This window comes from Rutidosis leptorrhynchoides, chromosome 1 (assembly GCF_046630445.1).
Source record: "Rutidosis leptorrhynchoides isolate AG116_Rl617_1_P2 chromosome 1, CSIRO_AGI_Rlap_v1, whole genome shotgun sequence".
In the NCBI taxonomy this organism is placed as follows: domain Eukaryota; kingdom Viridiplantae; phylum Streptophyta; class Magnoliopsida; order Asterales; family Asteraceae; genus Rutidosis; species Rutidosis leptorrhynchoides.
The window spans coordinates 609,915,577-609,987,665 of NC_092333.1; the positions used below are offsets into that span (position 1 = coordinate 609,915,577).

At 32.6% G+C, this 72,089-nt stretch overlaps 2 protein-coding genes and 2 long non-coding RNA genes across 12 annotated transcripts; 2 read left to right on the top strand and 2 right to left on the bottom strand.

The window, feature by feature from the left end:
* The first annotated feature begins 9,519 nt into the window (after positions 1–9,519).
* Positions 9,520–12,679, top strand: LOC139858918 (uncharacterized). Of its 5 annotated transcripts, XR_011763181.1 has the most exons (8): positions 9,520–9,710; positions 9,776–9,904; positions 10,001–10,165; positions 10,479–10,618; positions 11,359–11,438; positions 11,525–11,585; positions 11,920–12,027; positions 12,310–12,679. It is a non-coding gene; the product is annotated as an uncharacterized lncRNA (long non-coding RNA). The 5 variants fall into 5 exon arrangements; XR_011763166.1 differs by having other exon boundaries at positions 9,520–9,904; positions 9,983–10,165; XR_011763191.1 differs by having other exon boundaries at positions 9,520–9,904; positions 11,525–11,662.
* A 3,683-nt stretch (positions 12,680–16,362) lies between these two features.
* Positions 16,363–19,791, bottom strand: LOC139884808 (uncharacterized). The gene is made up of 9 exons (XM_071868788.1): positions 18,750–19,791; positions 18,614–18,667; positions 18,431–18,533; positions 18,273–18,347; positions 18,022–18,178; positions 17,833–17,902; positions 17,581–17,646; positions 16,840–16,962; positions 16,363–16,759 (listed from the first exon to the last, which is right to left on the bottom strand). Exons 1-9 carry the CDS (start codon positions 19,741–19,743, stop codon positions 16,572–16,574), a joined length of 1,830 nt encoding a protein of 609 aa, XP_071724889.1. The 5' UTR covers positions 19,744–19,791; the 3' UTR covers positions 16,363–16,571.
* A 10,361-nt stretch (positions 19,792–30,152) lies between these two features.
* On the top strand, positions 30,153–33,315 carry LOC139860173 (uncharacterized). Of its 5 annotated transcripts, XR_011763748.1 has the most exons (8): positions 30,153–30,343; positions 30,409–30,537; positions 30,634–30,798; positions 31,112–31,251; positions 31,995–32,074; positions 32,161–32,221; positions 32,556–32,663; positions 32,946–33,315. It is a non-coding gene; the product is annotated as an uncharacterized lncRNA (long non-coding RNA). The 5 variants fall into 5 exon arrangements; XR_011763652.1 differs by having other exon boundaries at positions 30,153–30,537; positions 30,616–30,798; XR_011763860.1 differs by having other exon boundaries at positions 30,153–30,537; positions 32,161–32,298.
* A 12,428-nt stretch (positions 33,316–45,743) lies between these two features.
* LOC139884816 (uncharacterized) lies at positions 45,744–49,171 on the bottom strand. The gene is made up of 9 exons (XM_071868796.1): positions 48,130–49,171; positions 47,994–48,047; positions 47,811–47,913; positions 47,653–47,727; positions 47,402–47,558; positions 47,214–47,283; positions 46,962–47,027; positions 46,221–46,343; positions 45,744–46,140 (listed from the first exon to the last, which is right to left on the bottom strand). Exons 1-9 carry the CDS (start codon positions 49,121–49,123, stop codon positions 45,953–45,955), a joined length of 1,830 nt encoding a protein of 609 aa, XP_071724897.1. The 5' UTR covers positions 49,124–49,171; the 3' UTR covers positions 45,744–45,952.
* Positions 49,172–72,089: the final 22,918 nt, after the last annotated feature.

The following is a 72,089-nucleotide window of genomic DNA, read 5'->3' on the forward strand; positions in this document are numbered from 1 at the left end:
GTATATGGATTAGATATAAAGGATATGTAATTTTGTTTTCATGTAAGTCATGAATGATTACTAATATTTTTGTAATTTTATGAGATATTTCATGCTAGTTGTCAAATGATGGTTCCCACATGTGTTAGGTGACTCACATGGGATACTAAGAGCTGATCATTGGAGTGTATATACTAATAGTACATACATCTAAAAGCCGTGTATTGTACGAGTACGAATACAGGTGCATACGAGTAGAATTGTTGATGAAACTGAACGAGGATGTAATTGTAAGCATTTTTGTTAAGTAGAAGTATTTTGATAATTGTCTTGAAGTCTTTCAAAAGTGTATGAATACATATTAAAACACTACATGTATATACATTTTAACTGAGTCGTTAAGTCATCGTTAGTCGTTACATGTAAATGTTGATTTGAAACATTTAAGTTAACGATCTTGTTAAATGTTGTTAACCCAATGTTTATTATATCTAATGAGATGTTAAATTATTATATTATCATGATATTATGATATATTAATATATCTTAATATGATATATATACATTTAAATGTCGTTACAACGATAATCGTTACATATATGTCTCGTTTCGAAATCCTTAAGTTAGTAGTCTTGTTTTTACATATGTAGTTCATTGTTAATATATATAATGACATGTTTACTTATCATTTATCATGATTAAACATAGTGTAACAAAATCTTAATATGATTCATATGTAATTAGTAAGACGTTGTTATAACGATAATCGTTATATATATCGTTTCGAGTTTCTTAATTCAATAAACACAATTTTATGTATATAACTCATTGTTAAAATACCTAATGAGATACTTACTTATCATAATATCATGTTAATTATATATATAATCATATATATGTCATCATATAGTTTTTACAAGTTTTAGCGTTCGTGAATCACCGGTCAACTTGGGTGGTCAATTGTCTATATGAAACCTATTTCAATTAATCAAGTCTTAACAAGTTTGATTGCTTAACATGTTGGAAACACTTAATCATGTAAATATCAATTTCATTATATAAAAACATGGAAAAGTTCGGGTCACTACAATAACTTCATTAGAGAAACATTCTGCGACGATTATGTAGTATCTAAAATCTTAGAGATTATCTGTTCTAGTCCTAAACATAAATCAGTTGAGTGAACCAAAATGATAGAAGGAAGAGTAGAAACCTTGACAAGAATGGTGTGTGATTTACAAGTTAGACTTGTTTTACCAACAACATCAACAGTACCGTAGCATCACCAGCACAGTCAGTGCCGTCAGCATCGTCAGAATCAGTAGCACCTATAACATCACAAACACCGTCAGTTCAAGAATCACTGTGGACATCATCACGAATCAACAACGAGTATATTGTATCCACGAGTAATGAGGTATTAACTCATTTCCACCGAAAAATTTATATGTATATCTTATATATATAAATTTTTAAACCATAATAAATCTTTCCATACTAAGCTATTATGTGTGAATCTTAACTACTCGGTTAATTCATATTACAAATATGCAATGACGTACGTCCTTTGTCCTCAACTTAACCATCGTTAACTACAATCTCTGTCTCAATTCAACAAATTCCAATTCATAATAAATCAAGTATATATTTGATTTTACACTTTCATCATCGATGTACCCAAAACTTTTCATATAACATCATTCGTTCTTTGCAAAGTTCACAAGAATTTAACAAAAACCAACATCACGCCTCAACAAATAACGAAGTATTGATTCATAGTTTCAATATTATTGAAGAAATACTTATGTAATCTCTAAAGCCTTCAAGGGATTATTCAATTCTAGTTCCAATCGTAAATCGAATGAGTTTAATTTAGTATTAACTCATTAAAATATATGTTACATCTGAAGAGAATTTATACATATATATTTTCATAAAGACTGTAATAAAATTATTTTGTACAAAATAATAATTGTGAAATTTTTTAACGGGTAGATAATACCCGAGAGATATATATATATATATATATATATATATATATATATATATATATATATATATATTCACAATTAATATGTTACATTCTTCGAATCTGATTAAGCAAATTATCAACTATACTTCCTACTTTCACAATAATATACATTCTTTCATGGAAATCAAAACAACCATACTCATTCAAACTCAATTACATATTCTGATTTTGAAACCTCAGAATTCAATTCGAGATATAACCGGTACCATCACTTTTAGATTCCTACATCTTTCAAAGCTATACTTTGACTTCAAAACTGTGTAGAACATCAAATGTATATTAACGATTACAATCTGTGTTCAAACCCTTCGAAAATTTCTGAAGACATTTCAAATAATGAGCAATCGAGATGATGATCCAACCACATATTAACCACAGTTATGTACTTAAAAAGCTCTCGAAACCAAAGTCATAATTCAACACATATCTGTGTCAGATCCTTTGCCATTTATTAGCAAAAATAGCTTTGCAATTCTTTTTCAAAGTAGCAAATTCTATCACAGCTCCAGCAAGACAACTTTGATTTTTCATTCGGAGTAGCCTTATCATAATCTTGATATATATGATTACCCTTTTGTTACCGGAGAACCTTTCATGTTCCACCATATTAGCAATAAACTTATTCACAACTTCACTGATCTTTGACCTTCCGAAGAATCATTATATTTACCGAAAACCCCATTATTTACTCATTCGCATCTTGTAACAAGAATTGCCATACGAATCATCGAGAATTAGCAATCAGTATTTTGAAATCTCGCAGCATGTCTACGCCAACAGTTATATGTGTATATATAACGTCTATCTTCTGGACTTAATTTGAATGTGAAGTTTCTGAAAAACACTCCGAACTACGAATTGGTTCTCCGAAAATAGAAAAATGCTGATGAAGCAGCAAAAACTATAAACGACTTTAACAGTAAAAGTTTGATGATAATGAATAAGTGTGCTGACAAAGCGCAGAAAAAGAGAAGTCTTGGAACTGAAAACCGGATTGACCAAAGTATGAAGGAGGCTGTGGACAAATCACAAAGACTGAACCTGACTTCAAAGAATCCAAATGATTCAGTACCCGCTGAAGTCATTAATGAATACCTTGCTCCTGACTCTAAACCCCTGCGGACAATATTCTTCATCATCCTCTGATATTAGAAATTCTAAGATATCATCGTATCTTTCATTATAAATATCCTCCATATTGCTGAAGATATTTTCATAATTATTCTTATCTGAAATCATTTACCTCTTCGCGCTATCTGTATTACATCATAAAAGAAACTATTTTAGTTTCTAAATTCTGAAACATTCGAGTTTAAAATAGGAAAATTTTTGAAGTAGTGTTGGGAGCTGAAGCATGAGTTAGTATAATATAATGACACTTGATCAATGTGATTATATTATAGTAATTCATGCTGAGTTTCTAATGAAACATGATGATTCATAGACCATACCGTCATCATGTGCCATGTTACACGACTCTTGTATTCTACTTAATCTCTAAAAATATCAAGAAAATATTTTCTTGATGATTCGATCTTTTCCAAGGTATTCTGATAATTTGACAAATCAAGATCGTGCCATTACGATTTTCTTCTTAGAACATTAACAATATTTATTCCAAAATTTTTATCTGCGAATTATGGACTATTATAAGCGGTACTTACTCGCAAGAAGAAGAAACGAAAGGACAAAGCTCCGAAACAGAAATTGGGATATAAATCGCAGCAAATAAAAGAGAGCATTAATTGGAGATGACAATGATTATAGAAGACAGAAGCAGGGACATCGAAATATAAGGGAAGATATAAAACCCAACAACCACCCAGAAATTATAAACCGTATATGTCGATGCATATAGCAATATAAAGACACGGGAGAACTAGAAACACTATAAACCCAAGAGTATAGTAGAAGTAAATAGATTCTTCCGGCGGTAGATGAAAAAAGAAGAATGATCGATATGAAGGTTAGAAGTATATCGAGAATCAGAACTGGATGGAGCATATTGACGAATACTTTAAAAATGAGTTGAGGGAGAAAGAATAGAAGGTGTGAGTTGTAAGGAAACGAAGGAAGTGGATTTATAGGAAAATCTCCTACAGAGCAATCAAAATGGATGATCGCATTTAAAGCAGATCCTAATTCCCTTGGTTACTGGAGAATCAAATCTTATTACGAAGATTTTCTCCAAATCTCTTGAACTTGAAAAATCAATCCTATCTACTCAAAAGATATGACGAATCTATACCTACTCAATTCACTCTTTTGGTGATAGCTTCACTCGTACTCTTCATAAAATCAAGTGGTTTTATCCATATTACTCAATGATGATAAAACCCTAATCTTCAACTTATATGCGTCATGAAAACATATTTATTGTCAGCCATGACCATCCCAATCAAATTTCGGGATGAAATTTCTTTAACGGGTGGGTACTGTTTTCATGAACCGTCCTAATCCATCCTGACGAAGTCCATATCGATTATAAACGATTCACAACAGTTGATTACATCGCGAGGTATTTGACCTCTATATGATACATTTTACAAACATTGCATTCGTTTTTGAAAGACAAACATCGAAAGTTGACAGGCATGCATCACATTTCATAATATAACATACTATCAACGACTTAATAATAATCTTGATGAACTCAATGACTCGAATGCAACGTCTTTTGAAATATGCTAGGAATGACTCTAAGTAATATCTTTAAAATGAGCAAATGCACAGCGGAAGATCTCTTTCGTACCTGAGAATAAACATGCTTTAAAGTGTCAACCAAAAGGTTGGTGAGTTCATTAGTTTAACATAAATAATCATTTCCATCATTTTAATAGACCACAAGATTTCATATTACCATTTCTCATAAACATACGTCCCATGCATAGAGACAAAAATATCATTCATATGGATTGAACACCTGGTAACCGACATTCACAATATGCATATAAGAATATCCCCATCATTCCGGGATCCTGCATTGGACATGATATAAATTTCGAAGTACTAAAGCATCCGGTACTATGGATGGGGCTTGTTGGGCCCGATAGATCTATCTTTAGGATTCGCGTCAATTAGGGTGTCTGTTCCCTAATTCTTAGATTACCAGACTAAAAAGGGGCATATTCAGTTTCGATCATTCAACCATAGAACGTAATTTCGATTACTTGTGTCTATTTCATAAAACAGTTATAAAAGTTGCGCATGTATTCTCAGCCCAAAAATATAAAGGGTAAAAAGGCAAATGAAACTCACAATACTGTATTTTGTAGTAAAAATACATATGATGACGTTGAACAATGCAGGGTTGGCCTCGGATTCACGAACCTATATCATTTGTATATATATTAAAACAGATATTTGTAATTGAACAATTTCATATTAATATCTTATTTATCTTTTGTATATACTTATATATATAACTGATTAGTATTATATATAAAATAGATATCAATTTGTTATATATGTATATTTATGTAAAAGTCATTAATATCATTAGTACATACTTTTATGTTTTGTTACTTATAAATGTTTTTATATACAAAAGGTTTATTTGGTAAAATAATATTAATAATAGTAATAAGAATTGTATCTGATTATAATGATAATAATATTATTTATAGTAATATTAATAATAACAATAATAATTATAGAATAATACTAATTCTAATATTAATACTAATATATTTTATTTTTATTATTTTAATAATGATAATAATTATGATAGTAATCATAGTCATGATAATAATAATACCTATACTAGTAAATAATTGATAAATTTATGTTCTAAATGGTAATAATAATAATAAGGTTAATTTTCATAAAACTTGATAATAATACTGTTATTGATAATAATTACTAATACTTAATACTAATATTAATAATAACAACAACAATAACAATAATAATCACAATAATAATAATAATACTAATAACAATAATAGTAACTAAATTCATAACAATAATAATGATAATAATTATAATTTTGTGATAATAATGATAATAATAATAATAATAATAATAATAATAATAATAATAATAATAATAATAATAATAATAATAATAATAATAATAATGGAAATGGGAAGGGAATAAAAGTGTATACCCTAAAAAAAATATGCTCCAAATGGGACTCGAACCCGTGACCACCCGCTAGCCCGCAAACACCCAAGACCACTAAACCAATTCGTTTTATCTGTTATAATACGAACCTTATATTTACTTAACCCCTAATGTTTTTCTGTTCTTCATCTTCCTTCCTTCTTCATTAGATTTCAATCGATCCAATATTAAACTCCCATATAAATAGCGAGTGTACTCCATTATTTTAGGAATTGTAATTGGATAAAAACGATTTGTAATTTATTATAAAAACGAAATAAATAAAAAAAATATAACTGCAGTAGCAGTCTGTACGCGAGGCAAAAAAATAAAAAATAAATATAACCCTAAATCGGTTTTTGAGATTAAGATCATTTTAGGCAAAATTTACAACATGAAGTATGTTAAAAATTGTTCCTGGAAACTCTACGAACCATCAATTGATCCTAAAAACTAAACACGAACTCGAATTTTACAAAGAATGGACTGTTTAACTTTTTCATTCGGTACATTGACTTTCAAAATTAATAACCAATTTGATAAATTAATACTTGGAAATCTACAGAAAGATTCATTACACGATCTAGAACACTTCTGTATTTTTAAATCTTTAAGATTAAAACGAAATTTATGTTTTTAATTCTCACCTTATTCGAACGGGGAACGTGGTTTGGTTTATTGAATTTCTGTTTTAATTCACGAACAACAGTAGGAAATTGATATTGGTGGTGGTAGTTGATTGATTAAATCAGATAACTAGATGATAGATTTCTGTATGTGGAGTGTGTGTGTCGACATATCCTCCTGAGCAGGGAGAAAAATGAAAAGGAGGAAGAAAACAAATTAAGCAGGTAGGAATTGAATGATTACGAGTATTATCTGTTATATATTTATATAAGTATCGATATATCTATATATCTGTTCTTTATATATTCTAAATTAGTAAATATATAGGTATAACCGTATAACATTAATTATAATTAATCTTTTTATATAAATGTATTAATATTACTCTTAATATAATTTTATAAATGATGATAAAAGTAATAATATAATGATAATAATATTAATACTACTTAATAACTATTATATTAATTATTATTAATAAAATTACCTATAATAATAAATAAGAAAAATAATGATAGTAATATGAGGATATTAATAATAACCAACATGTTACTTTTTAATAAGTTTTTTTTTTAATAATAATCTATAAGAATGATAATAATATTATTCTTAATGATACAATTAGTAAATTGTATTATTTTCTAATAATATAAAAAAAATGATTTTAATGACAATGAAAGTATTACTATTATCATAACAACTATATTTTAATTTGTGATTACATTTTATGTATTAATATTACAATTTATTACTTATGTAGTGTAATGTTTACTAATTTTATAATATATAAATTAATATTTATGCACTATATACATATTACAATATACATATAAGGCATATAATTGGTGCAACTGTGTGTTTGCAGCCATGGCGGATTTCAAATCTCCTTTTGTCTCGAACCCCTAATTTTTGGTCTGAGTCTACTTAATCTATAGTTGACTGATTTGAATCTTATTAATTGAAACTGAAGCATGCAGTTTTCTTTTGATCTTGGTTGGGATACAATTTTTACTCATAGATAGATTTCATTATTGATTTAATTTATCGCTCCATATTAAATTTTGATAACAACAACTACTAATGTTGGTGGAAGTTGTTTTAGTGATACATCGGGTAATACTCAAAGTAAAGCGGATGGACTGCCAAATCTTCTTCAAAATCGCTAATAAGGTAAGTGCAGGTTGTTTTTTGTAAAATGCATAATTTTTATAACCAACAAATGCCGGTTTATACTCCTACTGCATTCCAATGGTTTGATTAAATGCTTAATATATAAATAGATAATCTGAAGTGCTTGACACTAGCAAGCTACGAGTATTAAATTTTGTGGAGTTTTTTTTTTTTTTTTTTTTTTTTTTTTTTTTTTTTAAAGGCGAAAAAAATATATTAATTAAACCTTCATCGGAACGATGAAGAATATCAACATATTACATTGAAAGAGGCGTGTGAGCCCAAAAGAAATGATGGAAATTGAAAGAACATCGAAAAAAAAACACCTAAATGAAACACTAAGCCCAACATTGACTAGGCTTAGGAGTCCACTCGTTGTTGGGCCGACAGTCAACAAGACATAAGCATCAAACAACACCTAAAAAGATACCCAACATCGTTATTGGGCTCAGGAGCCCAAATTGCAGCAAAACATCTGTAACAAACACCTAACTAGAAATCCACGACGTTGCCCTAAATTTTGTGGAGTTGAAAGCAGGTTTTTGTGTGCCTTAATGCTGTTGATTTAAACGATGGAGGTGTAGGCTTGTATATGATTGTGATTGGTTGCATAGTGATGCTCAAGTATTTTTCATTAAATTAGATATTAAACACGTACTAAGAAAAACGTATAAAATATGTAAAGATGGAAGTAAGCCTGAAAATTGAGGGCGGAACTTAGTGTATTACAAAAGGGGTATCCGCCCCATCTGAATTTAACGGGGAAAAAAAGTTTACACTATTTTTTTTTTACCAAAAAATAAGGTTTTTTTTTAGTTTTGAAAATTTTATTAAATTTTTACACTCGCCCCATCTGTATCCGGGTTCAAGTTCCGCCACTGCAGTGAAAATGTATGCCAAATGAATGGTATACAAGTATAGCGAATACTCAAGGGTATTTTCGTTATAAAATTATAAATGTAAGTATTCCGAATAGGAGTATAAAATATGGGATATTAATATATTATGCATATATCAAGAATTCATATATCATGGTGGAATACATGTATCATAGGAGTATAAAATAGGATCTGTTGTATGTGATAGAGAATGCGTACTCACAGGTTGTCAACATTGGAGGTATAATATATTAGGTTTATTTAACATCATGTATCGAATGTATAACCTTATGAGTAGTTTTATGTGCCTGAAGCCATTTTTAAGTTGCTTCATATCTGAAAGGATGGCTAATTCAGTATTGATGGTATATTATTGGTTACTACATATTTGAAAAGAGGTTAATTCTTTCATGTTTGCTTATTATGGATATTTTTTTATGATCAATGAACATGTGTAATGTTTATCAGCTGAGCCTGTTTACATATTCCTGATAGTTAATATATGAACTATTTGAATACATGATGTATGTTTGATTTGGTACATATCTTTTGTCCCTTTTCACTTGCTTTCCATTGATCCATAATTTTCAAAGGTTTGTGTAGCAGCTCAGACACAACGAAAAAGAAAAAGGACTAACAAATACTACATTATACTATGAAGCTTTTGCTGTAGACTTGTATCTACCTTTTATTCTGTAATAAGTATAACAGCCAAGCTGAATGAAGCTGAATGAACAGTAACGGGGTACTCCTGTCTTTTTGTTTCATGTGTATTTACCTTCCCTTACATGCTTCCGCTTCTCCCTTGCAAACCTTCCAGCGATTTCTTTCCCCTTCTAACAACCAAACATTGGGTTATCGTCTTCGTAAGCTGCTGCGGTAATCGATGTTTACATGGGTTTCTAGGTCACCGATTAAAGGTACTGCTCTACTCCGTATCATTATTTGTAACCACTACCATACCTGCACCTTCCCATTCTTTCAGAGTCGGTGACGAAGACTGTCAAGTGCGATGTGCTCCACGAACGATTCTTGGACTTTGATACGATCGATAAATGGTTAGGGTTTTTCCATTCTTTTTGGGTCGGTAATCGACACCAGCAGGGTTTGAAAGGTAGGGTTTCATTTCCTGGTTTCTTGCAAATAGTGGGTTTGAATTGTTTCAATCGTTTGATTAACCTTTCATAACAAGTTATTTTAATGTTGGAAGTTAGGATTTTATCAGTAATTGGGGTGTCAAGATGTGATGGAATTCGAACCGGTATGTCGTGTCATTGCTGCTACCTGTTTACTTGCCGACGGTCGCCACTGTTCCCTTTCCGTTGTTGCTTCGCCTCAACATTTTTTGTGGTCGTCAATATTACATATCGTTTAGGTCGGATTTTGGTTACTGTTTTTTTTTTTTTATTTGTTTATAAACTCTATACTAGATTAAGATTAGAATAAATTTTCCGAACTTTATATATGTTTGACGGAACTGTTTAACTTCTAATCAAAACTAGGAGTGTCCTTAGGGAGTAGAGATGACCTTCTACATCTTTCTGGACCAAAGGAAGATGATTTGGTGATGCAAACTATTTAGTAAATTATCTGTCACACATTTTTGTTGCTGCCACTTAGTATCATGCTGTAAGTGTTGAGGGCTATTTACATAATAATGTGTATTAATCTGCTTTGTATTTCTGTAGGATGACAGACTTTGTTGACAAAGTAATAGCTTAAACTTTAAGGAATGAACAAGCACCACAGTTCGACATGAAGACTTATGAATTACTAGAAAGAACACTGATAATTGCCGCTTCTTCATGTTGCGTCAGTGAATACAGAGGTACACTCTAGCCAAAAACATATGTACACATATGTTTCTTAATACTTGCAGCTACTATTACTGCTGCTACAATCCAAACAAAAAAATACCTAAATAATTCTGTAGGTGCTCAACTCAAAAAATGTCTAGATGTATTTTTTCGTTTGAACCATAGTACTTCCCCTTGGCATCAGGAAATGAGCTTTCAGCTGCCTTTAAATATTGTTTAAATACTAATGTGATCGTCGATATTTACGGCGCTACTGCTACTGTTATTTGCTATTGTCTATACATGCATCATTGATTTATTATAGTGGAATAAACATAGATAACTAATGAATTAAAAGTTATAGCCTTAGTTATGTGTTAACCTAGAAAAGTTATATAATTGATTTAGGTTGAGATAGAGACCCTGATCTTAAACACAAGATATTTATTATATATGTTAACAGGTGACTAATGCGTTGTCTTTTATTTGTTGTGTTGTTTTTTTTTTTTTTTTTTTTTTCTTATGCTTCATGTAATGTTATTGCTAGTTGTTGGGTTTGAAAACGACTGCGCATTTGTGGTTGGTAGCATAGTTTTTGAATCATATTTAATCCATTTACCCGTGAACCTGACCTGTACTGAAATGTTCAAATAACCTGTTTCGATCTGTACCCATTTTGATTTTCTGCCTGTCCGCCCATTTTGTCACTGATTAAATACTTTCATACTTCATATAGAAGCTACGCTTACACTATTCTTTGGTTCATTAACAGATATGGGTAATCAAGCCAGAAGGGATTTATTGTATTCATGTTTATGATTCAAAGAGGCCGTACAAAATGCTGCTGTTAAGGTTAGATATTTAGATTGAGAAACTTAAGAGTTCAATGCAACAAAACATGACATAGCAAACTGAATTATATATATCATCTCTTATAGATATATAGCTGATCAGGAAAAATGAAGAATGTCCACATCATGCAGTCGTTTTAGCATACATGTGAGTTTTATACATGAAGTATAAAGCTTAATTTTCCCGTTCCACAAAATACGTATCGAGGTCACAAACATTTAAATGTAAGTTGGGCTATTCGGGTTCTATCTTATCTGAAATGGGTCAATTGGAAAGAAGTTAGAAAGTAGGGAAATGGGTCAAACCATTGAATATGCCTAAACTTTAAATTTTATTTATGTAGCTTCTTAATTTGTTCCGAAGGAAATACAATACTCTTGTAAATTTGTAATAATAGTGCTTCAGCAATCATGATTAATATGCTAGCTCATTATATCATTCGTTATTTACTTCGTCTAACTTTATCTTAATTTATTAATAGGTCATTCAAGAGCTTGGGATGGGTCCAAGAGGTTCGGCTCTTATATATGGCTATACAATTTATCAAAGATTTTTGTAATCCTGTTTATCCGAGTCAAAGAATAAGGAGGTCAGATTCTTCTCTTTATATCACATATCACTGAACTACTTCAAAGGGAAATGTCCGTAATATCATATTAATCAATCACTCGAAATATTATACGACTTAGATGAATAATGGGAAGAATTATGATAAACTTTCATGGAAATGGGTCAAAGTGGGTTACATTTGCATTATAACACGTCATCCAGGTTATATTTGAAATTTAGAAAGTGACGCTCTCTAAATGGGTTGTATAGAAACTCTCTAAATTATTACACCTATTGTCTTAACACTGTTCTTTTGTTTCAGGACGCCAACACGCTTTTGTTACCAACTACTAGATCCGCTATTTGCCATTCGAACAACACACAATGACAATCTACTGTAACTGCAAAAAAAATATTCGAAAACTAGCAGCGAAGCGCGACGGGCCTCACTCTAGTTCTATATAAAGGGATACTAGCCAACCACTATGAATAGTAACCACTGGCGTCATACCGACATCATAACTATGTCAGCTGTTTCGTCATTTTCCTATTTTTTCAGAAAATTTGTTTTCTTGGGCCCAAGTTTTGTTTTTTCGGCCCAAGTATTTGGCCCAACTGAGTGGGCCACCGGACCTCCATCTAGTTATGTATATAATTCCTGCAAACAAATCCATGAAGGCTTTTGTAATGCAGCTACTAATGTATATATAACGTAAGTACTTCGACTACCAAAATACTCTTTTATGTGCATCTATATCTTTTGTATATGCTAAAACTGCATCTTTTGTAATGTATATATATGTATCTGCTAAAACTGCATCTGTTGTAATTTATATATAACATTACTACTTCGACTACCAAGATGCAGAGCACAATAGCAACAACGGAACCTTTTTCTAATTATATACGATTAAAGAACTGAACTTTTATGTGACCCAATCTTTTATTTCATTATTGGGTTTTCAACTTATAATAATTTTACAAAAGACAAACCTAACTTATATGAACAAAGATCCACCACTACTCGTCTTTACTTGTCTTTTTGTAAATTTTGATGAGCTAAGACCATCGAAAAATTTTCAAAGGTTAATAAAGACTACAAAAACATGCTAACGACCTTTGGAGTGATCTTATAACCATGTAAACATAATAGAATTTCTGCCGTTTGAAAAAAAAAAAATTAGACAGATATAGTTTTTGGCGTAAAAATATTTGTAATGGTAGCGGTTTTAGTGAAATTATTTCATTACCTTCACATGTAAAATAATAACAAGTTATACACATTAATATTACACGCAACTATAAATACTTCTAAACAAACAACCAGATAACTGACATATACTTATCTTGGTGCCTAAGACCAAATATAACGCATCGTTAAATTCTCTCGTTAGATGATGTGGACAAACACTGACGGACGAAAGGTTGATTAACGCAGCTTCAGTCACATGCGTCAGTCATATTGCTGACGAAAAGGAAACAAGCTAGGTGTGAAAAACAGTGGAACTAATGAGTGATTTTAAAATTAATTAATTTATGTTATTTATTTATTTTAATCACCCAATTTCCAATCAGATTTTACCACGTCACCGTATAAATATTTGACACAAAACTTTGACATGTTTGGCTATCGGGGGTTAAATTTAAAAACTCACCTTTTTACCAAAAAGTGCATCATCCGTCTATGACGTCACAGACAGAGTTAAAATTGGTCTATATACACTAACAAATCATTGAGATTTTACTACTCTCCGATTTACATATTTACATAAAGTACCCGAATCTACAAATATTTTTTTTATCAAATAATGAGAAGACTAGTTGTAAAATGGCGACCATATGATGTCGTCACTAATTTTTTTTGTACAAATTCAAATTAAAATCAGTCACATGTTGGGGAGGTTTGTTATATTCTGACCCCCAACCACCTACCATGAATTAAAAGACCAAACTCTAATTTTATGGTTCTGAGTACGTGGTCACAAGCATATATTATTTTTGATCTACATGTAACTGAACAAATCACACAATCAACACAAGACTGAAACTAATTACCAGAAGATTGAAACAAATTACAAACACCTCTACTTTGTGAGGGTTAGCCAGAGAGAAAACGAAACTTGAAAATGATTGAATGAATGAAACAGATCTATTTTGAGACCTATTTTATTCTATGCTTAATGACGGCTAATAACAAATATCAAAGATAGACCCCTTCAATAAATAAAAGCATAGATTTGGACCCTGGAGTATTAGTTAGATCACAACTGTGTCCCGTCGTTGTGTTAGTTAAACAAACCCCATACCAGGTATGTTATTTGTATTAACTAACACCTGATTCACATTGTGTCTAACCCTTCTACACTTGACCAGCAATATCCAGTATCCAACCTTGTAGCTATCTGCAATGTTCCTTCCAAGCTCAAACTTAATCAAGATGCCTGAAAGCACAATGACTTAATGAGAAACAAACAACATAACCAAACAATTAGATTAATCCTTTTAACAGTAACTTTAAATACTGCATTAAACAGTTTGTAAACCATTGTTGTTTAAACATGTGAATAAAAGTTAATATCAAAATATTTAGAGAAAATCTTAAAGTCACATCTAGCATTAAATCTATTTTTATCTTTCAAATTTGGTTCGTGGCATATGGACATTTGAGATAATGTATATCGTAACATGTATTTTGTAGTTTTAACTCTTGATTATTTATAATTAGAAATAAGCATTGTACTCCGTATTAAATAACAATCATATGTTTGTGGCGTTTAGATGTATAAATATTCTGTAATTCACTAAATTCCGTAACATGCATATCGGTATATATATGTATACATTGGTAGAATTATAGACCCAACAAGACGTCAATCAATCACTAATCCACAAATGATAAACGAACTAGCTAAAACAAGAACGATAAAATAAATGCATAAAATGACACGGGATTTAACGTGGTTATATCCCAACTCCAAAACGTGAAGAATGGTTTACTCCACGAGTAACAAACATGGGCGGAGCATTGTGGAGACAGGGCGGGGCATCCGCCCCAGCTGGATTTTTTTTTTTTAAAAAAATTTACACTAAAAAAAAAATTTATACTAAAAATAAGGTTTTTTTTAGTGTTCGCCCCAACTTCAATAAAAAATTAAATAAATTTTTGTACTCGCCCCATCTGTGGTCGGGTTCAAGTTCTGTCAATGGTAACAAACCAGAAATTATTTACTATATTTTTCGTACACACATTGTATGAGTTACATATGGTCTATTTATAGTGATAAACAAATAAGAATCCAAACACAATTCAAAGTCCTAAATAAATTCCAACTGCTAGCGGGACATCATCACTTTGCGATCGCGACATGTATACTTCCACTCGCGAGCTTTAAGTTCCAAACAAGCTCATCTTTCTGTTTGCTCTTTCGATGTCGCAACACATACACTCGCGGTCGTGAGCCTCTCACACTAGCAAATCCGTTTCTTGTTTAATCCGACTTCGAACTCCACATATATAACTTATTTATATATAAAAATGATTGCAATTTTGTTTGATTTCCGCACGATGTCAATCTTAAATTGTTAGGACGCTATATAACTTCTAATTTATTAGTACTAATCATAATATCTTATCGAGACCAAGTTCGCTTAATTTAAATTCATAATTAACCTTGTCTCGACTTGCAAATTTAAAATATGTGATAGTACTATGTTTTAGCGTGTTTATTATTTGGTTTCAAACTGTTTAACATGATTATCGAACCAAATTCAATCTAATTAAAATTAAGCTATTAAAAAAGTTCAAAATCAATTAAAATCTGAAGGAGTTTGTATCAGTTTTAAGCACGCCACAAAAAGGAGACTCAGCACACCACACTACCATTGGGAGCACACTACACCGATGATGTGATGGACTTAGAGAATTGAACCATGGGAGGCATCTAGGCTTAAAAGATTACAATATCCGCTAATAGTCTATCTTTCTTTAACCTCCACTTCCTTTTATTTCTTCTGAACATAAAACTTAGGAACACCGGTTCTCTTTATTTTCCCACAATTAAATTTAATTTCACTTCAAATTAAAACTTGACAACAAAGGCGGGTGTGTGTTGGGGCGTCAAAATGAAGTGGATTTTTTCTTCCGATGATGACGCTTGTTACAAGGCGTGAAAAATATCGAAAATGGAGGCAGATGATGGAAAAACTCAAATTTCGACAATTTATCAAATTTTGAGAGTTCATTTCTATATTATTATTTATCTTTTCACCAACTTCCAATCATATTTTGGCACATTACTAAAAAACCTTTCTACAAAATTTGATACTCAAATTTGAAATTCACCATAACGCAACTTTAAAACTTGACATTGTCACGTCATAGTCAAAATATGTCCTCTTTTGTTAAAACACAAAGATTGCATCCACGTCGCAACGAGTGTAACAGGTGGTCAAGGTTGTGACAACATATTTGATCTTTCATTTATTTCACTATATATACTCCCAATTTATTTCTTTGTTATAGCACTGCTTACTTTATCGACATGTCCTATCATCACATTTTCCATTGTGGTTAAACTAATAAAATCAGCATCTTTTCCTTAGTTTTGAGCTTTCAGTAGATGTAGTTGTATCTCCATTTCTTTGTTCTTGCCAAGAACTTCGATTTCTTTGTGTAACTGGTTGTGGTTCCTCCTCCTCTTCTTCCTCATCAACAATTTCGTCTTTCATCATGAATTGTTGATAGTATTTGAATGCCACCAACAACATGAACACTATGATATAAACATTCTTAAAAAGTTTAGAAAAACAATTATGTTATTTATCAAGGAAGAAAAAAAGTTGTGCTACATACCTGCCCAAATACGAGCAACGGTAGAAGAAAGATTCCAAACTAGGGTGAAAACACCAAAGGCGACGGCTTTCTTTTGAGTGCATGACTCCCAAGCATCCTTGAATCGTTGAACCCAAAATGAACCTTCATTTACACACATAATATTCTTTCAGAATTAGATGGTCGGAAATTAAATGAATATAGATATAGTCAGATACCTACAAAGTAAAACAAAGTGCAACCGACCCTTTAATGGCCCACCCACTCGTCCCACAACATAAAATAAAGTTATTCTATCATAGATTCCTCTGCAAGTCCAAAAATTTAGGTCATTGACCTTTAAAATTATTAGTACGTGACTTCTACAAAAGCAAAAAAACACACGTCTTGTAACATGATGATTCTTTTTGTATTTATAGTTTTATTTATATTGTTCAAAATCAACGTTATTAAAGCATAATAATATAGCCGTTGGGGAATTTAATCAAAGTGCAATTTCATACTTTCACTAGATTTCTAACAGTTGACGAATGTAAATGGACCCACGTCAATTACTGTAGACACATGCACTAAAAACCTGTAATGGGGACCCAATTAACCTGAACCGCTTGGTTATTTGTACAATACAAAAGCCATGTACGCGTGTCGTGATGTCTTTAATATGCAAAGCACACAACACAAAGGGCAGTAATGAGTGATGGTAAAATAATTGCAAATGCAGGAAATTCATGTGAACTTTTGTTCCCTTATTCATTTATTTACCGTATGCAGTAAGTTGGGAAGAATATGAGGAGCAGATCTTAGGCACCGTAAAAACCGCAAAAAAAGCTGCAAAAAAAAAAAAAAAAAAAAAAAAAAAAAAAAACTTCTATCAGAATTTCTATATAAATAAAATAAAAATTCCTTTATAATTAAAGGTAGAACCTTGATTTTCAAGACTCAAGTACAGTATTTTACTATGTATATGATAGAATTTAACAAATTTCACACTAGGTTATCTATCACAAAACTGACCCAATTTGGCCATTTTCCAAATAGTTATTGAACTGCCACTTCTTGCCAAAATAAATAGCAGCACTGCTAACTGTCAGATGACACCAAAAAATTGTAAATATTCTAACTAATCTTGCAGAAGATGTAATTTACATAAAAATCAGTGAGAAAGGTAAAAAAAAAAGAAAAAGATAATAGTTTTACTTTTACCTTCATTGTAGTAGCAGGATCACCTGAAAACAAAGCTTTCACCTTTATGAGAAATTCATTGATGTAAGGAAGGAATAATTTTAATGCCCAAATTGCATCTTCTTCAACAACAACACATTCTTCATCATCTGTACAGTTATCTCTATCTACAACTCTCCTGTTTTATTTAAAGGGCATGAATATCAAGAATATATATAAAAATGGTTTCATGTTTAGTAGGAGTAAATGCATTATGTATGTGACTGATTTACCTTAGAATCAATGATTTGAAGATGAAGATTGCACCAAGATATATGAGACTCATATAAGAAATCACAGCAATGAAGCTGAACAAAACAGTAATGCAGAAAATTGTATTAAAATGGGATGATCATTTTGTATGTAAAAATGTAAATTTTTTTTGCATTACCTGATATTGAGGTCTTGAGTGTATGATGATGAAAGAATAGAAAATGTCCCTAAACCAAAAATTAGTGCTGATTTTGATGCATCTCTCCACATGATCAAATCAGCTGAAAATTATAAACAAATTGCATAAAAATCAAAAATTATGATATTAAAGTTTAAATTTTTATATCAACAATATACCAACCAAAAGTTTGCAATTTGCTATGGGATTTGGGAACTCTCTGCGAGGGAAATTCATCTACAAAATCAAAGTTAGATTGATTAGAATTGAAAAAGAAAAATAAAAAAATAATTAAATTATAGAAACAAAATATGCTTACTTTTGCTTGGTCTTGAAATGATTCTTGGATGATTTACAACAGGAATAGGATGTTTTCTGATAGTTCTTGGAATGGGATGCGATCTTTCATTTCTGTGATGAACTTTTTTGTCTTCAATAACAGTTTCCAGTGACTTGCTTTTCTTGATTGTAGAAATGGGTTCCGTTTCTTTTTCTTTAACAATTACAATAGCTCTTTCTTCATTAATTTCTTCATTATTCATATTAAAAGCTTCACCTAGTTCTTCACAATCTTCACTTTTGACTATTGCCATGTCAAGTGTCATCAATTTCTCATCACATTCATCTATTTCATCTAAGTTGTGACTAGACTCTGATATATTATCCAATTTTTCATCATCATCATCATCTCTGTTTACCGTGTCAGTTACATCAATTTCGTGAGTTTCATCACTAACTGGAGCTAATTTAGTTAACAATGGTTTGACTTGCTCAATTCCAATACTTAAACTTGCGCTCTCTTTTCTTGATAAAGCTCTAGTCTTTAATGTCATCTGAACTGGGCTTCTTTTAATTCCATCAATTGAAACATTCTGTTCCTTATTCCATTCCTGTCTTCCTTTCTTCATCTGAATTGGGCTTTTCTTGATTCCATTCCCATCAATGGAACCACTTAAATATTTACTGAATTCACCCAAAACTTTCTTGTTTTGAGATCTAACCTTTGAGATCTGATCTGGGCTCTTCCCATTTTCTTCTAAATTACCATCAGATTTCCAAGTTTTCCTCTTTCCCCCACCACTGATTCCATCAGACCTCTGTTTTATTCTCAAACCCACCTTCTCCAAGTCTTGATTTTTATCAATGGGTTTTTCAATTTCTTGAATTTTATCAATGAGGTTTTCAGTTTCTTGATCATTATCATCACCTTTAAAAACTTTGAAACTGCCTCTCATTCTGCTTTCCCAAACAGAACCTACAACCACCCCATGTTTTGATGAATTAGCTGCCATACTTTTTCTTTTTGAGTCCATAATGGTATAACTTCGACCAAAATTTGATTGTTGTTGGAAGCTTTCAGATGAAGAAATGGCAGTTAGTTTGGTGAATGTTGTTGTTCTAGTATGGTTCTGATGATGAAACATTTGGGTTTATTTATTTATATGTATTAGTGAAAAAGAAAGAAAGCAAATATTTTTAAAAGCAGGGGAAACAGAGGGTTTTAGTTTGTGTTTAGCCTCTTCTCCATAGCTTAATTTTGTCAAATTAAGAATGTGCAATATTTGTTGCAAAAACGGAACAACATAAAAAGTTAATTTAGAGGTTTAAAGTTTGCCTCACTTTGGTTATTCTTTACTCTGCCCCACACACCTCCTTAATATTTTATTATATTGAATATATTAAAATTAAATATTAGATTAAATCTTAATTTTATTATATTGAATATATTAATATTAATCAATATATTAAATACTAATATTAATTAAATTAATTTAGTTTGATTTAATTACTACTCCCTCCGTCCCAGATTAATTGTCCCCAGACAAAAAACACACAGTTTTAGGAAATCCCACTAACTTTATTTCTCCACCAATGAAATATCTTCTCTCTCCAGATCCACCAATGAAATATCTCCTTTCCTTTCTATTTATGGAAGTAGACAATTAATTTGGGACATCCCAAAATGGAATACTGGACAATAATTTAGGGACGGAGGGCATATTACGAAGTATTTATTAATTAAGTACATATTATATTACTCATATTATTATATTATTATTTGTGGGGGGTACTTTTAAGATTTGTGTAAGTGTGTCTGGTGGTGGGTTGCTTTCCAATTCCTTTGTTTGGTAAAATTATGGGAAGGCAAATCTAGTAATGTGTAGGGGCATTATAGATTGAATGATGAGTTTTAAGGATTAGGGAGCATTTGGGATTCAAAATTTTAGTCAAAAGGTTATATGTCGGTTGAGGCTTTTTCGGCGTTTGATGAAATGATGACACGTTTAGCCGAGGAGAGTGTTATGGGTGATGGATCCGTCAACGTTTTATCTTACAAGATAGAGAACCGGTCCGGGAAGAACACTTTAAAGGAGACAGTTAATGGTAAGTTGAAAAGGGCGGGACCTAGAGGTTGATAGGTCGGGTTTGTCTCATGTTTTGGTTGGGCCGGTTCATGTTTTTTAACGTGTAGTTACGTTTTAGCATTGTTTAGTTTGTATTAATGTTTTTCGGGTTGTTAGGTGAAGCTCACTTATAGATAGTTTTTGTTTAGATTGTTACTTTCTAGGCGCGAGCTTCCCCGTTTCTCCTATTCTTTTGTATTCTCTGTTAAGGGCGTTTTCCTTTGGAAATCGACCTCGTTTCTATATGAGTTTTCGTTATTTTGTCGGGAAAAAAAAGTGTATGCATTTCACAAATGTAACTTTTTAAGGAATTTTGAAGCAAATTCATATGGGTTTTTATCAAATAGACAAATACTGACACTTTTTGAAATATTTATATTATTATTAGACACAATTGCTAAAATCGTCCCTGTATTTATGTACTTTTGTTCAAATCATTCCTGTATTTACAAAATTACATCCTTGAATGCTAAAATAAGTCCCAAATCAGTCCCTGCCTTAAGAGTTTTTGACTAGATACATGTGTTTGCAAAATATATTTACCAAACTAATGCTTCTTAAAAAATATATCCATAACTCAAGTACATCCTCTTATCTCTAACGTTGTGTTCTCGAGTTTTTTTTAAAGGGAAGTGAATGAGATGGAAAGAAAAACGATGAGTAATGATGGAAATGAATGTAATGTAAAATAAGTTTTGTGCATTCTCGAGTTAGAAAGAAAGTAAAAGAAAAATAAAAACTAATTGCAAGTTATTATTAGTTAAAAATTAAAAGTTAAAAACAAAAAATTGTATCATAATATCCATCGATGATCTTAGATGTGGTAAAACATCACAATTATTGAAACTTACCACAATCATTTGGTATTGCTCGTGGCAGTCATGTACATCTTCACTGCTATATTTATTTGTAACAGTAATTGTGGTTTCATGTGTGTACTGTATGTGACGACCCGAAAATTTTCGACCAAATTTAAACTTTAATCTTTATATATTCCCGACACGATAAGCAAAGGTTGTAAGTTGAATCTCAAGAATTTTAACTGTGTTCATATACTCATTTAACCTCGACCAAATTCCAATGATTCACGAACCATCATATGAACGGATTAGAAGTTATAGTCAATTGAATTTTTATATTATTAATAAAAATGATTATTATTATCGTCGTTATTATCGTCGTTATAGTTTTTATTTAATTATCATTATCATTATTATTATTATTATTATTATTATTATTATTATTATTATTATTATTATTATTATTATTATTATTAATAAAAGGTATTATCATTAAAAATTATTATTTTTATTATTATTACTATCGTTATTATCATTAAAATTATAATTAAGTATTATCATTAATATTATCATAATATTTATTATCATTAGTTTTATTATAATTAAAAACTAATATTAGTAACACCTAATTATTATGATTACTATTATTATCATTAACATGAACACGCTTTAAAAGACGATTAAAAGCTATTAAACGAATCGATTAGGAAATAATGAGTATGAGTATCATGATGAAATTAAAATATTGTAAGATATTGATTTAGATAAAATTATCGTTCTTAGTATTTTTATCATTACTATTATTAAATGTATCGTTAGTATTAAAACTATCTTTTTAACAAAAATTATCATTTTAAATGAAATGTCATTGTTATTATAAAATATCATTATTATTATCAATTTAAATAAAATTATTATTTTAAAGTTAATACTAAAAAGTATCGTAAATATTAAAGTTATCATAATTAGAATTACCATTTTATCATAATATCATTTTTAGTAAATATAAATATTGATATTTTTATTAATAGAATAATAATAGTTATTATTACAAAATAATACAACTTTTACTTATTATTATTAAAAATGTTATTTTTTTTATCAAATAAATACGTAATACAGATAATATAATTACCTTAACCTATCATAATATTTTATGAACTTTATTACTTAAGATATATAAAAGAATATTTTTGTATAAAATTTTATTTATTAATAAATGAATTATATTATTTACTCTAATAAATCTTTTAAATATATTTAATAAATATAAAATGACGATATTTAAACTATATAATAATCATGTATAAATTTTGGAAATCATTTTGGGTCAAATTGACTTTTGTTGACTTTTGCATATTTAGTCTCGAGCATTAGGATTGTGGTACACTATGACATAAACTAAATTGTTAGACAAATATTGACCAACATATAAATATATATAATTAATATAGGTTCGTGAATCCGATGCCAACCTTGCACTTATTCAATGACGTTAAATGTATTTTTACTACGAAATACTGTATGGTGAGTTTCATTTGCCTTTTTACCCTTTTATATTTTTGGGCTGAGAATACATGCGAAATTTTTATAAATGTTTTACGAAATAGACACAAGTAATCGAAACTACATTATATGGTTGAATGATCGAAGCCGAATATGCCCCTTTTGCTTGATAGCCTAAGAATTAGTAAACCGGTCTACTAATTGACGCGAATCCTAAAGATAGATCTATTGGGCCTAACAAACACCATCCAAAGTATCGGATGCTTTAGTACTTCGAATTCGTTTTTTATCATGTCCGAAGGATTTCCCGGAATTATAGGGGATATTCTTATATGCATCTTGTTAATGTCGGTTACCAGGTGTTCAATCCATATGAATGATTTTTGTCTATATGCATGGGACGTATATTTATGAGAAATTGAAATGAAATTCTTGTGGTCTATTAAAATGATGGAAATGAATGATTATGATAAACTAATGAACTCGCCAACCTTTTAGTTGACACTTTAAAGCATGTTTATTCTCAGGTATTAAGGAAATCTTTCGCTGTGCATTAGCTCATTTTAAAGATATTACTTGGAATCATTCATGGCATATTTCAAAAGACGTTGCATTCAAGTCGTTGAGTTCAGTAAAGATTATGATTAAGTAAATGACAGATTAGATCATTTATAGATGGATATTACGAAATGGTATGCATGCATGTCAACTTTTGATGTAATGAAAGATTGTCTTTTAAAACGAATGAAATGTTTGTAAAATGTATCATATAGAGGTCAAATACCTCGCGATGTAATCATATGTTATTGTATTCGTTCTCGTGGATTAGGACGAGTCTTTACATGTGGTATCAGAGCGATGGTCTTAGCGAACCAGGTCTGCATTAGTGTGTCTAACTGATAAGTCGGTAGGATGCATTAGTGAGTCTGGACTTCGACCGTGTCTGCATGTCAAAAGTTTTGCTTATCATTTCTAGTCGGAAATCATCTGCTTATCATCCTTAGGAAATTACCTGCTTATCATTATTAGTCTAGACACGTCTTGCTACATTAATTGCATGAGTAGTGTATAGACAAAATTCATATCTTAGCGTATCTGCTAAATCATATCTTATCGTATCTGTTACTTTAAATTTTGCCTGATATATTCTGTAAATTCCTCCGTAATCTACGAAATGTTTTGATCTATATATAGATATCCTATGTAAATAGAATACCACCCGATAGCCGGAAAATCATTTTTATATCGGAAAATCCTTTATTCAATCGTACGAAATAGAATTCGTCATTAATTTAAGTTCCTCGGATTCTGAAATGGAATCCCACTTCAGCTCCGAAAGCAGTGTGACTGGAATGGATCAACCAATTAGCCATCATCTATTCTGGATGAATTGAGGATGGGTTCATAGCCTCCTCAATCATTGGAGACAAGAAGAAGGTGATCCCTTCCATCCACCACACTGCCCTCTTGGCGAAGAACCTGAAGCACTTACCGGCGAACCTATTCGAGAAACCATTTTCTCTCTCATTTCCAGAGTATCTCGTCACGATTATATACTATCTCACTGATATTACTCAAATTAGTCATATCTTTAGTCGTAATATCGCGTCCTATTGTTATTTATTTCATATGTAAACATTGTAATTCCGTTTGTATTTCATAGTATTGTAATATAGTCTAGAATCATTGTAAACTTGAAGAAATATGAAGATATTGTATGGTAACAGCTCAGAGATCAAAAACGAGACCAGAAACCCAAAGACAGAAGAGTGCGCTCAGCGCACCCCAAAATGTGCGCTCAGCGCACATTGCATAAATTTGATCAGAGGATTTCTTGGCCAAAACCAAAGTGCGCCAAGCGCACATTTAGGTGCTGCGCGCCGTGCACAGTAGTGCGCTCAGCGCACCCATTCGCGCACTTTTAACAGAAAAGCAGATTTGAACGTGCGTAGTCGAGCTGTAAAGTAAAAGGCGAAGTAGGTGAGAGTGCGCTCAGCGCACCCTTACTGTGCGCGCCGCGCACAGTGCTTTTTCACCAACTTTTCAGCTTATTTAATTCCATTTCCAGTTTCATTTTAGGGGTACCAGTTTTCTTTCTGCTCAGAGACAAAAACATACGATTCAGAGCAGTTCCTAGGCTTATCAAAGTGCATCTAAGCACTCAAATCATTGAAGAATCCAAGATCATTCAAGAGCTTCATCCAAGATTACTCCTAAAAGGTTAATCTTGTATTTACAATGAATTCTATCTTTGTTACTGTTATGTTTAAGTTTTCAAGCATGATTGTTGGCTAGTCCATTTTATGTTCATCTAGATAAATAACTGAGATGTTGAATGTTTACTATTGATTGATTGTAATTATGCACGATAGTTTGATGTTTGAATACAAGAACCACTCTTGTTAAGTTTAATCCTTTCGATTCAACTAGTTGATATGTTCATTTGATTAAGAAACATCATCTTGTTAAGTTAATGTATTGATTTACACCTAGTGACATGTGTTTATCCGTCTTTTACCAAAAGGAATAAGTTGAGTTCAAATGGTTAATTTGCATAAGAATGTAAGAACGACTCTTGTAGATACTTTGTAATAGCTTAATTAGTATTTGTAATTGTCTAGGAGAATGACCAATTCCTTAGAATCTATTATACACACTTTCAACTACCTAGTTACATCAATTAACATGTGTTAGTGACTTGCCTTATCTAGTGACGTTTATAGGGATCTTATTATAACACTTAGTTAATTATTTGGGTTGGGTGAATTGAGCATTTAACCGGACCAAGGGAATGAACTAAGTTAAACCTTTAGTTGATATAGGAGTGGATCATGTACAACACACCATTGACTTGATCATTCTTCAAGTCTTCAAACTAGTTGAATTAGTTGATTACAAATAGGAGGTCCTAGATGATAAGAACATCACTTGCATCATGTAATCCCGTTTGAGTGTTTGCGCAAGACTACTCTTGGTGAACCAATTAATTAGTTCTCATGCATAACCAATCAATCCGATCTTAATCCTAAATAACATTCAACATTAAGGGTAAAAAGTCTAGATGAGCATATTTCTTTAATTTGAATTCAAAACTATCTTTCTGTTTTCATAAACTAAAAATACAAAAAAAATATTGTCTTTTTAATCTCATTCATCATTTGATTCGCCTATCGTAAAAGGGCAAACCAAAATATATCTTGTACTTGTAATTTTCTTAGATAATCACAATTTAGTCTATGATCCTAATTTGATTTAGATACTGTCCTTGGAACGATACACGGATTTTACCATTTACTATACTACTACACGATCGGGTACACAGCCCGTTAGTGTGTAGCAATCTATAATCGGTATTTTTCCATACTATTTCATACGATAATTCATATACCACGTTTTGCACATCAAGTTTTTGGCGCCGCTGCCGGGGAAGTTTTGTGTCAAAATAGAATTATTAACTAATTTGGATATGGATATGCATTCGTTATCACCCTTGCCATCCCTACCTACGTATAGGGATGGCAATGGCCACCCGATCCGGTGGATATCCACCCGATCCACCCGCTTCGTGATGGATATGGATGAACTTAAATAGATATGGATACGGATATGAATGAACCTAAATGGATATGGATATTGATATGGATGAAAAGTTTCATCCATGGATATATCCATTACCACCCGAAATACATATACGAATACATTAATATAGATATATAGGGGCAGGATCAATGGGGAAGTAACCAATCGGGGGGAAGCGGGGGGAAGCAAAAAAAGAAAATTTTCGTTTTTTTTTTTTTGAATTTTTTTTTCCGGCATCAAGATCACACTAAAATATGAACATTTAGAAGAGACACCTCGTGATGAATGTTATTATTTAGGCGGGAAAACGATCGACAAAAATAACATTCAAGATAATATTGTTCGTGAAGAATATGAACGTTTTTTTTCTTCATGTTTTGTGAAGTAAAATTTAGCCCGATTTAGGGTTTGGTGTTTTGGGTTTATGGAATAAACCCAAAACACCAAACCCTAAACCCTAAACCCTAAACCCTAAACTCTAAACCGTTCGTGTTAAATACTCAATCTAAATCCTAAATCTAAACCCTAAATCTAAACCCTAAACCCTAAATTTCTAAACCCTAATATCTAAACCCTATAAACCCTAATATCTAAACCCTAATATCTAAACCCCAATAGCTAAAACCTCAAAATACGCTCGAAAAACACGATAATTGTTATATATTACTTCTTCGAGCGTTTTTCCGCCAAAATAAAAACATTTATCACTAAGTGTCTCTACTAAATGTTCATATTTTCATCTCATCTATAATGTTAGTGAACAAATTTTTTTCAAAAAATGAAAAAAAAAAGTTTTTGCTTCCCCCCGTTTCCCCCCGAATGGTTACTTCCCTCTTGATCCTACCACTAGATATATACTTATATATTTACCATTACAAGTTCATTTACCGTTAGATTTATATTTTGTTTCAACCCTATAATGAAATAACTATAATATATTACCATAAAGCACGTGTATCTAACAAAATAAACTTACACATTTCATATTTCAATTTTCATTATCTATGTTTTATAATAAATTTAACAAATATTGTTATATCTTCGACAAAGATTACACATTCTTATGGATACATTTTAAGTATGTCATGTTATATTTAATTTTGCTATAATACGGTTTTATTTTAATCGCATATTCGAAAATATTATAAAAATTTTTTATATCCATTGAATATTTATTAACTCGCTTAATCCATTGAATATGGATATGAATGGATGACCTGAAATTAAATAGATATGGATATGGATATTGATATGGATCAACATCCCTACCTACGTGTAGTTAGTTCTTTTAATCGCTAAATTTACTCAACTACCCATCCACACTAGCCTCTTCTTTCTTCTGTGTTTGATTCCTTCTGCGACAATTATGATAATCAATCTTAACGGCGATCTTTGTTTATAATGAATTGATCTTTGTGTAATGTTTACTAATTTTATAATATATAAATTAATATTTATGCACTATATACATATTACAATATACATATAAGGCATATAATTGGTGCAACTGTGTGTTTGCAGCCATGGCGGATTTCAAATCTCCTTTTGTCTCGAACCCCTAATTTTTGGTCTGAGTCTACTTAATCTATAGTTGACTGATTTGAATCTTATTAATTGAAACTGAAGCATGCAGTTTTCTTTTGATCTTGGTTGGGATACAATTTTTACTCATAGATAGATTTCATTATTGATTTAATTTATCGCTCCATATTAAATTTTGATAACAACAACTACTAATGTTGGTGGAAGTTGTTTTAGTGATACATCGGGTAATACTCAAAGTAAAGCGGATGGACTGCCAAATCTTCTTCAAAATCGCTAATAAGGTAAGTGCAGGTTGTTTTTTGTAAAATGCATAATTTTTATAACCAACAAATGCCGGTTTATACTCCTACTGCATTCCAATGGTTTGATTAAATGCTTAATATATAAATAGATAATCTGAAGTGCTTGACACTAGCAAGCTACGAGTATTAAATTTTGTGGAGTTTTTTTTTTTTTTTTTTTTTTTTTTTTTTTTTTTTAAAGGCGAAAAAAATATATTAATTAAACCTTCATCGGAACGATGAAGAATATCAACATATTACATTGAAAGAGGCGTGTGAGCCCAAAAGAAATGATGGAAATTGAAAGAACATCGAAAAAAAACACCTAAATGAAACACTAAGCCCAACATTGACTAGGCTTAGGAGTCCACTCGTTGTTGGGCCGACAGTCAACAAGACATAAGCATCAAACAACACCTAAAAAGATACCCAACATCGTTATTGGGCTCAGGAGCCCAAATTGCAGCAAAACATCTGTAACAAACACCTAACTAGAAATCCACGACGTTGCCCTAAATTTTGTGGAGTTGAAAGCAGGTTTTTGTGTGCCTTAATGCTGTTGATTTAAACGATGGAGGTGTAGGCTTGTATATGATTGTGATTGGTTGCATAGTGATGCTCAAGTATTTTTCATTAAATTAGATATTAAACACGTACTAAGAAAAACGTATAAAATATGTAAAGATGGAAGTAAGCCTGAAAATTGAGGGCGGAACTTAGTGTATTACAAAAGGGGTATCCGCCCCATCTGAATTTAACGGGGAAAAAAAGTTTACACTATTTTTTTTTTACCAAAAAATAAGGTTTTTTTTTAGTTTTGAAAATTTTATTAAATTTTTACACTCGCCCCATCTGTATCCGGGTTCAAGTTCCGCCACTGCAGTGAAAATGTATGCCAAATGAATGGTATACAAGTATAGCGAATACTCAAGGGTATTTTCGTTATAAAATTATAAATGTAAGTATTCCGAATAGGAGTATAAAATATGGGATATTAATATATTATGCATATATCAAGAATTCATATATCATGGTGGAATACATGTATCATAGGAGTATAAAATAGGATCTGTTGTATGTGATAGAGAATGCGTACTCACAGGTTGTCAACATTGGAGGTATAATATATTAGGTTTATTTAACATCATGTATCGAATGTATAACCTTATGAGTAGTTTTATGTGCCTGAAGCCATTTTTAAGTTGCTTCATATCTGAAAGGATGGCTAATTCAGTATTGATGGTATATTATTGGTTACTACATATTTGAAAAGAGGTTAATTCTTTCATGTTTGCTTATTATGGATATTTTTTTATGATCAATGAACATGTGTAATGTTTATCAGCTGAGCCTGTTTACATATTCCTGATAGTTAATATATGAACTATTTGAATACATGATGTATGTTTGATTTGGTACATATCTTTTGTCCCTTTTCACTTGCTTTCCATTGATCCATAATTTTCAAAGGTTTGTGTAGCAGCTCAGACACAACGAAAAAGAAAAAGGACTAACAAATACTACATTATACTATGAAGCTTTTGCTGTAGACTTGTATCTACCTTTTATTCTGTAATAAGTATAACAGCCAAGCTGAATGAAGCTGAATGAACAGTAACGGGGTACTCCTGTCTTTTTGTTTCATGTGTATTTACCTTCCCTTACATGCTTCCGCTTCTCCCTTGCAAACCTTCCAGCGATTTCTTTCCCCTTCTAACAACCAAACATTGGGTTATCGTCTTCGTAAGCTGCTGCGGTAATCGATGTTTACATGGGTTTCTAGGTCACCGATTAAAGGTACTGCTCTACTCCGTATCATTATTTGTAACCACTACCATACCTGCACCTTCCCATTCTTTCAGAGTCGGTGACGAAGACTGTCAAGTGCGATGTGCTCCACGAACGATTCTTGGACTTTGATACGATCGATAAATGGTTAGGGTTTTTCCATTCTTTTTGGGTCGGTAATCGACACCAGCAGGGTTTGAAAGGTAGGGTTTCATTTCCTGGTTTCTTGCAAATAGTGGGTTTGAATTGTTTCAATCGTTTGATTAACCTTTCATAACAAGTTATTTTAATGTTGGAAGTTAGGATTTTATCAGTAATTGGGGTGTCAAGATGTGATGGAATTCGAACCGGTATGTCGTGTCATTGCTGCTACCTGTTTACTTGCCGACGGTCGCCACTGTTCCCTTTCCGTTGTTGCTTCGCCTCAACATTTTTTGTGGTCGTCAATATTACATATCGTTTAGGTCGGATTTTGGTTACTGTTTTTTTTTTTTTATTTGTTTATAAACTCTATACTAGATTAAGATTAGAATAAATTTTCCGAACTTTATATATGTTTGACGGAACTGTTTAACTTCTAATCAAAACTAGGAGTGTCCTTAGGGAGTAGAGATGACCTTCTACATCTTTCTGGACCAAAGGAAGATGATTTGGTGATGCAAACTATTTAGTAAATTATCTGTCACACATTTTTGTTGCTGCCACTTAGTATCATGCTGTAAGTGTTGAGGGCTATTTACATAATAATGTGTATTAATCTGCTTTGTATTTCTGTAGGATGACAGACTTTGTTGACAAAGTAATAGCTTAAACTTTAAGGAATGAACAAGCACCACAGTTCGACATGAAGACTTATGAATTACTAGAAAGAACACTGATAATTGCCGCTTCTTCATGTTGCGTCAGTGAATACAGAGGTACACTCTAGCCAAAAACATATGTACACATATGTTTCTTAATACTTGCAGCTACTATTACTGCTGCTACAATCCAAACAAAAAAATACCTAAATAATTCTGTAGGTGCTCAACTCAAAAAATGTCTAGATGTATTTTTTCGTTTGAACCATAGTACTTCCCCTTGGCATCAGGAAATGAGCTTTCAGCTGCCTTTAAATATTGTTTAAATACTAATGTGATCGTCGATATTTACGGCGCTACTGCTACTGTTATTTGCTATTGTCTATACATGCATCATTGATTTATTATAGTGGAATAAACATAGATAACTAATGAATTAAAAGTTATAGCCTTAGTTATGTGTTAACCTAGAAAAGTTATATAATTGATTTAGGTTGAGATAGAGACCCTGATCTTAAACACAAGATATTTATTATATATGTTAACAGGTGACTAATGCGTTGTCTTTTATTTGTTGTGTTGTTTTTTTTTTTTTTTTTTTTTTTTTCTTATGCTTCATGTAATGTTATTGCTAGTTGTTGGGTTTGAAAACGACTGCGCATTTGTGGTTGGTAGCATAGTTTTTGAATCATATTTAATCCATTTACCCGTGAACCTGACCTGTACTGAAATGTTCAAATAACCTGTTTCGATCTGTACCCATTTTGATTTTCTGCCTGTCCGCCCATTTTGTCACTGATTAAATACTTTCATACTTCATATAGAAGCTACGCTTACACTATTCTTTGGTTCATTAACAGATATGGGTAATCAAGCCAGAAGGGATTTATTGTATTCATGTTTATGATTCAAAGAGGCCGTACAAAATGCTGCTGTTAAGGTTAGATATTTAGATTGAGAAACTTAAGAGTTCAATGCAACAAAACATGACATAGCAAACTGAATTATATATATCATCTCTTATAGATATATAGCTGATCAGGAAAAATGAAGAATGTCCACATCATGCAGTCGTTTTAGCATACATGTGAGTTTTATACATGAAGTATAAAGCTTAATTTTCCCGTTCCACAAAATACGTATCGAGGTCACAAACATTTAAATGTAAGTTGGGCTATTCGGGTTCTATCTTATCTGAAATGGGTCAATTGGAAAGAAGTTAGAAAGTAGGGAAATGGGTCAAACCATTGAATATGCCTAAACTTTAAATTTTATTTATGTAGCTTCTTAATTTGTTCCGAAGGAAATACAATACTCTTGTAAATTTGTAATAATAGTGCTTCAGCAATCATGATTAATATGCTAGCTCATTATATCATTCGTTATTTACTTCGTCTAACTTTATCTTAATTTATTAATAGGTCATTCAAGAGCTTGGGATGGGTCCAAGAGGTTCGGCTCTTATATATGGCTATACAATTTATCAAAGATTTTTGTAATCCTGTTTATCCGAGTCAAAGAATAAGGAGGTCAGATTCTTCTCTTTATATCACATATCACTGAACTACTTCAAAGGGAAATGTCCGTAATATCATATTAATCAATCACTCGAAATATTATACGACTTAGATGAATAATGGGAAGAATTATGATAAACTTTCATGGAAATGGGTCAAAGTGGGTTACATTTGCATTATAACACGTCATCCAGGTTATATTTGAAATTTAGAAAGTGACGCTCTCTAAATGGGTTGTATAGAAACTCTCTAAATTATTACACCTATTGTCTTAACACTGTTCTTTTGTTTCAGGACGCCAACACGCTTTTGTTACCAACTACTAGATCCGCTATTTGCCATTCGAACAACACACAATGACAATCTACTGTAACTGCAAAAAAAATATTCGAAAACTAGCAGCGAAGCGCGACGGGCCTCACTCTAGTTCTATATAAAGGGATACTAGCCAACCACTATGAATAGTAACCACTGGCGTCATACCGACATCATAACTATGTCAGCTGTTTCGTCATTTTCCTATTTTTTCAGAAAATTTGTTTTCTTGGGCCCAAGTTTTGTTTTTTCGGCCCAAGTATTTGGCCCAACTGAGTGGGCCACCGGACCTCCATCTAGTTATGTATATAATTCCTGCAAACAAATCCATGAAGGCTTTTGTAATGCAGCTACTAATGTATATATAACGTAAGTACTTCGACTACCAAAATACTCTTTTATGTGCATCTATATCTTTTGTATATGCTAAAACTGCATCTTTTGTAATGTATATATATGTATCTGCTAAAACTGCATCTGTTGTAATTTATATATAACATTACTACTTCGACTACCAAGATGCAGAGCACAATAGCAACAACGGAACCTTTTTCTAATTATATACGATTAAAGAACTGAACTTTTATGTGACCCAATCTTTTATTTCATTATTGGGTTTTCAACTTATAATAATTTTACAAAAGACAAACCTAACTTATATGAACAAAGATCCACCACTACTCGTCTTTACTTGTCTTTTTGTAAATTTTGATGAGCTAAGACCATCGAAAAATTTTCAAAGGTTAATAAAGACTACAAAAACATGCTAACGACCTTTGGAGTGATCTTATAACCATGTAAACATAATAGAATTTCTGCCGTTTGAAAAAAAAAAAATTAGACAGATATAGTTTTTGGCGTAAAAATATTTGTAATGGTAGCGGTTTTAGTGAAATTATTTCATTACCTTCACATGTAAAATAATAACAAGTTATACACATTAATATTACACGCAACTATAAATACTTCTAAACAAACAACCAGATAACTGACATATACTTATCTTGGTGCCTAAGACCAAATATAACGCATCGTTAAATTCTCTCGTTAGATGATGTGGACAAACACTGACGGACGAAAGGTTGATTAACGCAGCTTCAGTCACATGCGTCAGTCATATTGCTGACGAAAAGGAAACAAGCTAGGTGTGAAAAACAGTGGAACTAATGAGTGATTTTAAAATTAATTAATTTATGTTATTTATTTATTTTAATCACCCAATTTCCAATCAGATTTTACCACGTCACCGTATAAATATTTGACACAAAACTTTGACATGTTTGGCTATCGGGGGTCAAATTTAAAAACTCACATTTTTACCAAAAAGTGCATCATCCGTCTATGACGTCACAGACAGAGTTAAAATTGGTCTATATACACTAACAAATCATTGAGATTTTACTACTCTCCGATTTACATATTTACATAAAGTACCCGAATCTACAAATATTTTTTTTATCAAATAATGAGAAGACTAGTTGTAAAATGGCGACCATATGATGTCGTCACTAATTTTTTTTGTACAAATTCAAATTAAAATCAGTCACATGTTGGGGAGGTTTGTTATATTCTGACTCCCAACCACCTACCATGAATTAAAAGACCAAACTCTAATTTTATGGTTCTGAGTACGTGGTCACAAGCATATATTATTTTTGATCTACATGTAACTGAACAAATCACACAATCAACACAAGACTGAAACTAATTACCAGAAGATTGAAACAAATTACAAACACCTCTACTTTGTGAGGGTTAGCCAGAGAGAAAACGAAACTTGAAAATGATTGAATGAATGAAACAGATCTATTTTGAGACCTATTTTATTCTATGCTTAATGACGGCTAATAACAAATATCAAAGATAGACCCCTTCAATAAATAAAAGCATAGATTTGGACCCTGGAGTATTAGTTAGATCACAACTGTGTCCCGTCGTTGTGTTAGTTAAACAAACCCCATACCAGGTATGTTATTTGTATTAACTAACACCTGATTCACATTGTGTCTAACCCTTCTACACTTGACCAGCAATATCCAGTATCCAACCTTGTAGCTTTTCTGCAATGTTCCTTCCAAGCTCAAACTTAATCAAGATGCCTGAAAGCACAATGACTTAATGAGAAACAAACAACATAACCAAACAATTAGATTAATCCTTTTAACAGTAACTTTAAATACTGCATTAAACAGTTTGTAAACCATTGTTGTTTAAACATGTGAATAAAAGTTAATATCAAAATATTTAGAGAAAATCTTAAAGTCACATCTAGCATTAAATCTATTTTTATCTTTCAAATTTGGTTCGTGGCATATGGACATTTGAGATAATGTATATCGTAACATGTATTTTGTAGTTTTAACTCTTGATTATTTATAATTAGAAATAAGCATTGTACTCCGTATTAAATAACAATCATATGTTTGTGGCGTTTAGATGTATAAATATTCTGTAATTCACTAAATTCCGTAACATGCATATCGGTATATATATGTATTGTAGCGACCCCGACAAATCGTCAAGTGACGGCGTCAGCTACGTGGGTCCCATTACCTGATTATAAGTCTTTAAGATAACGTTTGACCAAAATATGTCGCCTTCATTTCAAAATAAGGATTGTTTCAAAGTTTACAAGAATTGTTCAACCAAAAGTTAAGTTACAACGTTATAAGTACGATTGAAATCTAGGCGACACGGTTTAAAGTAGAGTCAAAAGACGCTCCATGAAATGCATGTATACTCGACATCGGATGCAAGTATCAAATAGTGAGCGGAAGCATGTATCACATATCGTGCAAGACCTGAGAAAAACATAGAAATCTGTCAACGAAAACGTTGGTGAAATCATAGGTTTAGTAAGTATTAAACGTTGTTTTTGAACCACAAGATTTTGTATTCCCATAACGTAGATTATCCAAATCATTTGCATTCCAAAAGTGTTGTTATACGCGAGCACTCAATTATCAAGACTTAACCAACGTTACCCCATCACACAGTGCTAGAACCCACACTAAAACACAAAAATATATTTCATCCGCATAACGGTAGCGAACCGTCCGAATGAGGGTTTGTTAAACCCGTATGGCCACACAATATAAGTTCTCGCTTACACCCTGCAAGTGTAACTAATGATAATCGAATTGAGGCATTTTTGTTCTAACTCGCACGTGGAATGTTTGTTTTCACACTTGTGTTCAAAACATAAAAGTAAGTAGTACAAGATGTAACAAAGTATATGTTTTCTCAGCCCACGATTTAAAAGTATAAAAGTTGTTGAAAAGGTGGGACTATGATCTCACCTCGAGTGCACGAGTATAAAGGTACTTCAACAAGTAAACGTGTGCATGAAAGTTGCTTAGCCTTAACCTAAACAAGTAAGTTATATCAATTAACCGGTTACGACACAAGGTCGGGTGAAATGTGTTCAATTAGTCCTATGGCTCAATACGACTCGATTAATATAGCATGTGAAGCAAATTGTCAAGTTTCATGCAAGATACAAGTATAAAAGCATGTTAGGAAGATTGCATAATTAATTGGCTAAGTTTGACAAAAAGTCAAACTTGGTCGGTCAAAGTCAACGAAAAAGTCAACATGTTCGGGTCGGGTCTCGGACAAATTTTCTATGCTAATTATTCATATATAAGCATGTTAAAACAAGTTGCATGTGAATTGGAGGTCTAGAACATGGCAAACATTTTTGATAAAATGGAAAAGTTGGACAGAATCTGGACAAGGCAAATGTCGCGCCGCGGCAAGGGGTGTCGCGCCGCGACATAACACATGGTCTGGTGTCAGGTCGTTTTCAAGGTTCAAGTCTTGGTCAAAACTTCAAACAAACGCAAAACGCAAACCGCAAACAATTAGAAGACGTATCTTATACCGTTGGAAAGCTCTTTTGACAAGGAACACAACTAAACACAAATCCTCAAACAAAAACATCATTTACAACAATCGAATTCTCGTCATGTGATCAATAAACGCTCATTTCAAAGCCTCAAGTTCATCAATATGCATTTTAAGTTCCGGGAATCCAATTTACACATATGATATGCCGTTTTGAAGGTAATGAAGCATACATTACAACTAATCACTAACAATTAACATTCCATGGCATTCAAGCATCCAAAAATTCATTTCAAGAACTAGCAAACCCTAGTCAAGCAACACCAAAATCAATAATCACGTTTTTGAAGTTTCTTTGATCAATCTATATATCAACATGAAGCTAATGATGCTAGTAACACTTTTAAAACATGAACTTTAACAATCTAACAACCTTTAATCATCCAAATCAAAGATTAAGCATACAATTTTCATTTTCAAGCTAGTTACACCAAAATCAACAAATCAAGCAAACAAATCATATATTCATGTTATACACGAGCCATAGTCACTAACTAACAACATTTCAAGTAATTAAAACGAATTTAGAGAAATTTAGTGTTTTAGAAATGTTACCCAAAATCAATGAGGTTGGTATCAAATCGAAGAGGATGAAACGAGGATTCCAAAAGTACAATTTGTTTTGATGTTTGATTCCTTGCTTGAATTTGGATGATGATTGAAGATGATGAAGAATTTAAGGTTTGAGTTTTTGGTTGAGAGAAAAGAAGAAAGAAAAGAAATTAAAAATGTGGGGAATGGTGGAGAAGTAGTTGACTTAGTCAACTACTAGTGATTAGTTTGGCCATATGGCAAAAATGGTCCCTCGAGTTTGTAGTCGGGTGCGGGAATTAACCAAACGAATATTTTAAAAACGCTCGAGTAAACGGGTGACGTTATATTTAAATAACGAGGATATTATGAACGTTAGTTAATGAAGATACAAATTTAAATCGCGAAAGATATTATTAAAAAAAAAGACGGTGTTAAAATAAATTTAACGGAAAAACGCGGGATGTTACATTATCCACACCTCAAAAGAAATTTCGTCCCGAAATTTAGTTGGAAGTAGTAGTCGATATCTCTTACTCGAGACTTAGAGTAGTAACTCTACGAATGAGTGAAGGTACTTTCTTGGACATTCCACGAATCCGGATAGTCGGGGTGTTACGTTGTATTGAAGTTCGATTTCACGATCCATGATTTCAATCAGTTTTCCATGAAGAGGAGTTTGTCATCAATAGTTGGTGCATCTAAAAGGATTGCACATTCCTGTTCCGCATGACACGTTTCTAAGTTTGTTACACGAAATGTAGGATAAACGGAAACTTAATTGAGTCGGAAGTTCTAAACGATAGGGAGTGGTTCCAATACGCCCCAAGGTTTCAAAAGGTTCGATATTGCGGATATAGCCTTTCTCGATTTCCCAAAATGGATTACACCTTTCCAAGGTGCGGTTTCCCAATATTACGCGGTTACACACTGGGATTTGTGAGGTTTTCATCTAAGTTTGGTATGACTCTTTTGGGCGACTACGGGTCGTCTCGAGCCCTTCTCGGACTTGGATTTTCTCAATTGTTGTTTCTTGGATGAGTTAAGATTCGGTGTTTTGTTTGCCACATGCTTTGGTCCAACGAATAGGGGTATGACATTAGCGGTCATATAGGGTTTCGGAAAGTGCGTGTGAACACACGAGTGGTAACTACTGTTGTAAGAGGGATCTACTAAAAGCGACCATGCAAGTTTGAAACATGTCTTTCGAAGACGTAAATCGTTCGTTTGTTCGGTTCGTTTGTTTGTGGGTGGTACGCGGTACTCATGTCTAAGCGGTCTCCAAGGTTTCTTGTAAAACTAGAAGTGAAACGAGTATTTCGATACAGAATAATTGACAAAGATACGCCGTGTTGGAATAGAATCTCTTAAGATACGTTTGAGCAAGTTAGTTAGGGTTCGAAATATGTTCGTTAGGACTATTCATCCTCGTGGCGAATACTTAGGTAATATGAGGAATTTCTTTAAACGGAAATGCGAGCGATAAAGATAGGAGTGAAATGAGGACTTAGAATAGGATGAGCTTGCATCTCGAGGTTGCCATAACGTGCCTCTAGTTGTCAAAAGTTGAAGTCTGAAAGAGAAACGAGGTAGTACACGTAGTTGTATAGTTCGGGGTTGAATAATAGTTGACCGATTATCAGAAACACAAGGGTGTTAAGTCAAAGAAGAGTGAAGTATCGTTGGATTGTGTGTTATCTTAAATTCCAGTAATATCAGACGGTGATGGTGAAATAACAGAGGTATGTAGTGTGGTACGTGATGACGAGAAGTTTGATCGGATCCACAATTTAGTATTCGAATTCTTCGTGTAAAATAACGAATTTTAGTTATGTTGATTTTTGAGTCGAGAGAGTATGCCTTTCGGCGTTCAAGTAGAAATATTTCCATGTTTGAGTTCCATCTGTTGCTATACGATTTTAACTAGAAATGTTGGTGTGAAGAATCACGCTCAGGGTTCGAACACGGAGAGGTTTAGAGTTTTCCTTAGTGAGTTAACGAGTTTAAAAGTCGTGTGACACGAGAAAAGTCAGAAATGAATCTTCGGTAACAACCGGTGAGATCTAAGATTTTTACGAATACAAGTCTGAGTTGAGAGAGTTTCATGATTACGTGTGGCTTGATTTCGAGATTGATTGTAATGCCTTGACCATTAACATAATGGTCTAGAAAATTTGACTTCGTTTAACAGAAATTCTCACTCGGAGAATTTGGTATAGAGTTGCTCTTTTCTCAAAGTTCGAGCGTAAGATGGTGATGTTGTTCGTTTTCCTTCTTTACTTAAATAAGTTAAGATGTCATCTATAAATACGATAACAGATTTGTCTAGATAAGTTGCATACGTGGTTTAGGAGGTTCATGAACACGGACGGAGTCCTAAATAAATCAAACGGTACTAAGAGAGATTTACAACTAACGTTGCGAGTTCGGAATTGGCTCAGGAGACATCGTCTCCATTAACCCCCAATTGATGATAACCAGAACGGAGGTCGATTTGGAATACACGGGATTCATGCAAGTAATCAGGTGGTCATGGATACGAGGAAGAGGGTATCGGTTTTCAACCGAAAATTATTTAGTTCACAATAATCTATACCTAGTTGTAGGGAAACAATTTCTCCTTAACGAATAGGTCCTGAGCTCCCTAGTTCTATAGGTGTCAAGTCAATATTCTTAACGTATATCCTCCGATAGAATTTATAGGCACACAATATATTCCGTCGGTCACTTAAATCGTCTAAGTAGTATCTGGGGGAAAGAGGTGGAATATAAAGAGCACGAGTCAAATCCTTGGTTATAAAGCGTCTAACGGTACTCGAATCGAATAAGTATGAAATATACGGTTTGTTGTGAAGAAAACGTACCCGTGACTAGTCCATCATCGTCTCGGGCATCCTAGGTGTCGATGTTGTAAGTTCAACGGCGCGCGTTGGTTTTTGCTTTATTCTTTGGGCATTCATTCCTAAAATGACCCGATTGGCCACATTTGTAGCAAATACTCGGCTTTGGTGTGTCGGGCCCCTTTTGAGTGACGGGGGCGGTACTTCCACAATACTTGGCAATATGACCACTACCTTGGCACCGATGGCAAATTAGCTTGCCACATTCACCAAAATGATGCTTGTGGCATTTGTTGCAAAAAGGTCGTGTCCCGGCATAACTTTTCTTGCCGACGGGGGTGAGAGGTTCCTTGGAAAAGTTGTTGTTGTAGTTACTCGATTGGGGGGCTTCCCATTTTCTTTTGTTGTCACCCGACTCATCCTCGGCTTTAGGTGCCGGCACTTCAATCTCGTCTACCGTTTCGATCAATTGACGGGCCATATTCAGGGCCTCTTGGTGATTACTGGGTTTGGATGACATTACTCCTTGTTTGATGCTCTTGGGAAGACCATCCATGTAAAGTTCAACCCTTAGAGGTTCGGGGGTCACGAGGTTTGGGCACATCAAGGATAGCTCAGAAAATCGTTGATTATATGCCTTTAGGTCATTCCCGACCGCTTTTAAAGTTCTTAGTTCGTGTTCGAGCTTACGGGTCTCTTCGCGCGGGAAGTATTCGGTGATCATCTTTTTCTTTAAGTCGGCCCATGAGAGAGTGTGAGCTTCATCGATGCCCACCGACAGCACATACGTATTCCACCATGTGAGGGCGATACCGGCAAAAGTGTGGGTGGAATATTTGACTTTGTCTTGGTCCCGACAACCGCTTATGCTAAAAACGGCTTCTGTTTGCTCAAACCATCGGGTGAGCACAACCGGTCCTCCGGTCCCATCGAAGGTGTGAGGTTTGCACCCCATGAAAGTTTTGTAGGAGCAACCCTCGTTTGAATTACCGGTTCCATGGTTGTTGTGGTTGTGGTTGTTATTGATGTCGGAGGAGATACTAGCCATAGCCGCACCTATGGCGGTGGCTATCATACGTTGGAGGGCTTGTTCGGGAGTTTCGGGAGGAGCGCGTCGACGAGCCATTGTTCCTTCATGACACAAAAATATCGTTGGTTAGTATTCTAAATAATACTAACCGCGATATGGAATAAAGAATAAGAGAAAATTATCCTTGACTCGCCTTAAATTCTTTATGTCATAATGTCGGAACGTCCATGTGAATCACCGTAATATAATCCCGGAAATTATATTACCCTGATTCTCATGTGCATTTAACATTACTTCATAAAGTCAAGGTGGCGCGTCAACAAAATTTATTCACGTAAGATCAAGATCGAATACGAGTCAGATATGATAGAAGAGTTCGAGTATAAATGCACAAATAGTCAAGTAATTCCTACTTCAGTCTATATGCCGGTTGTAGTCTAGATTCACCTATGTACCCTATGACTCGGGGTGAACACAAATGAACTCTAAATCCCTACAACCAAGGCTCTGATACCACTTGTAGCGACCCCGACAAATCGTCAAGTGACGGCGTCAGCTACGTGGGTCCCATTACCTGATTATAAGTCTTTAAGATAACGTTTGACCAAAATATGTCGCCTTCATTTCAAAATAAGGATTGTTTCAAAGTTTACAAGAATTGTTCAACCAAAAGTTAAGTTACAACGTTATAAGTACGATTGAAATCTAGGCGACACGGTTTAAAGTAGAGTCAAAAGACGCTCCATGAAATGCATGTATACTCGACATCGGATGCAAGTATCAAATAGTGAGCGGAAGCATGTATCACATATCGTGCAAGACCTGAGAAAAACATAGAAATCTGTCAACGAAAACGTTGGTGAAATCATAGGTTTAGTAAGTATTAAACGTTGTTTTTGAACCACAAGATTTTGTATTCCCATAACGTAGATTATCCAAATCATTTGCATTCCAAAAGTGTTGTTATACGCGAGCACTCAATTATCAAGACTTAACCAACGTTACCCCATCACACAGTGCTAGAACCCACACTAAAACACAAAAATATATTTCATCCGCATAACGGTAGCGAACCGTCCGAATGAGGGTTTGTTAAACCCGTATGGCCACACAATATAAGTTCTCGCTTACACCCTGCAAGTGTAACTAATGATAATCGAATTGAGGCATTTTTGTTCTAACTCGCACGTGGAATGTTTGTTTTCACACTTGTGTTCAAAACATAAAAGTAAGTAGTACAAGATGTAACAAAGTATATGTTTTCTCAGCCCACGATTTAAAAGTATAAAAGTTGTTGAAAAGGTGGGACTATGATCTCACCTCGAGTGCACGAGTATAAAGGTACTTCAACAAGTAAACGTGTGCATGAAAGTTGCTTAGCCTTAACCTAAACAAGTAAGTTATATCAATTAACCGGTTACGACACAAGGTCGGGTGAAATGTGTTCAATTAGTCCTATGGCTCAATACGACTCGATTAATATAGCATGTGAAGCAAATTGTCAAGTTTCATGCAAGATACAAGTATAAAAGCATGTTAGGAAGATTGCATAATTAATTGGCTAAGTTTGACAAAAAGTCAAACTTGGTCGGTCAAAGTCAACGAAAAAGTCAACATGTTCGGGTCGGGTCTCGGACAAATTTTCTATGCTAATTATTCATATATAAGCATGTTAAAACAAGTTGCATGTGAATTGGAGGTCTAGAACATGGCAAACATTTTTGATAAAATGGAAAAGTTGGACAGAATCTGGACAAGGCAAATGTCGCGCCGCGGCAAGGGGTGTCGCGCCGCGACATAACACATGGTCTGGTGTCAGGTCGTTTTCAAGGTTCAAGTCTTGGTCAAAACTTCAAACAAACGCAAAACGCAAACCGCAAACAATTAGAAGACGTATCTTATACCGTTGGAAAGCTCTTTTGACAAGGAACACAACTAAACACAAATCCTCAAACAAAAACATCATTTACAACAATCGAATTCTCGTCATGTGATCAATAAACGCTCATTTCAAAGCCTCAAGTTCATCAATATGCATTTTAAGTTCCGGGAATCCAATTTACACATATGATATGCCGTTTTGAAGGTAATGAAGCATACATTACAACTAATCACTAACAATTAACATTCCATGGCATTCAAGCATCCAAAAATTCATTTCAAGAACTAGCAAACCCTAGTCAAGCAACACCAAAATCAATAATCACGTTTTTGAAGTTTCTTTGATCAATCTATATATCAACATGAAGCTAATGATGCTAGTAACACTTTTAAAACATGAACTTTAACAATCTAACAACCTTTAATCATCCAAATCAAAGATTAAGCATACAATTTTCATTTTCAAGCTAGTTACACCAAAATCAACAAATCAAGCAAACAAATCATATATTCATGTTATACACGAGCCATAGTCACTAACTAACAACATTTCAAGTAATTAAAACGAATTTAGAGAAATTTAGTGTTTTAGAAATGTTACCCAAAATCAATGAGGTTGGTATCAAATCGAAGAGGATGAAACGAGGATTCCAAAAGTACAATTTGTTTTGATGTTTGATTCCTTGCTTGAATTTGGATGATGATTGAAGATGATGAAGAATTTAAGGTTTGAGTTTTTGGTTGAGAGAAAAGAAGAAAGAAAAGAAATTAAAAATGTGGGGAATGGTGGAGAAGTAGTTGACTTAGTCAACTACTAGTGATTAGTTTGGCCATATGGCAAAAATGGTCCCTCGAGTTTGTAGTCGGGTGCGGGAATTAACCAAACGAATATTTTAAAAACGCTCGAGTAAACGGGTGACGTTATATTTAAATAACGAGGATATTATGAACGTTAGTTAATGAAGATACAAATTTAAATCGCGAAAGATATTATTAAAAAAAAAGACGGTGTTAAAATAAATTTAACGGAAAAACGCGGGATGTTACATGTATACATTGGTAGAATTATAGACCCAACAAGACGTCAATCAATCACTAATCCACAAATGATAAACGAACTAGCTAAAACAAGAACGATAAAATAAATGCATAAAATGACACGGGATTTAACGTGGTTATATCCCAACTCCAAAACGTGAAGAATGGTTTACTCCACGAGTAACAAACATGGGCGGAGCATTGTGGAGACAGGGCGGGGCATCCGCCCCAGCTGGATTTTTTTTTTTTAAAAAAATTTACACTAAAAAAAAAATTTATACTAAAAATAAGGTTTTTTTTAGTGTTCGCCCCAACTTCAATAAAAAATTAAATAAATTTTTGTACTCGCCCCATCTGTGGTCGGGTTCAAGTTCTGTCAATGGTAACAAACCAGAAATTATTTACTATATTTTTCGTACACACATTGTATGAGTTACATATGGTCTATTTATAGTGATAAACAAATAAGAATCCAAACACAATTCAAAGTCCTAAATAAATTCCAACTGCTAGCGGGACATCATCACTTTGCGATCGCGACATGTATACTTCCACTCGCGAGCTTTAAGTTCCAAACAAGCTCATCTTTCTGTTTGCTCTTTCGATGTCGCAACACATACACTCGCGGTCGTGAGCCTCTCACACTAGCAAATCCGTTTCTTGTTTAATCCGACTTCGAACTCCACATATATAACTTATTTATATATAAAAATGATTGCAATTTTGTTTGATTTCCGCACGGTGTCAATCTTAAATTGTTAGGACGCTATATAACTTCTAATTTATTAGTACTAATCATAATATCTTATCGAGACCAAGTTCGCTTAATTTAAATTCATAATTAACCTTGTCTCGACTTGCAAATTTAAAATATGTGATAGTACTATGTTTTAGCGTGTTTATTATTTGGTTTCAAACTGTTTAACATGATTATCGAACCAAATTCAATCTAATTAAAATTAAGCTATTAAAAAAGTTCAAAATCAATTAAAATCTGAAGGAGTTTGTATCAGTTTTAAGCACGCCACAAAAAGGAGACTCAGCACACCACACTACCATTGGGAGCACACTACACCGATGATGTGATGGACTTAGAGAATTGAACCATGGGAGGCATCTAGGCTTAAAAGATTACAATATCCGCTAATAGTCTATCTTTCTTTAACCTCCACTTCCTTTTATTTCTTCCGAACATAAAACTTAGGAACACCGGTTCTCTTTATTTTCCCACAATTAAATTTAATTTCACTTCAAATTAAAACTTGACAACAAAGGCGGGTGTGTGTTGGGGCGTCAAAATGAAGTGGATTTTTTCTTCCGATGATGACGCTTGTTACAAGGCGTGAAAAGTATCGAAAATGGAGGCAGATGATGGAAAAACTCAAATTTCGACAATTTATCAAATTTTGAGAGTTCATTTCTATATTATTATTTATCTTTTCACCAACTTCCAATCATATTTTGGCACATTACTAAAAAACCTTTCTACAAAATTTGATACTCAAATTTGAAATTCACCATAACGCAACTTTAAAACTTGACATTGTCACGTCATAGTCAAAATATGTCCTCTTTTGTTAAAACACAAAGATTGCATCCACGTCGCAACGAGTGTAACAGGTGGTCAAGGTTGTGACAACATATTTGATCTTTCATTTATTTCACTATATATACTCCCAATTTATTTCTTTGTTATAGCACTGCTTACTTTATCGACATGTCCTATCATCACATTTTCCATTGTGGTTAAACTAATAAAATCAGCATCTTTTCCTTAGTTTTGAGCTTTCAGTAGATGTAGTTGTATCTCCATTTCTTTGTTCTTGCCAAGAACTTCGATTTCTTTGTGTAACTGGTTGTGGTTCCTCCTCCTCTTCTTCCTCATCAACAATTTCGTCTTTCATCATGAATTGTTGATAGTATTTGAATGCCACCAACAACATGAACACTATGATATAAACATTCTTAAAAAGTTTAGAAAAACAATTATGTTATTTATCAAGGAAGAAAAAAAGTTGTGCTACATACCTGCCCAAATACGAGCAACGGTAGAAGAAAGATTCCAAACTAGGGTGAAAACACCAAAGGCGACGGCTTTCTTTTGAGTGCATGACTCCCAAGCATCCTTGAATCGTTGAACCCAAAATGAACCTTCATTTACACACATAATATTCTTTCAGAATTAGATGGTCGGAAATTAAATGAATATAGATATAGTCAGATACCTACAAAGTAAAACAAAGTGCAACCGACCCTTTAATGGCCCACCCACTCGTCCCACAACATAAAATAAAGTTATTCTATCATAGATTCCTCTGCAAGTCCAAAAATTTAGGTCATTGACCTTTAAAATTATTAGTACGTGACTTCTACAAAAGCAAAAAAACACACGTCTTGTAACATGATGATTCTTTTTGTATTTATAGTTTTATTTATATTGTTCAAAATCAACGTTATTAAAGCATAATAATATAGCCGTTGGGGAATTTAATCAAAGTGCAATTTCATACTTTCACTAGATTTCTAACAGTTGACGAATGTAAATGGACCCACGTCAATTACTGTAGACACATGCACTAAAAACCTGTAATGGGGACCCAATTAACCTGAACCGCTTGGTTATTTGTACAATACAAAAGCCATGTACGCGTGTCGTGATGTCTTTAATATGCAAAGCACACAACACAAAGGGCAGTAATGAGTGATGGTAAAATAATTGCAAATGCAGGAAATTCATGTGAACTTTTGTTCCCTTATTCATTTATTTACCGTATGCAGTAAGTTGGGAAGAATATGAGGAGCAGATCTTAGGCACCGTAAAAACCGCAAAAAAAGCTGCAAAAAAAAAAAAAAAAAAAAAAAAAAAAAAAAACTTCTATCAGAATTTCTATATAAATAAAATAAAAATTCCTTTATAATTAAAGGTAGAACCTTGATTTTCAAGACTCAAGTACAGTATTTTACTATGTATATGATAGAATTTAACAAATTTCACACTAGGTTATCTATCACAAAACTGACCCAATTTGGCCATTTTCCAAATAGTTATTGAACTGCCACTTCTTGCCAAAATAAATAGCAGCACTGCTAACTGTCAGATGACACCAAAAAATTGTAAATATTCTAACTAATCTTGCAGAAGATGTAATTTACATAAAAATCAGTGAGAAAGGTAAAAAAAAAGAAAAAGATAATAGTTTTACTTTTACCTTCATTGTAGTAGCAGGATCACCTGAAAACAAAGCTTTCACCTTTATGAGAAATTCATTGATGTAAGGAAGGAATAATTTTAATGCCCAAATTGCATCTTCTTCAACAACAACACATTCTTCATCATCTGTACAGTTATCTCTATCTACAACTCTCCTGTTTTATTTAAAGGGCATGAATATCAAGAATATATATAAAAATGGTTTCATGTTTAGTAGGAGTAAATGCATTATGTATGTGACTGATTTACCTTAGAATCAATGATTTGAAGATGAAGATTGCACCAAGATATATGAGACTCATATAAGAAATCACAGCAATGAAGCTGAACAAAACAGTAATGCAGAAAATTGTATTAAAATGGGATGATCATTTTGTATGTAAAAATGTAAATTTTTTTTGCATTACCTGATATTGAGGTCTTGAGTGTATGATGATGAAAGAATAGAAAATGTCCCTAAACCAAAAATTAGTGCTGATTTTGATGCATCTCTCCACATGATCAAATCAGCTGAAAATTATAAACAAATTGCATAAAAATCAAAAATTATGATATTAAAGTTTAAATTTTTATATCAACAATATACCAACCAAAAGTTTGCAATTTGCTATGGGATTTGGGAACTCTCTGCGAGGGAAATTCATCTACAAAATCAAAGTTAGATTGATTAGAATTGAAAAAGAAAAATAAAAAAATAATTAAATTATAGAAACAAAATATGCTTACTTTTGCTTGGTCTTGAAATGATTCTTGGATGATTTACAACAGGAATAGGATGTTTTCTGATAGTTCTTGGAATGGGATGCGATCTTTCATTTCTGTGATGAACTTTTTTGTCTTCAATAACAGTTTCCAGTGACTTGCTTTTCTTGATTGTAGAAATGGGTTCCGTTTCTTTTTCTTTAACAATTACAATAGCTCTTTCTTCATTAATTTCTTCATTATTCATATTAAAAGCTTCACCTAGTTCTTCACAATCTTCACTTTTGACTATTGCCATGTCAAGTGTCATCAATTTCTCATCACATTCATCTATTTCATCTAAGTTGTGACTAGACTCTGATATATTATCCAATTTTTCATCATCATCATCATCTCTGTTTACCGTGTCAGTTACATCAATTTCGTGAGTTTCATCACTAACTGGAGCTAATTTAGTTAACAATGGTTTGACTTGCTCAATTCCAATACTTAAACTTGCGCTCTCTTTTCTTGATAAAGCTCTAGTCTTTAATGTCATCTGAACTGGGCTTCTTTTAATTCCATCAATTGAAACATTCTGTTCCTTATTCCATTCCTGTCTTCCTTTCTTCATCTGAATTGGGCTTTTCTTGATTCCATTCCCATCAATGGAACCACTTAAATATTTACTGAATTCACCCAAAACTTTCTTGTTTTGAGATCTAACCTTTGAGATCTGATCTGGGCTCTTCCCATTTTCTTCTAAATTACCATCAGATTTCCAAGTTTTCCTCTTTCCCCCACCACTGATTCCATCAGACCTCTGTTTTATTCTCAAACCCACCTTCTCCAAGTCTTGATTTTTATCAATGGGTTTTTCAATTTCTTGAATTTTATCAATGAGGTTTTCAGTTTCTTGATCATTATCATCACCTTTAAAAACTTTGAAACTGCCTCTCATTCTGCTTTCCCAAACAGAACCTACAACCACCCCATGTTTTGATGAATTAGCTGCCATACTTTTTCTTTTTGAGTCCATAATGGTATAACTTCGACCAAAATTTGATTGTTGTTGGAAGCTTTCAGATGAAGAAATGGCAGTTAGTTTGGTGAATGTTGTTGTTCTAGTATGGTTCTGATGATGAAACATTTGGGTTTATTTATTTATATGTATTAGTGAAAAAGAAAGAAAGCAAATATTTTTAAAAGCAGGGGAAACAGAGGGTTTTAGTTTGTGTTTAGCCTCTTCTCCATAGCTTAATTTTGTCAAATTAAGAATGTGCAATATTTGTTGCAAAAACGGAACAACATAAAAAGTTAATTTAGAGGTTTAAAGTTTGCCTCACTTTGGTTATTCTTTACTCTGCCCCACACACCTCCTTAATATTTTATTATATTGAATATATTAAAATTAAATATTAGATTAAATCTTAATTTTATTATATTGAATATATTAATATTAATCAATATATTAAATACTAATATTAATTAAATTAATTTAGTTTGATTTAATTACTACTCCCTCCGTCCCAGATTAATTGTCCCCAGACAAAAAACACACAGTTTTAGGAAATCCCACTAACTTTATTTCTCCACCAATGAAATATCTTCTCTCTCCAGATCCACCAATGAAATATCTCCTTTCCTTTCTATTTATGGAAGTAGACAATTAATTTGGGACATCCCAAAATGGAATACTGGACAATAATTTAGGGACGAAGGGCATATTACGAAGTATTTATTAATTAAGTACATATTATATTACTCATATTATTATATTATTATTTGTGGGGGGTACTTTTAAGATTTGTGTAAGTGTGTCTGGTGGTGGGTTGCTTTCCAATTCCTTTGTTTGGTAAAATTATGGGAAGGCAAATCTAGTAATGTGTAGGGGCATTATAGATTGAATGATGAGTTTTAAGGATTAGGGAGCATTTGGGATTCAAAATTTTAGTCAAAAGGTTATATGTCGGTTGAGGCTTTTTCGGCGTTTGATGAAATGATGACACGTTTAGCCGAGGAGAGTGTTATGGGTGATGGATCCGTCAACGTTTTATCTTACAAGATAGAGAACCGGTCCGGGAAGAACACTTTAAAGGAGACAGTTAATGGTAAGTTGAAAAGGGCGGGACCTAGAGGTTGATAGGTCGGGTTTGTCTCATGTTTTGGTTGGGTCGGTTCATGTTTTTTAACGTGTAGTTACGTTTTAGCATTGTTTAGTTTGTATTAATGTTTTTCGGGTTGTTAGGTGAAGCTCACTTATAGATAGTTTTTGTTTAGATTGTTACTTTCTAGGCGCGAGCTTCCCCGTTTCTCCTATTCTTTTGTATTCTCTGTTAAGGGCGTTTTCCTTTGGAAATCGACCTCGTTTCTATATGAGTTTTCGTTATTTTGTCGGGAAAAAAAAGTGTATGCATTTCACAAATGTAACTTTTTAAGGAATTTTGAAGCAAATTCATATGGGTTTTTATCAAATAGACAAATACTGACACTTTTTGAAATATTTATATTATTATTAGACACAATTGCTAAAATCGTCCCTGTATTTATGTACTTTTGTTCAAATCATTCCTGTATTTACAAAATTACATCCTTGAATGCTAAAATAAGTCCCAAATCAGTCCCTGCCTTAAGAGTTTTTGACTAGATACATGTGTTTGCAAAATATATTTACCAAACTAATGCTTCTTAAAAAATATATCCATAACTCAAGTACATCCTCTTATCTCTAACGTTGTGTTCTCGAGTTTTTTTTAAAGGGAAGTGAATGAGATGGAAAGAAAAACGATGAGTAATGATGGAAATGAATGTAATGTAAAATAAGTTTTGTGCATTCTCGAGTTAGAAAGAAAGTAAAAGAAAAATAAAAACTAATTGCAAGTTATTATTAGTTAAAAATTAAAAGTTAAAAACAAAAAATTGTATCATAATATCCATCGATGATCTTAGATGTGGTAAAACATCACAATTATTGAAACTTACCACAATCATTTGGTATTGCTCGTGGCAGTCATGTACATCTTTACTGCTATATTTATTTGTAACAGTAATTGTGGTTTCATGTGTGTACTGTATGTGACGACCCGAAAATTTTCGACCAAATTTAAACTTTAATCTTTATATATTCCCGACACGATAAGCAAAGGTTGTAAGTTGAATCTCAAGAATTTTAACTGTGTTCATATACTCATTTAACCTCGACCAAATTCCAATGATTCACGAACCATCATATGAACGGATTAGAAGTTATAGTCAATTGAATTTTTATATTATTAATAAAAATGATTATTATTATCGTCGTTATTATCGTCGTTATAGTTTTTATTTAATTATCATTATCATTATTATTATTATTATTATTATTATTATTATTATTATTATTATTATTATTATTATTATTATTATTATTATTAATAAAAGGTATTATCATTAAAAATTATTATTTTTATTATTATTACTATCGTTATTATCATTAAAATTATAATTAAGTATTATCATTAATATTATCATAATATTTATTATCATTAGTTTTATTATAATTAAAAACTAATATTAGTAACACCTAATTATTATGATTACTATTATTATCATTAACATGAACACGCTTTAAAAGACGATTAAAAGCTATTAAACGAATCGATTAGGAAATAATGAGTATGAGTATCATGATGAAATTAAAATATTGTAAGATATTGATTTAGATAAAATTATCGTTCTTAGTATTTTTATCATTACTATTATTAAATGTATCGTTAGTATTAAAACTATCTTTTTAACAAAAATTATCATTTTAAATGAAATGTCATTGTTATTATAAAATATCATTATTATTATCAATTTAAATAAAATTATTATTTTAAAGTTAATACTAAAAAGTATCGTAAATATTAAAGTTATCATAATTAGAATTACCATTTTATCATAATATCATTTTTAGTAAATATAAATATTGATATTTTTATTAATAGAATAATAATAGTTATTATTACAAAATAATACAACTTTTACTTATTATTATTAACAATGTTATTTTTTTTATCAAATAAATACGTAATACAGATAATATAATTACCTTAACCTATCATAATATTTTATGAACTTTATTACTTAAGATATATAAAAGAATATTTTTGTATAAAATTTTATTTATTAATAAATGAATTATATTATTTACTCTAATAAATCTTTTAAATATATTTAATAAATATAAAATGACGATATTTAAACTATATAATAATCATGTATAAATTTTGGAAATCATTTTGGGTCAAATTGACTTTTGTTGACTTTTGCATATTTAGTCTCGAGCATTAGGATTGTGGTACACTATGACATAAACTAAATTGTTAGACAAATATTGACCAACATATAAATATATATAATTAATATAGGTTCGTGAATCCGATGCCAACCTTGCACTTATTCAATGACGTTAAATGTATTTTTACTACGAAATACTGTATGGTGAGTTTCATTTGCCTTTTTACCCTTTTATATTTTTGGGCTGAGAATACATGCGAAATTTTTATAAATGTTTTACGAAATAGACACAAGTAATCGAAACTACATTATATGGTTGAATGATCGAAGCCGAATATGCCCCTTTTGCTTGATAGCCTAAGAATTAGTAAACCGGTCTACTAATTGACGCGAATCCTAAAGATAGATCTATTGGGCCTAACAAACACCATCCAAAGTATCGGATGCTTTAGTACTTCGAATTCGTTTTTTATCATGTCCGAAGGATTTCCCGGAATTATAGGGGATATTCTTATATGCATCTTGTTAATGTCGGTTACCAGGTGTTCAATCCATATGAATGATTTTTGTCTATATGCATGGGACGTATATTTATGAGAAATGGAAATGAAATTCTTGTGGTCTATTAAAATGATGGAAATGAATGATTATGATAAACTAATGAACTCGCCAACCTTTTAGTTGACACTTTAAAGCATGTTTATTCTCAGGTATTAAGGAAATCTTTCACTGTGCATTAGCTCATTTTAAAGATATTACTTGGAATCATTCATGGCATATTTCAAAAGACGTTGCATTCAAGTCGTTGAGTTCAGTAAAGATTATGATTAAGTAAATGACAGATTAGATCATTTATAGATGGATATTACGAAATGGTATGCATGCATGTCAACTTTTGATGTAATGAAAGATTGTCTTTTAAAACGAATGAAATGTTTGTAAAATGTATCATATAGAGGTCAAATACCTCGCGATGTAATCATATGTTATTGTATTCGTTCTCGTGGATTAGGACGAGTCTTTACATGTGGTATCAGAGCGGTGGTCTTAGCGAACCAGGTCTGCATTAGTGTGTCTAACTGATAAGTCGGTAGGATGCATTAGTGAGTCTGGACTTCGACCGTGTCTGCATGTCAAAAGTTTTGCTTATCATTTCTAGTCGGAAATCATCTGCTTATCATCCTTAGGAAATTACCTGCTTATCATTATTAGTCTAGACACGTCTTGCTACATTAATTGCATGAGTAGTGTATAGACAAAATTCATATCTTAGCGTATCTGCTAAATCATATCTTATCGTATCTGTTACTTTAAATTTTGCCTGATATATTCTGTAAATTCCTCCGTAATCTACGAAATGTTTTGATCTATATATAGATATCCTATGTAAATAGAATACCACCCGATAGCCGGAAAATCATTTTTATATCGGAAAATCCTTTATTCAATCGTACGAAATAGAATTCGTCATTAATTTAAGTTCCTCGGATTCTGAAATGGAATCCCACTTCAGCTCCGAAAGCAGTGTGACTGGAATGGATCAACCAATTAGCCATCATCTATTCTGGATGAATTGAGGATGGGTTCATAGCCTCCTCAATCATTGGAGACAAGAAGAAGGTGATCCCTTCCATCCACCACACTGCCCTCTTGGCGAAGAACCTGAAGCACTTACCGGCGAACCTATTCGAGAAACCATTTTCTCTCTCATTTCCAGAGTATCTCGTCACGATTATATACTATCTCACTGATATTACTCAAATTAGTCATATCTTTAGTCGTAATATCGCGTCCTATTGTTATTTATTTCATATGTAAACATTGTAATTCCGTTTGTATTTCATAGTATTGTAATATAGTCTAGAATCATTGTAAACTTGAAGAAATATGAAGATATTGTATGGTAACAGCTCAGAGATCAAAAACGAGACCAGAAACCCAAAGACAGAAGAGTGCGCTCAGCGCACCCCAAAATGTGCGCTCAGCGCACATTGCATAAATTTGATCAGAGGATTTCTTGGCCAAAACCAAAGTGCGCCAAGCGCACATTTAGGTGCTGCGCGCCGTGCACAGTAGTGCGCTCAGCGCACCCATTCGCGCACTTTTAACAGAAAAGCAGATTTGAACGTGCGTAGTCGAGCTGTAAAGTAAAAGGCAAAGTAGGTGAGAGTGCGCTCAGCGCACCCTTACTGTGCGCGCCGCGCACAGTGCTTTTTCACCAACTTTTCAGCTTATTTAATTCCATTTCCAGTTTCATTTTAGGGGTACCAGTTTTCTTTCTGCTCAGAGACAAAAACATACGATTCAGAGCAGTTCCTAGGCTTATCAAAGTGCATCTAAGCACTCAAATCATTGAAGAATCCAAGATCATTCAAGAGCTTCATCCAAGATTACTCCTAAAAGGTTAATCTTGTATTTACAATGAATTCTATCTTTGTTACTGTTATGTTTAAGTTTTCAAGCATGATTGTTGGCTAGTCCATTTTATGTTCATCTAGATAAATAACTGAGATGTTGAATGTTTACTATTGATTGATTGTAATTATGCACGATAGTTTGATGTTTGAATACAAGAACCACTCTTGTTAAGTTTAATCCTTTCGATTCAACTAGTTGATATGTTCATTTGATTAAGAAACATCATCTTGTTAAGTTAATGTATTGATTTACACCTAGTGACATGTGTTTATCCGTCTTTTACCAAAAGGAATAAGTTGAGTTCAAATGGTTAATTTGCATAAGAATGTAAGAACGACTCTTGTAGATACTTTGTAATAGCTTAATTAGTATTTGTAATTGTCTAGGAGAATGACCAATTCCTTAGAATCTATTATACACACTTTCAACTACCTAGTTACATCAATTAACATGTGTTAGTGACTTGCCTTATCTAGTGACGTTTATAGGGATCTTATTATAACACTTAGTTAATTATTTGGGTTGGGTGAATTGAGCATTTAACCGGACCAAGGGAATGAACTAAGTTAAACCTTTAGTTGATATAGGAGTGGATCATGTACAACACACCATTGACTTGATCATTCTTCAAGTCTTCAAACTAGTTGAATTAGTTGATTACAAATAGGAGGTCCTAGATGATAAGAACATCACTTGCATCATGTAATCCCGTTTGAGTGTTTGCGCAAGACTACTCTTGGTGAACCAATTAATTAGTTCTCATGCATAACCAATCAATCCGATCTTAATCCTAAATAACATTCAACATTAAGGGTAAAAAGTCTAGATGAGCATATTTCTTTAATTTGAATTCAAAACTATCTTTCTGTTTTCATAAACTAAAAATACAAAAAAAATATTGTCTTTTTAATCTCATTCATCATTTGATTCGCCTATCGTAAAAGGGCAAACCAAAATATATCTTGTACTTGTAATTTTCTTAGATAATCACAATTTAGTCTATGATCCTAATTTGATTTAGATACTGTCCTTGGAACGATACACGGATTTTACCATTTACTATACTACTACATGATCGGGTACACAGCCCGTTAGTGTGTAGCAATCTATAATCGGTATTTTTCCATACTATTTCATACGATAATTCATATACCACGTTTTGCACATCAAGTTTTTGGCGCCGCTGCCGGGGAAGTTTTGTGTCAAAATAGAATTATTAACTAATTTGTGATTAAGTAGTTTCTTAATTATTTTTAAATTATTAATAGTCTTTGAATTTTAAACTTATAGAATCGGTACGTTTAATAGTTTTTGTTAGTTGTGTGATTGACAGATTTTAGGTTGCATATGCCACATACCCGAAGTTCAGATTCTCCATTACTTACACTGCTTACAGAACCTGATAGAAAGCTTGGTAGGATCCCAAAAGAGGTACTTGAACTTTTTGAATCTTCATCAAAGCAGGAAACTTTTGATTCAGAATCAAGTACAACCAAGCCGAGATATTCTGAATTTGGTGAGCCCGTTCCTCCTCCAAAATTTGAAATGGAAGGAGAAGCAAGACCGGTGGTACCGAGACAATCAATGGCGGCCAAGATGAAGGCAACCCGAACCGGACAAGGTAGTGCTATTACTACGCCCACTGATGAGGTAAATTTTGAAATAAAAGGACCTATTCTCTAAATGATTAATAACAGGTGTCAATTTGGTGGTGGTCCGAATGAAGATGCAAACGAACATATTCGTCTTTTTCAGGATATATGTCTTCTTTTCAAACATAAACCAGACACTGACCAAGCCATATTTTTAAGACTTTTCCCATGGACACTCCACGGGGAAGCAAGAAGTTGGTTAGATTCATTGGCCGAGGCTACAATAGAAACTTGGGATGGTATGTTGGAAAAATTTCTTAAGAAATATTTTCCAGCTTCTAAGTCCGCGAGACTCCAACACAAAATTACCCAATTCTGTTAAAAGCCGATGGAAACCTTGTATGAAGCATGGAATCGATTTTCCAAAATGTTAAGAGGTTGTCCAAACCATGGTTTGGATACCTTCCAAAAAGTCCAAATCTTTTACAAGGGTTGTGATGTTGCAACCCGAATTTCCATTGATCAAGCGTCCGGAGGTTCACTCATGGACAAAACCGAGCAAGAGGCTTATGAGATAATCGAGAAGCTAGCCGATTATTCTCATGAGTGGCATCAAGAACGACCAATTACTCGTAATGCTCAAGTCCAAAGCGCCAGTGCTTATGATGACCTTAGTTCCCTGAGTGTAAAAATAGACGGTGTTGCTCGAAACATGGACAAAATCACCAAGGAAATTCATAGTATGAAAGTAGGTTGTGAATACTGTGGTGGTCTCCATTTAGGAAAAGATTGTGATGCCGGTATAACAATGGCTCAAAAAGAAGAAGTGGCTTTCATAAGCCAAAGAAATAATAATCAATTTCAAGGAAGAGCCCAGTTTAACCGAAACTTCAACAACCCATACAACCCTCAACGTCAAAATTCCAATTACCAACAAGGGTCAAGTAGTGGGTTTCAACAACAAACTCCAGGTTTTTATCAAAAACCCCAACAGAAAGAAAAAAAAGTCAAATTTGGAGAGTATGTTGGAAAAGTTGATTGCATCACAAACCCAGCTTGTTACAAACATAAACCAAACAAACGAGAAAAACGAACACCAGTTTAGAAATCAACAAGCCTCAATTCAGAATTTGGAGAAGCAAATGAATAGTTTAGCTAATTTACTTAGTGAAAGAAAACCAGGAAGTTTACCGGGCGATACCAATAAGAACCCCCGAAATGAGCACGCCAATGTTATCACCACACGGAGTGGTTGATATTGCTCAAAATAGACATATCATTAGTCGCAATATCAAGTCATTTTCATTGTTTTACATTTTTATTTGTATTATTTCCTTGTATATTTCATTGTATTGTAATTAAGCATAGAATCATTGTATACTTGAAGAAATGTTGAAGATAATGAATGAAACAACTCAAAGATCAAAACCAGAACAAGAAACGAAGAAACAAAAACGTGCACCCTGGGTGTGCACTCCGCGCACGCCACCGCGCACGACCAATTTTGATCAGAAAGTTGCTTAAACAAAACATAAATGCGCACCGCGCAAAATTAAAGTGTGCACTCCGCGCACTACAGTGCGCACCGCGCACATCCTCCGCGCACGATCCCCTTTTTCGTCTGTAAAGTAGATCTGAGACGTGTAATCGAGCTGTAAAGTAAAAGGTGGTAGGTGGCTAGTGCGCCCCGCGCACCTACTTTTGTGCGCGCCGCGCACGCTGGATTTTCCAGCTATATTCTTCCTTTTTAAGCCCCTTTCCAGCTTCATTCTTCAGACACCATTACACAGTCATTTTTAGAGGCAGAGGTTACGATTCAAGGTGATCCTTGGAGTAATCCAGGATCACCTAATCCATCATTTCAATTCGGATTCAAGAATCATCAGGATCATCATCCAAGATTCATATCAAAGGTCGATTCTTGTTATCACAATGAATTCTATCTTTATTTCCAGTTTGTTATTGTCTTTAAATATGATTTTTAGCTAGTTTTTTTTTATGCTTGTCTAGATTAATAACCGAGATGTTGATTGTTGCTTTGGTTGATTGATTGTTCTTATGTATGATAGTTTGATGTTTGAATACAAGAACCATTCTTGTTAAGTTTAATCTTTTCGATTCAATTAGTTAGTATACTTGTTCAACTAAGAAATACCATCTTGTTGATTTAGTATATTGATTTGCACCTAGTGACAAGTGCTTGCCCGTCTTTTACCAAAAGGGGTAAGTTGCGTCCAAATGATTAATCTATATAGGAATGTAAGAACGACTCTTGTAGATACTTTCGGATAGCTTATTTGATATGTGTAGTTGTCTAGGTAAACGATCAATTCCCTAGAATCTGTTATACATATTTTCACTACTCAATTCCATATAGCTAATAGGTGTTAGAAATTTGCCTTATCTAGTGACGTTTATAGGGATCCTATTACTACACTTAATTGATTACTTGGGTTGGGTGAATTGAGCATTTAACTGAACCAAGAGAATGAACTAAGCTAAACCATTAGTTGACATAGGAGTGGATCATGATCAACACATCATTGGCATGATCATCATTCAAGTCTTTAGACTAGTTGAATTAATTGATTACAAATAGGAGGTCTTAGATGACAAGAACATCACTTGCGTCGTGTAATCCCGTTTGAGTGTTTGCGCAAGACTACTCTTGGTAAACCGATTAATTAGTTCTCGTGCATAGTCAATCAATCCGGTCTTAATCCTAAAACAACAATCAACAATCGAGGGTAAAAAGTCTAGACGAGCATATTTGTTTAATTTGATATAAAAACTATCTTTCATCTTCATAAACCTAAAATACCAAAAATATTGTCTTTAAACTTATTCCTTTATTGATTTGCCCATCATTAAAGGGCAACCCAATATCTTGTACTTGTTTGATTTCATTTATTTTAGCTTAATCACAATTTAGTTTATACAATCTTAATTTGCACATATAACTATCCTTGGAACGATACACGGATTTTACCATTATCTATACTACTACACGATCGGGTACACTGCCCGTTAGTGTGTGTAATCTTTAAAACCGGTATTTTCCATACAACAATTCATATACCACTTTTCGCACATCAGTGGTCTAGCATACGAAGCTCCAAGAATGCCCGAAGATTTTGATTTCAGTGTTCTGTTGAACAAAAATGATGAACCGGTTAAGGAGCCGGAACAAGTGGTTGAGAAGGAAGAACGGGAAAAACTCGTAGTGAAGCCATATCAACCACCGCTCCCACACCCAAGGAAACAACAACAAGAAAGGCTCGAAGCCGAAAAGTCAAAATTTTTAGATATGTTAAAACAAATTAACATAAATATGCCTTTCATTGATGTGATTTCAGGTATGCCCAAGTATGCTAAGTTCTTAAAAGACTTACTTACTAATCGGAAGAAAATGGAGGAACTTTCATTTGTGGTGGTTGTGTTACATACACCACTTTTATCTATTATGTTTTGTGTGTTTGTTTATTTTATATTGTTAAGGTTTAGTGATGCTGGCATTAAGTTCAGCGAAGTACAATCAATTGGGAATTTGTGATAGAGATCAAGGAATGAACGATGTTCTTATGCTGGCATTAAGTTCAGCGCCATCGCTCACCTACATTTCACGATCTCCAGCTTTATGCCAAGGTTTTTCGAACTCTTTTCACACTAATGCCCTCGCGAATTTTTAAATTATTTCTGATTTTAATTAATGAGGGTCTTACTTAATCTTAAGTGTGGGGGAGGGGGTAATTCTCTCGGATATGCAATACAACTTGGCTTATTGTCGCATTTTATGAAAAAAAATTTAATTTTAGAACTAAAAGTATTAGCGAAAAAGCCAAGTGTGGGGGATGTTACTAATCTTTTCAAATTATTATCACAAATTTTTGCAAAGTTAAAACGATTAAAGTACTTTTGGCTTGGAAATAAAAGAAATAAAAGTCACTGAACGAAAGGGATGACACACTTGCTAACTTATGTTAGAAGATGTAATCCAGAACAGCTGTAGGTTGACGAAAAAACTTGAAAAGTCATCTCTATCATCGGCTGGAAATCCACCTCACCTCAGCATCAAACAGGGTTTTTGGTGGTCAGACTTATCCTAACCATGAGATGGATCTGTCTCGTACAATGGGGGGCACATTGCAAATTAGCTTTTAAGACTAATGAATCTAATCCCCAGATGGATGATCTCCGTAAAGATCAACCGCATCTATGTTTGACCGCGGTCAACATACATATGCCATAACAAATTGAGGAGTGCAAACTCATGGTTCACCGATGATATTTGGACACGATATAAGTTTCTTCTAAAACTTATGCTATTTTATGAACTATATTATGTAAAACCATTTTTTGAGCGCCCGGTTAAGAGTTCCATGATACTACAATCATGGGGGCGGATAGCTTGCTAATCGCCGACTGAGACTTCAGTTTTCAGTTACCCTCAACTGAAATTTGAGGTTAAAACCGAAAAACGTGTCTAGTTTAAAAACTAGCATTGACATTTTCAAAATCTTAAAATGTTTTCTCAAAGATCCAATTTTCCCTAAGGATCCAAACTTTTAAAAAGAACTTTCACCAAAGTTCGTCTCTCCCAAATAATCCAAATGTGTGCGTGTGTTTCATAAATTGTGTGTGTACCTAAACGAGTGTGTATTCCAATGGTGTAAACTTGTGTACTATATCGTGTGAGTATGTATTCCATTTGTGTTTTATGTGTTTCATATAGCGTGAGTTCGTGTGTGTTTTGCGTGATTCGTGTGATTTGTGTAAATTGTACCTCGAATAATGCATGTGATTCATTGATGTTTGTATTTTGTATATGAATGATTGGAACAAGACTTGCTTGAGGACAAGCAAGAGTTAAGTATGGGGGATTTTGATATTACTCAAATTAGTCATATCTTTAGTCGTAATATCGCGTCCTATTGTTATTTATTTCATATGTAAACATTGTAATTCCGTTTGTATTTCATAGTATTGTAATAAAGTCTAGAATCATTGTAAACTTGAAGAAATATGAAGATATTGTATGGTAACAGATCAGAGATCGAAAACGAGACCAGAAACCCAAAGACAGAAGAGTGCGCCAAGCGCACATTTAGGTGGTGCGCGCCGCGCATAGTAGTGCGCTCAGCGCACCCATTCGCGCACTTTTAACAGAAAAGCAGATTTGAACGTGCGTAGTCGAGCTGTAAAGTAAAAAGCGAAGTAGGTGAGAGTGCGCTCAGTGCACCCTTACTATGCGCGCCGCGCACAGTGCTTTTTCACCAACTTTTTAGCTTATTTAATTCCATTTCCAGTTTCATTTGAGGGGTACCAGTTTTCTTTCTGCTCAGAGACGAAAACATACGATTCAAAGCAGTTCCTAGGCTTATCAAAGTGCATCTAAGCACTCAAATCATTGAAGAATCCAAGATCATTCAAGAGCTTCATCCAAGATTACTCCTAAAAGGTCAATCTTGTATTTACAATGAATTCTATCTTTGTTACTGTTATGTTTAAGTTTTCAAGCATGATTGTTGGGTAGTTCATTTTATGTTCATCTTGATAAATAACCGAGATGTTGAATGTTTACTATTGATTGATTGTAGTTATGCACGATAGTTTGATGTTTGAATACAAGAACCACTCTTGTTAAGTTTAATCCTTTCGATTCAACTAGTTGATATGTTCATTTGATTAAGAAACATCATCTTGTTAAGTTAATGTATTGATTTACACCTAGTGACATGTGTTTATCTGTCTTTTACTAAAAGGGATAAGTTGAGTTCAAATGGTTAATTTACATAAGAATGTAAGAACGACTCTTGTAGATACTTTAGAATAGCTTAATTAGTATGTGTAATTGTCTAGGAGAATGACCAATTCCTTAGAATCTATTATACACACTTTCAACTACCTACTTACATCAATTAATATGTGTTAGTGATTTGCCTTATCTAGTGACGTTTATAGGGATCTTATTATAACACTTAGTTAATTATTTGGGTTGGGTGAATTGAGCATTTAACCGGACCAAGGGAATGAACTAAGTTAAACCTTTAGTTGATATAGGAGTGGATCATGTACAACACACCATTGACTTGATCATTCTTCAAGTCTTCAAACTAGTTGAATTAGTTGATTACAAATAGGAGGTCTTAGATGATAAGAACATCACTTGCATCATGTAATCCCGTTTGAGTGTTTGCGCAAGACTACTCTTGGTGAACCAATTAATTAGTTCTCGTGCAAAACCAATCAATTCGATCTTAATCCTAAATAACATTCAACATTAAGGGTAAAAAGTCTAGATGAGCATATTTCTTTAATTTGAATTCAAAACTATCTTTCTGTTTTCATAAACTAAAAATACAAAAAAATATTGTCTTTTTAATCTCATTCATCACTTGATTCGCCTATCGTAAAAAGGCAAACCAAAATATATCTTGTACTTGTAATTTTCTTAGATAATCACAATTTAGTCTATGATCCTAATTTGATTTAGATAATGTCCTTGGAACGATACACAGATTTTACCATTTACTATACTACTACACGATCGGGTACACTGCCCGTTAGTGTATAGCAATCTCTAATCGGTATTTTTCCATACTATTTCATACGATAATTCATATACCACGTTTTGCACATCACTTACATTCTAGATCTTATTCATCCACTCGTCCGAATCACCAATCATCCCGGTCTAATAGAAGAAGTCAACGAGCTTCGCGCTCGGATAGTGGCTTTGGAGAATATGGTGCAAAGGTTACAAACACCAGCAGCAACACCAGCAGCATAACCAGTACCACCACCAACAACAACATTCACATTCCATGCTTCAACATCATAAACTACCCCATGAACCTCAACGTCATACACACCATAAAGTACCAACAACAATGACCGATGAAGTATTGATTCATAACTGAAATGTCCCGTTCATATTGATTATAAACGTTCCATATTAATTGATTTCGTCGCGAGGTTTTGACCTCTATATGAGACGTTTTTCAAAAACTGCATTCATTTTTAAAACAACCATAACCTTTATTTTATCGATAAAGGTTTAAAAAGCATTACGTAGATTATCAAATAATGATAATCTAAAATATACCGTTTAAACACGACCATTACATAATGGTTTACAATAAGAATATATTACATCAAAAATAAGTTTCTTGAATGCAGTTTTTACATAATATCATACAAGCATGGACTCCAAATCTTGTCCTTATTTTAGTATGCAACAGCGGAAGCTCTTAATAATCACCTGAGAATAAACATGCTTAAAACGTCAACAAAATGTTGGTGAGTTATAGGTTTAACCTATATATTAACAAATCATAATAATAGATCACAAGATTTCATATTTCAATATACATCCCATACATAGAGATAAAATTCATTCATATGGTGAACACCTGGTAACCAACATTAACAAGATGCATATAAGAATATCCCCTATCATTCCGGGAAATCCTTCAGACATGATATAAATGAATTCGAAGTACTAAAGCATCCGGTACTTTGGATGGGGTTCGTTAGGCCCAATAGATCTATCTTTAGGATTCGCGTCAATTAGTAGATCGGTTTACTAATTCTTAGGTTACCAAGCAAAATGGGCATATTCGGCTTCGATCATTCACCCATATAATGTAGTTTCAATTACTTGTGTCTATTTCGTAAAACATTTATAAAACTGCATGTATTCTCATCCCAAAATATTAGATTTTAAAAGTGGGACTATAACTCACTTTCACAGATTTTTACTTCGTCGGGAAGTAAGACTTGGCCACTGGTCGATTCACGAACCTATAACAAATATGTACATATATATCAAAGTATGTTCAAAATATATTTACACCATTTTTAATACGTTTTAATGTTTTAAGTTTATTAAGTCAGCTGTCCTCGTTAGTAACCTACAACTAGTTGTCCACAATTAGATGTACAGAAATAAATCGATATATATTATCTTGAATCAATCCATGACCCAGTGTATACACGTCTCAGGCTAGATCACAACTCAAAGTATATATATTTTTGGAATCAACCTCAACCCTGTATAGCTAACTCCAACATTACTGCATATAGAGTGTCTATGGTTGTTCCAAATAATATATATACATGTGTCGATATGATATGTCAAAACATTTGCATACGTGTCTATGGTATCCTAAGATTATATTAGAATACATGTATAATACAATATAAGTTAGCTAGAATATGATTTGTATATAATTGTTACAATATTTCCCGTAGCTACAACAATCAAAAAATATCCAATCTTGTTTTACCCATAACTTTTTCGTTTTAAATTCGATTTGAGTGAATCAAATTGATATGATTTAATATTGAACTCTATTTTATGAATCTAAACATAAAAAGTATAGGTTTATAGTTGGAAAAATAAGTTACAAGTCATTTTTGTAAAGGTAGTCATTTCAGTCGAAAGAACGAAGTCTAGATGACCATTTTGGAAAACATACTTCCACTTTGAGTTTAACCATGATTTTTGGATATAGTTTCATGTTCATAAGAAAAATCATTTTCCCATAAGAACAACTTTTAAATCAAAGTTTATCATAGTTTTTAATTAACTAACCCAAAACAGCCCGCGATGTCACTACGACGGCGTATATCCGATTTTACGGTGTTTTTCGTGTTTTCTGGTTTTAAATCATTAAGTTAGCATATCATATAGATATAGAAAATGTGTTTAGTTAATTTTAAAAGTCAAGTTAGAAGGATTAACTTTTGTTTGCGAACAAGTTTAGAATTAACTAAACTATGTTCTAGTGATTACATGTTCAAATCTTCGAATAAGATAGTTTTATATGTATGAATCGAATGATGTTATGAACATCATTACTACCTCAAGTTTAGTAGGTAAACCTACTAGAAGTGACAAGAAATGATCTAGCTTCAAAGGATCTTGGATGGCTTGAAAGTTCTTGAAGTAGAATCATGACATGAAAACAAGTTCAAGTAAGATTATCACTCGAATTAAGATAGTTATAGTTATAGGAATTGAATCAAAGTTTGTATATGAGTATTAACTTGATTTGGAATGATATCTTACTATAAACAACAAGGATTTCTTGAGGTTGGATGATCACTTTACAAGATTGGAAGTGAGCTAGTAAACTTGGAAGTATTCTTGATTTTATGAAACTAGAACTTGTAGAATTTATGAAGAACACTTAGAACTTGAAGATGAAACTTGAGAGAGATCAATTAGATGAAGAAAATTGAAGAATGAAAGTGTTTTTAGGTGTTTTTGGTGGTTGGTATATGGATTAGATATAAAGGATATGTAATTTTGTTTTCATGTAAGTCATGAATGATTACTAATATTTTTGTAATTTTATGAGATATTTCATGCTAGTTGTCAAATGATGGTTCCCACATGTGTTAGGTGACTCACATGGGATACTAAGAGCTGATCATTGGAGTGTATATACTAATAGTACATACATCTAAAAGCTGTGTATTGTACGAGTACGAATACGGGTGCATACGAGTAGAATTGTTGATGAAACTGAACGAGGATGTAATTGTAAGCATTTTTGTTAAGTAGAAGTATTTTGATAATTGTCTTGAAGTCTTTCAAAAGTGTATGAATACATATTAAAACACTACATGTATATACATTTTAACTGAGTCGTTAAGTCATCGTTAGTCGTTACATGTAAATGTTGATTTGAAACATTTAAGTTAACGATCTTGTTAAATGTTGTTAACCCAATGTTTATTATATCTAATGAGATGTTAAATTATTATATTATCATGATATTATGATATATTAATATATCTTAATATGATATATATACATTTAAATGTCGTTACAACGATAATCGTTACATATATGTCTCGTTTCGAAATCCTTAAGTTAGTAGTCTTGTTTTTACATATGTAGTTCATTGTTAATATATATAATGACATGTTTACTTATCATTTATCATGATTAAACATAGTGTAACAAAATCTTAATATGATTCATATGTAATTAGTAAGACGTTGTTATAACGATAATCGTTATATATATCGTTTCGAGTTTCTTAATTCAATAAACACAATTTTATGTATATAACTCATTGTTAAAATACCTAATGAGATACTTACTTATCATAATATCATGTTAATTATATATATAATCATATATATGTCATCATATAGTTTTTACAAGTTTTAGCGTTCGTGAATCACCGGTCAACTTGGGTGGTCAATTGTCTATATGAAACCTATTTCAATTAATCAAGTCTTAACAAGTTTGATTGCTTAACATGTTGGAAACACTTAATCATGTAAATATCAATTTCATTATATAAAAACATGGAAAAGTTCGGGTCACTACAATAACTTCATTAGAGAAACATTCTGCGACGATTATGTAGTATCTAAAATCTTAGAGATTATCTGTTCTAGTCCTAAACATAAATCAGTTGAGTGAACCAAAATGATAGAAGGAAGAGTAGAAACCTTGACAAGAATGGTGTGTGATTTACAAGTTAGACTTGTTTTACCAACAACATCAACAGTACCGTAGCATCACCAGCACAGTCAGTGCCGTCAGCATCGTCAGAATCAGTAGCACCTATAACATCACAAACACCGTCAGTTCAAGAATCACTGTGGACATCATCACGAATCAACAACGAGTATATTGTATCCACGAGTAATGAGGTATTAACTCATTTCCACCGAAAAATTTATATGTATATCTTATATATATAAATTTTTAAACCATAATAAATCTTTCCATACTAAGCTATTATGTGTGAATCTTAACTACTCGGTTAATTCATATTACAAATATGCAATGACGTACGTCCTTTGTCCTCAACTTAACCATCGTTAACTACAATCTCTGTCTCAATTCAACAAATTCCAATTCATAATAAATCAAGTATATATTTGATTTTACACTTTCATCATCGATGTACCTAAAACTTTTCATATAACATCATTCGTTCTTTGCAAAGTTCACAAGAATTTAACAAAAACCAACATCACGCCTCAACAAATAACGAAGTATTGATTCATAGTTTCAATATTATTGAAGAAATACTTATGTAATCTCTAAAGCCTTCAAGGGATTATTCAATTCTAGTTCCAATCGTAAATCGAATGAGTTTAATTTAGTATTAACTCATTAAAATATATGTTACATCTGAAGAGAATTTATACATATATATTTTCATAAAGACTGTAATAAAATTATTTTGTACAAAATAATAATTGTGAAATTTTTTAACGGGTAGATAATACCCGAGATATATATATATATATATATATATATATTCACAATTAATATGTTACATTCTTCGAATCTGATTAAGCAAATTATCAACTATACTTCCTACTTTCACAATAATATACATTCTTTCATGGAAATCAAAACAACCATACTCATTCAAACTCAATTACATATTCTGATTTTGAAACCTCAGAATTCAATTCGAGATATAACCGGTACCATCACTTTTAGATTCCTACATCTTTCAAAGCTATACTTTGACTTCAAAACTGTGTAGAACATCAAATGTATATTAACGATTACAATCTGTGTTCAAACCCTTCGAAAATTTCTGAAGACATTTCAAATAATGAGCAATCGAGATGATGATCCAACCACATATTAACCACAGTTATGTACTTAAAAAGCTCTCGAAACCAAAGTCATAATTCAACACATATCTGTGTCAGATCCTTTGCCATTTATTAGCAAAAATAGCTTTGCAATTCTTTTTCAAAGTAGCAAATTCTATCACAGCTCCAGCAAGACAACTTTGATTTTTCATTCGGAGTAGCCTTATCATAATCTTGATATATATGATTACCCTTTTGTTACCGGAGAACCTTTCATGTTCCACCATATTAGCAATAAACTTATTCACAACTTCACTGATCTTTGACCTTCCGAAGAATCATTATATTTACCGAAAACCCCATTATTTACTCATTCGCATCTTGTAACAAGAATTGCCATACGAATCATCGAGAATTAGCAATCAGTATTTTGAAATCTCGCAGCATGTCTACGCCAACAGTTATATGTGTATATATAACGTCTATCTTCTGGACTTAATTTGAATGTGAAGTTTCTGAAAAACACTCCGAACTACGAATTGGTTCTCCGAAAATAGAAAAATGCTGATGAAGCAGCAAAAACTATAAACGACTTTAACAGTAAAAGTTTGATGATAATGAATAAGTGTGCTGACAAAGCGCAGAAAAAGAGAAGTCTTGGAACTGAAAACCGGATTGACCAAAGTATGAAGGAGGCTGTGGACAAATCACAAAGACTGAACCTGACTTCAAAGAATCCAAATGATTCAGTACCCGCTGAAGTCATTAATGAATACCTTGCTCCTGACTCTAAACCCCTGCGGACAATATTCTTCATCATCCTCTGATATTAGAAATTCTAAGATATCATCGTATCTTTCATTATAAATATCCTCCATATTGCTGAAGATATTTTCATAATTATTCTTATCTGAAATCATTTACCTCTTCGCGCTATCTGTATTACATCATAAAAGAAACTATTTTAGTTTCTAAATTCTGAAACATTCGAGTTTAAAATAGGAAAATTTTTGAAGTAGTGTTGGGAGCTGAAGCATGAGTTAGTATAATATAATGACACTTGATCAATGTGATTATATTATAGTAATTCATGCTGAGTTTCTAATGAAACATGATGATTCATAGACCATACCGTCATCATGTGCCATGTTACACGACTCTTGTATTCTACTTAATCTCTAAAAATATCAAGAAAATATTTTCTTGATGATTCGATCTTTTCCAAGGTATTCTGATAATTTGACAAATCAAGATCGTGCCATTACGATTTTCTTCTTAGAACATTAACAATATTTATTCCAAAATTTTTATCTGCGAATTATGGACTATTATAAGCGGTACTTACTCGCAAGAAGAAGAAACGAAAGGACAAAGCTCCGAAACAGAAATTGGGATATAAATCGCAGCAAATAAAAGAGAGCATTAATTGGAGATGACAATGATTATAGAAGACAGAAGCAGGGACATCGAAATATAAGGGAAGATATAAAACCCAACAACCACCCAGAAATTATAAACCGTATATGTCGATGCATATAGCAATATAAAGACACGGGAGAACTAGAAACACTATAAACCCAAGAGTATAGTAGAAGTAAATAGATTCTTCCGGTGGTAGATGAAAAAAGAAGAATGATCGATATGAAGGTTAGAAGTATATCGAGAATCAGAACTGGATGGAGCATATTGACGAATACTTTAAAAATGAGTTGAGGGAGAAAGAATAGAAGGTGTGAGTTGTAAGGAAACGAAGGAAGTGGATTTATAGGAAAATCTCCGACAGAGCAATCAAAATGGATGATCGCATTTAAAGCAGATCCTAATTCCCTTGGTTACTGGAGAATCAAATCTTATTACGAAGATTTTCTCCAAATCTCTTGAACTTGAAAAATCAATCCTATCTACTCAAAAGATATGACGAATCTATACCTACTCAATTCACTCTTTTGGTGATAGCTTCACTCGTACTCTTCATAAAATCAAGTGGTTTTATCCATATTACTCAATGATGATAAAACCCTAATCTTCAACTTATATGCGTCATGAAAACATATTTATTGTCAGCCATGACCATCCCAATCAAATTTCGGGATGAAATTTCTTTAACGGGTGGGTACTGTTTTCATGAACCGTCCTAATCCATCCTGACGAAGTCCATATCGATTATAAACGATTCACAACAGTTGATTACATCGCGAGGTATTTGACCTCTATATGATACATTTTACAAACATTGCATTCGTTTTTGAAAGACAAACATCGAAAGTTGACAGGCATGCATCACATTTCATAATATAACATACTATCAACGACTTAATAATAATCTTGATGAACTCAATGACTCGAATGCAACGTCTTTTGAAATATGCTAGGAATGACTCTAAGTAATATCTTTAAAATGAGCAAATGCACAGCGGAAGATCTCTTTCGTACCTGAGAATAAACATGCTTTAAAGTGTCAACCAAAAGGTTGGTGAGTTCATTAGTTTAACATAAATAATCATTTCCATCATTTTAATAGACCACAAGATTTCATATTACCATTTCTCATAAACATACGTCCCATGCATAGAGACAAAAATATCATTCATATGGATTGAACACCTGGTAACCGACATTCACAATATGCATATAAGAATATCCCCATCATTCCGGGATCCTGCATTGGACATGATATAAATTTCGAAGTACTAAAGCATCCGGTACTATGGATGGGGCTTGTTGGGCCCGATAGATCTATCTTTAGGATTCGCGTCAATTAGGGTGTCTGTTCCCTAATTCTTAGATTACCAGACTAAAAAGGGGCATATTCAGTTTCGATCATTCAACCATAGAACGTAATTTCGATTACTTGTGTCTATTTCATAAAACAGTTATAAAAGTTGCGCATGTATTCTCAGCCCAAAAATATAAAGGGTAAAAAGGCAAATGAAACTCACAATACTGTATTTTGTAGTAAAAATACATATGATGACGTTGAACAATGCAGGGTTGGCCTCGGATTCACGAACCTATATCATTTGTATATATATTAAAACATATATTTGTAATTGAACAATTTCATATTAATATCTTATTTATCTTTTGTATATACTTATATATATAACTGATTAGTATTATATATAAAATAGATATCAATTTGTTATATATGTATATTTATGTAAAAGTCATTAATATCATTAGTACATACTTTTATGTTTTGTTACTTATAAATGTTTTTATATACAAAAGGTTTATTTGGTAAAATAATATTAATAATAGTAATAAGAGTTGTATCTGATTATAATGATAATAATATTATTTATAGTAATATTAATAATAACAATAATAATTATAGAATAATACTAATTCTAATATTAATACTAATATATTTTATTTTTATTATTTTAATAATGATAATAATTATGATAGTAATCATAGTCATGATAATAATAATACCTATACTAGTAAATAATTGATAAATTTATGTTCTAAATGGTAATAATAATAATAAGGTTAATTTTCATAAAACTTGATAATAATACTGTTATTGATAATAATTACTAATACTTAATACTAATATTAATAATAACAACAACAATAACAATAATAATCACAATAATAATAATAATACTAATAACAATAATAGTAACTAAATTCATAACAATAATAATGATAATAATTATAATTTTGTGATAATAATGATAATAATAATAATAATAATAATAATAATAATAATAATAATAATAATAATAATAATAATAATAATAATAATAATAATAATAATGGAAATGGGAAGGGAATAAAAGTGTATACCCTAAAAAAAATATGCTCCAAATGGGACTCGAACCCGTGACCACCCGCTAGCCCGCAAACACCCAAGACCACTAAACCAATTCGTTTTATCTGTTATAATACGAACCTTATATTTATTTAACCCCTAATGTTTTTCTGTTCTTCATCTTCCTTCCTTCTTCATTAGATTTCAATCGATCCAATATTAAACTCCCATATAAATAGCGAGTGTACTCCATTATTTTAGGAATTGTAATTGGATAAAAACGATTTGTAATTTATTATAAAAACGAAATAAATAAAAAAAATATAACTGCAGTAGCAGTCTGTACGCGAGGCAAAAAAATAAAAAATAAATATAACCCTAAATCGGTTTTT

What these genes read in the sequence shown, in the direction of transcription:
- LOC139884808 (XM_071868788.1), bottom strand. Translation starts at nt 19,743, where the DNA reads ATGGACTCAAAAAGAAAAAGTATGGCAGCTAATTCATCAAAACATGGG. An exon ending in TTCAAATCATTGATTCTAAG is followed by an intron (nt 18,179 to 18,272) that starts GTAAATCAGTCA and finishes TAAATAAAACAG; the next exon opens with GAGAGTTGTAGATAGAGATA. An exon ending in CGTTGCTCGTATTTGGGCAG is followed by an intron (nt 16,760 to 16,839) that starts GTATGTAGCACA and finishes TTTATATCATAG; the next exon opens with TGTTCATGTTGTTGGTGGCA.
- LOC139884816 (XM_071868796.1), bottom strand. Translation starts at nt 49,123, where the DNA reads ATGGACTCAAAAAGAAAAAGTATGGCAGCTAATTCATCAAAACATGGG. An exon ending in ATCCTGCTACTACAATGAAG is followed by an intron (nt 47,284 to 47,401) that starts GTAAAAGTAAAA and finishes GTCATCTGACAG; the next exon opens with TTAGCAGTGCTGCTATTTAT. An exon ending in TTCCCAACTTACTGCATACG is followed by an intron (nt 46,344 to 46,961) that starts GTAAATAAATGA and finishes GTGTAAATGAAG; the next exon opens with GTTCATTTTGGGTTCAACGA.